The sequence below is a fragment of the Papaver somniferum genome, chromosome 4 (genome assembly GCF_003573695.1).
Source record: "Papaver somniferum cultivar HN1 chromosome 4, ASM357369v1, whole genome shotgun sequence".
Taxonomy (NCBI): Eukaryota; Viridiplantae; Streptophyta; class Magnoliopsida; order Ranunculales; family Papaveraceae; genus Papaver; species Papaver somniferum.
Genome location: NC_039361.1, coordinates 88,062,504 through 88,134,592, shown reverse-complemented (window position 1 = coordinate 88,134,592; position 72,089 = coordinate 88,062,504). Strand labels below are relative to the sequence as shown.

The window sequence follows — 72,089 nt, the reverse complement described above, 5'->3', positions numbered from 1 at the left end:
CTAACTTCGTATAGTTGATACCAAGTAACTAAACCTATAGTTCACCTAGTTCCGTCTGTATTCCCACGCCTCCAACTTATAAATAAGTCACGTACTTGGAACAATTCCTTTGGTTCGTATTCCAAACAGTAAAGGAACAACAAATCTATTTGGTATCAACTCTCTTCAACCAAGTGATATGAGACGTACAAAGGCTCTTCTGTTTATCTTAACATAAACTCCTTCATCGGGTCCTTAGATCTATCTTATGTTCAATTACCAAAGTAATCGTTAAGATTTTGCAAGAAACACTCTTAATCCAAAGAATTGTGTTGATGCCGATATACTCAACTAATCAATACAATTCTATCACAAGGATAAAACTGATTATTAATTGGATTCTCTTTTTACCGAAACAAGTATTGTGCACCCCAAAGATTATGAATCCAAATCAGAAATCTTCAAACTCTTCTTTGTCTTCAAATCTTCTTAGATCTTCAATAAACACCTGCACACAATCAGTTGAATCTCTTGTGATCAATCACGCACAAAACGGTGTCTGTTAATAATGGATTATCACAAGATCGTATTTAGAACTACAAACAGTCTAAAGATCCCTGTCGAAACTCTGAACGAGTTTGAGTGAACCACTGTTAGTCAAACAAACTAGGTGCAATCAAAGTTCTACCACTGCTAATCAATCAAATCAATCGAAAACAAAAGATAAACCGCAATTATCTAGTTTCCCACCAACGGTACTAATAGATCTTCTCAATCCCAAAGAATACTTTAAAACGAGCGGCCATAAGAGATTTTGTCTAATTAGGTTACTCTCCTCTCCGAATAGGCGGCTTCACCAGTAGCAGCACAACAAGAGGTAGTTTGCTGTTACGAAGGATTAGTTTGCTAGAAATGCAAACTTCAAGTGTTTATAGACTAGGAAGTTTGGGCACCAAGGAATTTCCAAAAACGAAAATATTCTCAAGATATTCATTAAAGCACAAATTCGGTTTCCATAATTCCTAGAAATGCTCTGTCCAACAATAATGATCGACATCTCTCGGAAAATCTCTAATTAGTACATGCACATTACTAATTCTTATTTTTCCTAAAAATGAAATTAATAACCTTAATATAAAAGATTCTTAACTTATTTATGTTTCGATCCTGGGATTCTCTTCCCTTAGCTATTAAGGAATAACTTTGAACAATTAAATATAAACATTCACAGCACTTGTTCAAAGTATGTCGACATCCTTACTTTGTAAGTCCTCTTTCATACTTACAACCTTGAAACCGATTTTCCACACTTCCAAACAAGTTTAGAATTGGTTCATCTGACTTTCAAGAACTTTGTGATTGATCAAATAACATTCAATCACAAATCATGGGTTTAACGGTTCTACTAAAACAAGTTTCGGTTCTACCTTCCATGTGAGTATTGTGCTTAGTCACACTAGCTTTCCAAATTTCGGTTGACTAGGTACTAGGATCGGCTCCCCAAATTTATGGTATCTAAATTATATGTGTTGCACATGTCCATAGGATCGGTTCCCCTTTGCCTAAAAACGTGTTGCACATGTCCATAGGATCGGTTCCCCTTTATGCTATAAACCTATTGCACCTCATACAAGGATCGATTCCCCTTTGTGATGTATTGCACCTCTTACTAGGATCGGTTCCCCTTTACCCAGATTTTATCAAACATAAAATCAAAAACTCGATCATACCATCTCAGGTGATTACTTAAGATCGGTTTCACTAATAAAAGTCATACCAATGCATAAGTCGGGCCTTTGTGAATAGTTTTACCAAGAATACAAACAAGTCATGAACGGTTATACTAATCGCACATATTGGTTGTTCACGAGATATGCAATGAATAACAAAACAAATAGCACCTGGCGATTTCCTTTTCGATTCACAAACCAAGTTTATGAATTTACTTCCTTAGAACACATGTAAACATTGTTCCCTAGGATGAAATCCTCACCTCATACCCATACATAATCACAATAGCATTCAAATGATTATGGCGATGTCTTATCTACAAAGTTTAATGGTAAGCAATAAACCTCGTATTGTTTTCCTTAATACTATGTCTATCTAAAGCTCAATCATGCTTCATAGTTTTGTTTTCAATATGCACGACTTGAAAGATACGTTAGGGAATGAAACAGTTCAAGTTAAATATCACTAACCTCAAGTGGAAGGATGATGTTTTCATTGTAGCTCCTTGCTTCTTCACATCTTCAAGTCTTCGCAATACTTGTAAAGTCTCATTATCCTAATACTTTCAAGTTAACCTATACGAAGTTGACTCCAATACATAATCAAGCGACTCTTAACATGAGTTTTGATTCACTAAATATGACAACCAAATTTGACATACCAACGCTTGGTGGGTTCAACCGAGCTATGCTCTAAAAATATCTCCTTTTGTCAATTTTAGTGACAAAACTCTTACATCATATGGATAAACAAATTACAAGAATTCATTACACATACGCTTGATTCCTGAATTCAACAGTACAATAATCTGCATACATTCAATCTTCAAAAATGTCGTTGTTGATATTATAATAACAAAGGTAATACTCCCCCTAAGGAATATAGGTAGATTTTCAATCCGCACGTCTTTGTTATACCACTTAATATGATATGTTACTCCCCCTTAGTCTGTGCTTTCACTCTTTAGTTTAGATAAACGTTTAAGCACCAATGTTCTTTTCCTTAGTGATACAAATCAATATAAAATCAATGCCAGTATCACTTGTTTACTCCATATATTTATCCCCCTTTTTGTCACAAAATGACAAAGAAACGAAAAAATAAAGACAAACCGAAAAGAATCTTATAAATCTCAAAATAGACTTGCAACCTGTAGAGTTAAGCACGAGGGTTCCACACACCATGTTCTGATAACCAATATCAAAACCGAAACTACAAGTAGTTTATTTTTATATGTTACCAAGGAAACAATTGTCCGAAACCATTTTTCCATTTTAGTTTAGCAAACCAAAAATCAACTAAGCATCTTAGTTTCTTTGCTAAACCGATTGTATAAAAAAAAATCGCTTATTCGATAAGACCAAAATAAAGATAACTCTATTTTTCTCATCAGGTTCTAATTATGCATAAACTTAGACCTTTCAATTTTAAACAAGACAAGTACTGGGTTAGTTAACTAGCATTTATTGTTAAGTCATTGAGGAAGGAGTTGTATACATCATATGAATGTTTGACCTTTGTGTTTTTTGCCTTTCTTCGGTTGACTTTCATCCCAGATGAGTAGGAACCAACCTGTTTAACATCTCCGTCAGAAGGATTTTTCTGAGGAAAAAATCTTGGACCTCTTGAGATTGGTTCAAGAGGATCAGGATACAGAGAGATCCATTTCCTAGACTTACCAGACTCATTCTTATAAACACAGGGAATGTGACCATTAGTGGCACAAGAATTTATACCATTGAGATGAACTTGTAAAATGTGACGATTTCTAGAAGAAAGATCATTTTTATAAGGTTTCTGGTATTCTGTGGGCATGAGATTCACTTTAGATGTCGTCAGATGATTTACTCCATTGATAGTAGAAAGAAGAAAATTATGGAGATTAGAGATTTATTTCCTCCTAGCAAAACAATGAATAACATAGTGATTCTTTTTCCCACAGAATGAACAGGTTCGTGGAGGAGAAACAATAACTGTAACCTGTTTTAAATTCATAGTCATGTTAAAAGTTTACAAGTCATGTAATCCTTTCTTGAAAAAAACTTCTTTTGGAAAACATCTCTTCATGTGATGTAATTCAGACTGAGAATTAGCCGGTACAGAAGAATTTTTCCTTAAAACAGAGTTTTCCTTTTCCAAGGATTTGGTCTCTTCATGGGCTAGGATAAAGGATGCACCTAGTTTCTCTTTTTTGACATGAAGTCTGTTTAGATCTGATGAATGCGCCTCGATCAATCGTTTTTCGCTAATTGAATCTTTCTTGACAATATCCTCAAGAACCCTAATCTTTTCACGTTGTAGAGTAGTTTCTTGAATGAGTTTTTCGATATTGTTAGATAAAGACTCAATGATATTATAGAGTTCCCGTTCTCGACCAAGAGACTTTTCAAATTCATCAATGAGCTGAGCATGATTCTGAAAATATATATCCTCAGTAGAATTTTTTGAGATTCTGGTGAGCTCTATTTCAGCTTTTGCGATAGTGTCAAATGTCTCATTAGAGGGACTGATATCAACATTTGATAGAACTACATTTCTACCTCGGGATTCGGAAAAATCAGCTAAGGAGTAATCCTTTGAGGTGATCCCAAGATATTTGGTATAGTTAAAAGCTTTGGAAGACATCTTGGTATGCGTATATGCCAGAGATGAGATTCTGTCCACAGGCTCAGATTGCTACAAACACAGACTTGTAAGGTCTTTAAACGTGTTTTCCTGCTCTGATACCAATTTAAACTCCAATATACCTTTAAGAGAATCAACTAGACAGTCAGACTCAATCTTAATGAAAGTATATCAAAGAGTTATATCTCACTTTCTCGATTCAATACTTACTCAAGCAAATAGAAATCTGCGAGTATAATTGAATACAAGAGAAATCACTTGAACGGTGCCAAAAACCAATGTTCAAGGATCAAATCAATTTCAATCAACAACCAAAGGTTGGATTTCCCAATTAATCGATTCAACGCACAATCTGTGATATTTCAATTATATAAAAAAATATAACGCGGAAAAAAAATAACACAGACACCAGAAGTTTTGTTAACGAGGAAACCGCAAATGCAGAAAAACCCCGGGACCTAGTCCAGATTGAACACACACTATATTAAGCCGCTACAGACACTAGCCTACTACAAACTAACTTCGGTCTGGACGGTGGTTGAACCCCAATCAATCTCACACTGATCCAAGGTACAGTTGCGCTCCTTACGTCTCTGATCCCGGCAGGATACTATGCACTTGATTCCCTTAGCTGATCTCACCCACAACTAAGAGTTGCTACAACCCAAAGTCGAAGACTTTAATAAACAAATCTGTATCACACAGAAAAGTCTACGGTAATAGATAAATTTGTCTCCCACAGAAATACCTACAAGTTTTTGTTCCGTCTTTTGATAAATCATGGTGAACATGAACCAATTGATAACCCGAACTTATATTCCCGAAGAACAGCTTAGAATTATTAATCACCTCACAATAATCTTAATCGACTAGAGAAAGAAGATATTGAAGAATCACAAACGCTGAGACGAAGATGTTTGTGACTTATTTTATATCTTGCCTACCGGAGAAATCAATCTCAAGACAATCTTACGATTATACTCAAACATGATAGAAACTGCAAGATCAGATCACGCAACTACAGAGAAAATAGTTGGGTCTGGCTTCACAATCCCAATGAAGTCTTCAAGTCGTTAACCTACAGGGTCTCGATAGAAACCTAAGGTTAAAGGAGAATCGACTATAGCTAATACAACTAGTATCACACATAAGGTGTGGGGATTAGGTTTCCCAGTTGCTAGAGTTCTCCTTTATATAGTCTTTCAAATCAGGGTTTGCAATCTAAGTTACCTTGGTAACAAAGCATTCAATATTCACCATTAGATGAAAACCTGATTAGATTCAAGCTAATATCTTTCAAATGTTAGATCGAACTTAGATTGTTACACACAAATGAAATGCACGTTTATTTAGGTTTGTGTAACCGTACCCAAACATGTACACTTAGTTTGTTCAACAATATTTAACCAAATTGTTATCCATATGAGCACTTTCATATCAACCATATTCATATTCACCATAACTAGTTCAAATGACTCGAGAGAACTAGTTAGAGAGTTGTTCAATTGCTTATATCTCATAGAAGTATACAAGACACAATTGAAGCAAAAACGATTTGATTCACTCGAATCAATTCATGAACTTTATAGCCACGGTTTGCAAGTATGCATCACTTAGTTTATATAAGTTTAAGTTCACGAATAATCGTTTTTAGAAACTAACCCACTTAAATACGCATACTGGTACGCGTACTTAAGTACCCGGAATAAGTTTGTTTTCATTTCACAAACTCCAGCAGAAATTCATGGGATGTGAACTTCCAACAGTACGCGTACTGGTACGCGAACTTCAGTTCCGGTTTTCCTGAGCAGCAAAGTACGCATACTTTGGTTCAAGGAATAAGGACTTACACACGTATGAGTTATCACACAATATTTATATCCTTTCAAGGTTATATTCTAAACTCTCATTTCAATCATTGAAACATTCTTAGAGGACGTTATATAGTTGTTGTTCACAAGCTATTTTTCGTCAAAGCGATTTTCAAGTAATTGAAACTAATATGACTTTCTTCACTGGTAAAGATGAACTTGGAAAAAGCGAAAGCTTACTAACACATATTTCGAGAAATAGATAAGCGAGATAAACTCGGCTCAAAATAGAAAATATGTATAATCATAGTCTATATAGCAATACGATTTTTGTCTCAATATAGGAGATAGAGTAGATAGACTTTTGAGTGATAGATAAGTTCAAGTCTCCACATACCTTTTAGTCGATGAAATTCCACTAGTTCCTTGAGTAGTTCTTCATCTTTGTATGATGACCGCCATGGGGTCTAGAGCTCAACTACTCTTTCTATCCTTGTCCGAGACTTGGCTATGAGTAGACTAGAAATCAAGACTTATAGTTTGGCAACTAAACTTGACAACAAGCTTGAGATAGCAACGCTTGCGAGTTCGACCGAGCAGTGCTCTAACACTTATATACGAAGTTCAAAAGATAAGCATTATACTTCGTATTCTAATTCCTTAATACTCTGTTTACTAGAGTATAATCATTCACAGCTTCGCAGTTATGTTTTCAATATAACACGAATTGAAAGATTCGTTAGGAATAAAACATTTCAAGTCAAAATATTACTAACCTCAAGAGGAAGGATGATCTTGTCGATGTAGCTTGTTACTTCTTCACATTCTTCAAGTCTTGGAGTAATACTTGTATCTCTCATTATCCTAATCTTTATAGCCTAACATATACGAAGTTGTCACTATTAGATAATCAAGCGACTCTTCAATTGAGTTTTGATTCACTAAAATATGACAACCAAACTTGACATACCAACGCTTGGAGGGTTCAACCGAGATATGCTCTAACAATCTACCCCTTTGTCAATTTTAGTGATAAAACTCTTATAATCATATGGATAAACAAATTACAAAAGTTCATTATACATACGCTTGATTCCAAGTTTCAACAGCACAATCCTCCGCATATATTCAATCCATAAATGTCGTCGTTGACATTCAAATAACAAAGCTAATACTCCCCCTAAAGGTAAGATAGGTAGATTTTTAATCCGCACATCTTCGTTATTTCTCTTTGTAGTCCAAATAAATACAATCATCATATGATATGTTTCCTCCCTTAGTCAATGCTTTACTCTTTCGCTAGATATAACGTTTAATCATAATTGTCCTTTCCTTAGTGATTACAAATCACTTGTTTACTTCATATATTTATCCCCCTTTTTGTCACAAAATGAGAAAGGTCCGAGAAAATACCAAAACCGAAAGGATCTTACAATCTAAAAGAATTGTACAACCTATAAGAGTTAAGCACGAAGGTTTCACATACCACTTTAGATAACCAATACTAAAACCGAAACTCCAAGTAATTTGGTTTTAATATGTTATCAAGGAAACGATTTCCCGAAGCAATTTTCCCTAATGGTTTAACAAATTGACTAAGAAACTTAGTTCCCTAACTAAACCGATTGCACAAATACAATCGCTTATTTCGATAAAACCAAAATAAAGATCAGAATTAACTTTATTTTTCTCATCAGGCACTAATTATTCAGATAATAACTTAGACCTTTCACTTTGGACAAGAAAAATACTAGGTTAGTTAACTAATATTTCTTGTCAAGGCATTCGATTAGACTTGAATAACTGAATCCTTTACTCTTGATAAGTCTAACTAAGATCAGAATCAACTTAGTTTCTCTTATCCGGAATCGAATTGGACTAAACAAATGATCCCGTATTTTGTTAAGCCATAAAAAATACATACAAACCAAATAAATTGACTTACTCAATTATTTTTTTTAACAGGAAGCAACTGAAATAAACATAGACACTAAAGCACCGCAATTGCACCGAAATTTCGTTAAGTCTAAAACAATTGATATCAAACAATAAAGAAAGATATCAAACCAGTTTTTATTAACCGGAATCAATTGAATCACACATACACACATACATCCATACACACATAGTGGAATAAACATCAATTGTACCGAATTTCGTTAAGCAAAAGCAAAATATATGCAATAAACTCAAGCTTTTCTTAAACAGGAAAACGATTAACTAATAAATTTGTTACCTCAGATTACGCATCATATTCTCCCAAGAAAGATATATCATTAAGCGCAAGTTCAAGTTAGAACTCTCCCCCATTATGTTGTCATCCTCTCACAAGAACAAAAGAACAACAACAAATGCAACCTTTACCAGAGAAAGGTTGAATCGGTTTTAACTAAAGCAAATATCAAGAAAGCCAGAAACACATATGATTTTATGTGAAACACAAAATTCAACATATTATGACTTTCCACATATGAGTTTCAATCGGAACACCTTATGATCCTTTGATAAAGCCTACCAACATGGGCTAGAACTTAATCCCGCTAAATAAAAAAGCCACACAAACCATAAAGATTCACACATCATATGAGATCAATAATTAAGGTTGGAAAACCGAAATCAAACATCCCATACACATAGCAATAATATAAAGCATTCAAGCACGGGCTATGTAATCGAAAAACTACCACAAGAAAAATTATAAAATAATAATTTTATTCATAAATAATAGATAGTTTTATTCAACAGTAGACCTTACACAATAATTGAAAGAAATAAAAAATTGATGTCTATTTTGTTGCAAGTAACAATTAATGGGTAGAACACTCCTTGTCATCAAATACTTTTTGTTAGTCTTCTTCTATTTACGATTCTTGGTTCCAAGACTCTGATTCAATGTTTAGAATACCTTTAAGAGTTTATGGAACTTTTTGAGCAGGGCCAACTGTTTTTGAAAACAGTCAAGTTGTTTACCAAGAGTTTCAAGGTGGACCAGAAGAGACAAGTTATTAGAATTCGGTGGAATCCTTTCAACCGTTCCTTTACAGGTTTGACCTCCAAGCATTTGACATATAATCTTTTTAGAGACAGCAGTGGTGCTTCTCATGTCATCAAAGTTATCTCCCACGATAAATTCATAAATATTTGTAATCATACATGGAAAACCGAGATGTCTCTTGATTCCTGAAGATGAAATGGATTCTGATATCTTGATCATTTGACTGATAATGATTTCACAGAGATCAATTTGAGAATCTTCTTTTAACAGAAAATAGATGAATTCTGCAAAATCCTTGTCCCAAGCTGACTTATCTATGGTACTTGCAAATAGAGTAGATAAAGCAAGTTTACTGAATATCCTTAGATGAAAGAGTATATCTTTTGTTGGTAATCTACTATTTTCCCAGACAGTCGATCTTCCAGTGAGATGTGTTGAAATAGTATCATGTTCAATTTCAACTCCGGTAATCAGATGATTACATTTCACATTCGATGATATTAGAAATCGTATTACGATTAACATAGTAGAGTCCACGACCAACAAGAGTAACAAAGGTAAGTTTTTTATGATCAATATTGTGAATATTAGCATAGAAAATTCTTACCATATTAGGTGAATATTTTTCAAGATCAAAAAGTTTTCCCCATTTTCGATCTCGGACAAACTTCACATAATCCTTATTTTGGACTTCTGGATCAAATCTCTTTTCAGCAGTAAACTCTATTCTCTTGAGAGTATTATACTTCTCAAAACATGATTTATCAATAAACGAGGTGAAATCATGTTTATCTTCTGTTTTGTTGGGGAATCTGATGCTTTCAATATCATCATATCTGACACGGTTATCAGAAGATTCATTATTTCTTGATTTCTTTTTTCTTATACTTCCAGAAATTAGTGGAATTTGAAATAATCTATTTTCGGTTTCGGATAATTTTTCCCAGGCTGTTTGTAAAAACACCACAGAATGATCTTCGTTTATAGGAGTGAAGATATCAAATTCCGGAAATAACTATTTTCAGGTAATTCGTTCAAAATCGGAAACCTTGACTTGTGGGGAAACAAATCCGGTTTTGTTTCTAGGTATTTCTTTTGGAAAAACGATTTTTCATGAACCAGATCTATATTACTGAGTAATTCTATAATCATGTTCAAAAATTTGTTTAATCTTTTATTACCACGTCCTGATAATACTTTTTGAACCTTTCTCAAGAAATTTCCAATAGAGTATACAAATCCGAAATTTAACACAACAAGATATTTAATAATATCTTTAGGATTATATTTCCAGTAATATTTTGAAAGATCACTTGCTTCATTAAAGAAGTTGTGGGGTGTATGAAGCAATCCGATGTTAATAGAATAATTAACTAAAAAATCATTCTTTGTAACATTATAAAGATTCCAAAAACGTAACCTGATCAGCGATACATTGACGGTCTTTGATCTGAAAATGTTTATATATATATTTGGGTAATCAATCCAAAATATATTTAAGATTCCATATTTTTCAACAGTAAAATATTCATGGTTCATATACAGAAAAATCTTAAGTGGAATCTCATGCATTTTCAAGAAAAAATATGTCACATAGAATATTGTATCATTGTTACTAAGCTTGTTAGCACATAATACCATGGGATACAATTCTACGATATCAGAGAGATTATGTAGCTCAACCAAGACATTCTCAACCATAATCTCAATTCCTAACAAATTTAGGAATAAGATTATTACATACTTCATCCATGTCTTCCACCACGAGTCTTTGAAGTAGTCAACTCCTGCTATTACGTTAACTGAATCATTCATCGGATTCAATTCTTATAGGATGGATCGCACCAAACACAGATTGTTAGATCTTTTCGTGTTTGCCTGCTCTAATACATATTGTAAAGACGAGGGTACCTAAATATACCACAATCTTAAACTTTTCCACATATAAGTCCTCTTACCGAAAGTGATTGTCTATGGACTCAGTCGAGACAATACAACGAATCGGTATTCACACTTTGTGTGATCGTCTATGGATACGAGATCGAGACAACACAACAATCAAAGTGTGATTACTTGATAATAGGTTCGGACTTAACCCCAACTCTATAGGATCACTATCAAGTAATACGGAGTTAACGTTTGTGAAATTTAATTTAATTATAATAACAACAATTATAATTGCGGAAAACAAAAGTAAATGACACAACGAGATTTTGTTAACGAGTAAACCGCAAATGCATAAAAACCCTGGGACCTAGTCCAGAATTGAATACTCTCAGAATTAAGCCGCTATACAAAATCAAACCAACTTCGTATAGTTGGGACCAAGCAACTAAACCAATAGTTCACCTAGTTTCTTCAGTATCCCTGCGCTTCCGACATTCAATAAGTGCACGCACTGGAACAATTCTTTTGGTTCGTATTTCAAACAGTAAAGGAACAACAAATCTGTTCGGTAACAACTCTATTCAATCTCAGTGATACGAGTTAGACAAAGGCTCTTCTGTTAAATCCAATAAACTCTGTCGGGTTTAGATCTATCTATCCTACAACTACCAAAGTAGCAGAATTTAGATTTTGTAATCAAATATAGGATCTACCAAGATACTATATACTGATGCCAATTTACGCAACCAATCAATCAAATCTATCAAAGATAAACCGATTATAGTTGGATCCCATCCGATTAAGTTTTGTGCACACCAAAGATTATGAACCCAAATAAGAAATCTTCTTCGTCTTCAAATCTTCTTAAATCTTCAATAAACACCTGCACACCACAACTTGAATCTCTTGTGATTAATCACGCATAAAACGGAGTTTATTAACAATGTATCACAACACGTATTTCGATATACAAACAGTTCTAAAGATCCCGTCGACACTTCGATCTAGTTTGAGTGAATCTTATATCAGAAGAGAAGATTCTCAAGAATAAAAAAACTAGGTGCAATCAAAGTTCAACATCCGTTGGTCAATCAAATCAAATCGAAAACTAATAATACTGCAATTATCTAGTTTCCCACCAACGGTACTCGTAGAGCTTCTTGATCCCACAAAATTCTTTAAACGAGCGGTCGTAAGATATTTCGCCTAATTAGGGTACTTTCCTCTCCGAATAGACGACTCCACCAGTAACAACACAACAAGGTAATTTTGCTGGCTCTTAGGATATTTTGCTGGAAATGCAAACTTGGATATTTATAAACCAAGGAATTTCCAAAACCGAATATTCTTAAGATATGCAATAAATTCCAAATTTGGTTTTCATAATTCCTAGAAATGCACTGTCCAAAATTAACCGAAATCCTACTAGAAAATCTCCAATTAATAAATGCACATTACCAATTTTTATTTTCCAGAGATATGCATTTTAATTGCTGGTAATTAAAAGCATATAAAATTAACAACCTTAATTAAAAGATTCTCAACTTATTTCGATCCGGGATATCCTTGAGTTATTAAGGAATATCTTTGAATAATAAAAGATAAGAGTGTGGATGGGGAAAAACAGTTTGCTGGTTCTTTAAGGAAGTGGAGAGTCGAGCGTACGATCGAGATTCCTCAACCGAGCAAACTGTTGAACCTCAGACAGATGCACTGCAAAGAGAGTGCTTATATTCGAGAGATCAATCTGTAGGACTCCGGCCTAAACCAAGTCAATGGACGTTCCAGAGTCATTTTGGTTGCAAAGAGGGAGATGGGTTGATCTGTATGGGGGAAGATGAGAATTGTGCGGGATCAAGGATTGTGGATATGTTGAAGGTTTCTGCAATAATGGTAAACCGCTGAAGTTGAGTTCTGTGAATAAGTTTTAATCGAGTTGTTGACGAATGGTGATTGATGATAATGATGATAATCGGTTGTCCTCGATTTGGACTTATTTGTATTGCAAGAATGATGAACACCCTGATCCCTGTAAGTGCGACAGTTTCTTGAGTGAAAGAGTGGGAAAGTGGGAGATTGTTGTGAAACCAGTTCCAAGTCGTGCGGAGTCTTGGTTGATCACTCACCCAATACTTTGCTAACTCCTTCAACCGTTTGCACGACTTACTCACATTCTCATCGTGGATGTATCCACGTGTCGTAGGCCGCCAGACCAAAACCCTAAGTGACATCCCCCATTTGTGACGTGATTGATGTCTCACGAATCGTGGAGTCTGCATGACAGACGTGTATTTAATTAGTCACGTTGACTGATTTAGACAATGCGTCTAGGTTTTGTTGAATTGAGCATGAATGACGAATTGCTCAGTAGAACATTGAGAAAGTATTGCTCGACAAATTATTGGATATCGATGGTTGGATCAATATTTGAGCAATTGAGCAAGTATTGCGAATTACTGAATATTGATAGCTGGATCAACAATTGAGAAATTGCTCAATTCGAAAGATTATTGATAAATTACTGAATATTGATAGTGGATCAATATTCGAGTAACTGAGCAAGTATTGCTCATTTTAGCAAATTATTGATAATTTACTGAATTTTGATGGATTGAGCAAGTATTGCTCAATTCAGCAAATTATTTAGGGATATCATGACCCAGTAAAAATATTAATTAAAATATTAGTAGATTACCAAATATTATATAATTAATCCGCATGTTGTTTGCTGGATCAACATAAATTTATTCAGTTCGTGAACATGCTCGGAATGATAATTTGTTGAGTGTTTGTTCGAAACCCTAAATTTTGATCCATTGCTCATTAATTGACGGTTGCTGAAATAGGTCATGAACGAAGGAGGGACCGACCACGTGGGACTATAGACGTCCATGTGATGCCCAATTTCTCGAGTGAGCGTACACCAGGTTCCTGAGTTGACCGGCTGGTGAAGGAATGACGATTAAATGTTGGTTTCATCATTTATTGAAATAGTGCTCGATTGAGCATTAGGTGATAAAACATAATTATGGAAAAGTGAGGGACCGATCAAGAATGCATGGAACTGGCCCTTGAGGGTGCGGGACCAGATGATGGTCGATTAAGCAAATCCCAAGTTGTTCGGAAAGAGCTTGGACCCAATATGAGTAATTGCGCAAATTAGGTCAGAATTAGGAAAACGTGTGGGGTCGGATTTTTGCAAGCCCTAGGGACGACCTTGGTCGGTCAAGAGGGCATGCACGTGTTACCATGGTGTCCGAGTTTTCGTACTGAGAGTTTCAGCATTTTCTGATGTGCGTTCGAGCAACATTGTGAATTTTCAGAAGAGTTTCATCTTGACTGAAATTCTTGATTTTTGCTGGAATGAGCATGTATGCTCAATTGATCAATATTTTATAAATATAAAAATAGAAATATTTTAATATTCTTTTCGTGAATAGCCTAGTCGGTCATGAGACCATGTTGACTTTTGGTTTTTTCATGGTTTGAGCAATATTTTGAGAAAATATGGAGAAACCATGATTTTTGTTGAAACAGGGAAGTTTCACAAGATGAGAGAAGTAATAGTTTATGAAAGATTAGGGATTGCAAGGTGTGGGACCAGCCACGGCTAGGGCATGGCCAGCCGGCTAAGTTGCCCGGTCCCGTGACTCCTTTACTTATTTTATATTATTATTTTTCATGAAACCACGAAAATATGGAGAAACCATGAAAATATGGAGAAACCATGAGTTTAGCTCAAACAAGGAAAGTTGTTAGAATGGAGGAGTCTTCCTGGGTTCATGAAAACAACAAAAATAAGGAAAATAATGGAGGAAGCATGGGACCGGCCACGGCCCATGGGCGCTTCTCCATTATTTTAATGTTATTATTTTCTCTCTCCTGTTTTGTGCGGGATTCCTCATTTGTCCATATTTTGGATGCTCGTTCGCGCATTTGGGTGCTCGTTCATGCATCATGGTTGAGTACACTTGCACCATTTTATGGGACTCACTCAGGAATAGCCCAGATGCCCGATTACTGAGTATTTATTACTAATTTAATGAAATTCAGTGGAGAATGATTCATGAAATTGAGGAATAAAAGTGAGTAGTTTATTATTATCAATTCATATGATCAGTCGTGGGTTCGACCATGAATTCGGAATAATAATAAAATAGGTATTAACATTCCATGGGATCGTGGATTCGACCACATAATAGGAGTAATAAGATAGGTATTACCATTTCATGAGATAAGTCGTGGATTCGACCATGAAATAGGATTAACATCTATTACCATTTCATGAGATCAACCCATGGATTCGATCATGAAATCGGAGCAATACATTTATCTATTACCATTCCATAGAACCATTCGTGAGTTTGACCATGGAATAGGAGCAATAAGATAAGATAGATTATTTTCTAGGAATCCAGTGGTGAATGTCACGGTAGAATTAATCTATTGCAGAAGGGATATTAGCCAGTTAAAGCGTCAAACCCATTCTGAGGTGCATAGTCAGGAAACAACGGATGTTTGCAGAAGTCCCGAAGACGTTATTGCTCTCAATCTTATGGAGAACCGCCTGGGTCTATACACGGTCTCTCTACACAGTCAGGGAACAGTGAGTGTCACCGACGTCCTGAAGGCGTTATTGCTCTCAATCTTACGGAGAACCGCCCAATCGTTCTTCTATGTAGAGGGGGGTCTCTCTCATGTAGTCAGGGAACAGTGAGTGTCACCGACGTCCTAAAGGCATTATTTCTCTCAATATTACAGAGAATCGCCCAATTATGTTATTCTACATAGAGGGCATGATGAAATGCGAGGTATCGAACGCTCAGCTAGTGGAGGCCTTCCGAAATGCATAATCATCATGTCTTCGCAAAATATGAATCGTCACATGCCTGAAAGCCGTGTCAGAAACATGTATCATGATTTTACGGTTTTGACCTTTGTTGAAAATCCACTATCTACAAAAAGTTACTGAACATGTTCAAAGTATGTCGACATCTTATTTCTTTGTAAATCCTTTTTCATATTTACAATCTTGGAACCGATTATACCACACATACAAACAAGTTAGAACTGGTTCATCCGATTTCTAAGAACTATGTGATTGATCAAATATCAATACATTAATTGTGGGTTTACGGTTCTACTAAACACAAGGATCGGTTCTACCTTAATATGGTTACTGGGACCGGTTACATCAGTTACCAAATCGGTTACGTCAATTACCAGGACCGGTTACCATATTCTCATGGTATTACTTCTGATCGGTCACACCAGTTACCTGGATCAGTTACACAATTTTCCAGGACCGGTTACACCAATTACAAGGATCGACTACACACTCTTTTGTGACCGATCACACCAATTACTAGGATCGGTTATACCAACTACTAGGATCGGTCACACCAATTATAAATATCGATCATACCATCTTAGGTGATTGCTTAGGATCGGTTACACTAATAAAAGTCATACCAATACATAAGTAAGGCATTGTGACTAGTTTTACCAAGATACATAACAAGTTATGATCGTAACTACTAACTCACACATATTGGTAATCCAAAGATATGCAATGAATAACAATACTAATAAGCCTAGAGATTACCCTTTTGATTCATAAAAAAATTGATGAATATACTTCCTTTAAACAAATGTAAACATTGTTTCCTAGAACGAAATCTTCACCCATACCCGTACACATAATCACAATAACATTCATACGATTACGTCGATTTCTTATATACGAAGTTCAAAAGATAAGCATTATACTTCTTATTCTAATTCCTTAATACTATGTCTACTAGAGTATAATCATTCACAGCTTCGCAGTTATGTTTTCAATATAGCACGACTTGAAAGATACGTTAGGAATGAAATATTTCAAGTCAAAATATTACTAACCTCAAGAGGAAGGATGACGTCGTCGATGTAGCTTGTTACTTCTTCACATTCTTCAAGTCTTCAAGTAATACTTGTATGTCTCATTATCCTAATCTTTCTATCCTAACCTATACGAAGTTGTTTCTAGTACATAATCAAGCGACTCTTTAATTGTGAGTTTTGATTCACTAAAATATGACAACCAAACTTGACATACTATCCTAATCATTAATATCCAATCATGACAGGATACAACATTCACGTTCAAGGAAACAATGATCGGTGTTCTAGAACGATCCACTTGGTTCTACATGGCATATCCAAGATGTACCAAGCCACACCTCATGAAAGATGGAGTTCCATGGTGCAAAAGTTGCGAGAAAAGAGTGAGAAATCCAGTTGCACGATACAAGTTGTAGCTCAAAGTGACATACAATACCACAACGACTATAATAATAGTGTCCGGTCCATCTGCAGAACCACTCGTTGATAATGTGAAAGTAGCAAAACTCATGGAAATCAGCAGCATTAACATAGAGGTATGAAATACATTCTAACTCGGGCTATAAATACATTGCATATAATAAATAAATCTAATAGTTAGATTGGAAAACAGGCAAATATGGCAGAAAATGTACCCGAAATATGGAATACACTGGGGAAGTCATTCGTATTCGAAGTGAATCTCACTAGGAGTTCTTTTGGATACAATAATTTTTCAGTCAGGAAACTATATCCAATAAATTTTGAACTAGAAGCTAAATACGAACTCCGCAAGATGCAACAGGTGACAAAATTTAGACACAATATTTAGTGCAAATAATGAAAGTGCACAACGGGATGAAGGTGAAAATATGGATGAAATTGAAAAGGCGAGGGTACCCAAATATACCACAATCTAAAACTTTTACTACCTATAAGTTCTTTCTCCGAAAGTGATTGTCTATGGACTGAGTCGAGACAATACAACTAATCGGTTCACACTTCGTGTGATCGTCTATGGATACGAGATCGAGACAATGCAACAACGAAGTATGTTTACTTGATACAAAGTTTCGGACTTAACCAAACACAATAGGATTGCTTATCAAGTAAATAGGAATTAACGTTTGTGTAATTTACTTTAATTATAATAAAACAATTATAAAACGGAAATATAAAGTAAATGACACGGAAAGATTTTGTTAACGAGGAAACCGAAAATGCAGGAAAAACCCTGGGACCTTGTCCAGAATTGAACACTCTCAGGATTAAGCCGCTACACAAAATTACACCTAACTTCGTATAGTTGAGACCAAGCAACTAAACTTATAGTTCACCTAGTTTCGTCTGTATTCCCACGCCTCCAACTTATAAATAAGTCACGTACTTGGAATAATTCTTTTAGTTCGTATTCCAAACAGTAAAGGAACAACAAATCTGTTTGGTATCAACTCTATTCAACCAAGTGATATGAGTCGGACAAAGGCTCTTCCGTTTATCTTAACATAAACTCCTTCGTCGGGTCCTTAGATCTATCTTATGTTCAATTAACGAAATAATCGTTTAAGATTAAGCCAACAACACTCTTAATCCAAAGAATTGTGTTGATGCGGATCTACTTAATTAATCAATCCAATCTACCACAAGGATAAACCGATTATTAATTGGATCCTCTTTTGCCAAAACAAGTATTGTTCACACCAAAGATTATAAACCCAAGTCAGATCTTCAATATCTTTTTTGTCTTCAAATCTTCTTAAATATTCAATAAAAACCTGCACACAATCAGTTGAATCTCTTGTGATCAATCACGGACAGAACGGAGTCTGTTAAGAATGGATTATCACAAGATCGTATTTAGAACTAACAACAGTCTAAAGATCCCTGTCGAAACTCTGAACTAGTTTGGGTGAATCTTATATCATAAGAGAAGATCCTCAAGCATAAACAAACTAGGTGCAATCAGATTTCAACCACCGTTTGTCAATCAAATCAATCGAAAAACAAAAGATAAACCGCAATTATCTAGTTTCCCACCAACGGTACACGCTAGAGCTTCCCCATCCCAAAGAAGACTTTAAACTGAGCGGTCGTAAGAGATTTTGCCTAATTAGGTTACTCTCCTCTCCGAATAGGAGGCTACACCAGTAACTACAAAAAAAGAGGAAGTATGTTGTTACGAAGGATTAGTTTGCTAGAAAGGCAAACTTCAAGTATTTATAAACAAGGAAGTTTGAACACCAAGGAATTTCCAAACCGAAAAAATTCTCAAGATATTCATAAAAGCACAAATTCGGTTTCCATAATTCCTGGAAATACTCTTTCCAAAAATAATGATCGAAATCTCTCGGAAAATCTAATTAGTAAATGCACATTACTAATTCTTATATTTCCCTGCAAAATGAAATTAATAACCTTAATTAAAAGATTTTAACTTACTTATGTTTCGATCCCGAGATTTTCTTCATTTAGCTATTAAGGAATAACTTTGAACAATTAAAGAAATAAACATTCACATCACATGTTCAAAGTATGTCGACATCCTTACTTTGTAAGTTCTCTTTCACACTTACAACCTTGAAACCGATTTTCCACACTTCCAAACAAATTTAGAATTGGTTCATCTGACTTTCAAGAACTATGTGATTGATCAAACAAACATTCAATCACTATCATGGGTTTAACGGTTCTACCAAAACAAGTTTCGGTTCTACCTCCATGTGAGTACTGTGCATAGTCGCACTAGCTTTCCAAAAATTCGGTTGACTAGATATTAGGATCGGTTCCCCACATATATATGGTATCTAACTTATATGTGTTGCACATGTCCATAGGATCAGTTCCCCTTTTCCTAAAAACGTGTTGCACATGTCCATAGGATCGGTTCCCCTTTCTGCTATAAACCTTGCTGCACCTCATACAAGGATCGGTTCCCCTTTGTGATGTATTGCACCTCTTACTAGGATCGGTTCCCCTTTCCCAAATTTGGTCAGACATAACACAAACCCGATCATACTATCTCAGGTGATTACTTAAGATCGGTTTCACTAATAAAAGTCATACCAATACATAAGTCAGGCCTTTGTGAATAGTTCTACCAAGAACACAAACAAGTTGTGAGCGGCTATACTCAATCACGCATATTGGTTGTTCATAAGATAAGCAGTGAATAACAAAACCAATAACACCTGGAAATTTCCTTTTCGGTTCACAAACAAGTTTATGAATTTACTTCCTTAGAACACATGTAAACATTGTTCCCTAGGATGAAATCCTCACCTCATACCCATACATAATCACAATAGCATTCAAATGATTATGGCGATGTCTTATCTACAAAGTTTAATGATTAAGCAATAAAACTCATATTGTATTCCTTAATACCATGTCTATCTAGAGTTCAAATAAGCTTCGCAGTTATGTTTTCAATATGCACGACTTGAAAGATACGTTAGGTAATGAAACGGTTCGAGTCAAATATCACTAACCTCAAATGGAAGCATGATTGTCGTCGTTGTAGATCCTTACTTCTTCACATCTTCAAGTCTTCGTAATACTTGTAATGTCTCATACCCTAATACTTTCAAGCTAACCTATACGAAGTTGACTCTAGAACATAATCAAGCGACTCTTAACATGAGTTTTGATTCACTAAAATATGACAACCAAACTTGACATACCAACGCTTGGTGGGTTCAACCGAGCAATGCTCTAACAGAAATGATAGCATTGGTGAACTTAACAGCAAAGGGAGGCAGAGACTGACCAACATGGTGATGATAAACACTTGGACGATGAGGCAGCATTGGAAAAATTAGAAGTTGCAGAAAAAGGAATAGAAAGTGAAAAGGCAGGGGTCTAACAACCACACCCAATATTTTGCTTAACAATATGTATGGACTAAATCCAATATACTTTCAAGAGAATCAACTAGATAGTCAGACTCAATCTTAAGAATAGTATATCAAAGGGTTATATCTCAATTTCTCAATTCAATCTGCAATCAAACAAATAGGAATTTGTGAGCCCGGTTGAATATAAGAAATAACTTGGACGGTATCAAAAACCAATATCCAAGTGTCAATCAATTTAATCAACAACCAAAGGTTGGATTCACAATTGATTGAACTTAAGCACGACATGTGATATTTCTATTATATAAACAAATATAATGCGGAAAACAAATAACACGGACACCAGAAGTTTTGTTAACGAGGAAACCGCAAATGCAGAATAACCCCGGGACCTAGTCCATATTTGAATACCACACTGTATTAGGCCGCTACAGACACTAGCCTACAAGTTAACTTCGGACTGGAATGTAGTTGTTCCCTAATCAATCTCACACTGATCAAGGTACAGTCGCATTCCTTACGCCTCTAGAACCACGCCAGATTCTGCGCACATGATTCCCTTAGCTGATCTCACACACAACTAAGAGTTGCTACGACCCAAAGTCGAAGACTTGATAAACTAATATGTCTCATGCAGAAAAGTCTATAGAATAGATAAATTTGTCTCCCAAAGATAAACCTATGAGTTTTGTTCCGTATTTTGATGAATCAAGGTGAACATGAACAAATTGATATACCGGACTTATATTCCCGAAGAACATCCTGGAAATATCAATCACCTCACAATAATATTAATTGTACGGTAGTAAAACAAGATATTGTGGAATCACAAACGATGAGGCGAAGATGTTTGTGACTACTTTTTATCTTTCCTATCGGAAAATCAATCTTGAGCAAATCTTAGAGAAGATAGTACTCAATCACGATAGAAAATAGCAAGATCAGAACACGCAGCTTCAGAGAAAATAGTTGGGTCTGGCTTCACAATCCCAATGAAGTCTTCAAGTCGTTAACCTACAGGATTTCGTGAAAAACCTAAGGTTAAAGGATAATTGATAAGTGCATAATTCATATGATTTTAGTGTCCATTCCATACTTGCTTGGGCTATTATTCTTGCATATTTTGGTATTATTACTCTTGTTTTCTCTTATTTGTCTCAATTAGGTGAATCATCCAAAAAGGAGCTACAAAGTTCTGAAAATAGCTAAGAATAGAAGTATTCCAAGTATCCAAGTGCCCAAGTCCAAGAGAAGTGGAAGAAGTGCGACGAAAATGAGCAAAACGTTCAAAATAAAGACTCAGGCCAAATACCGATATTAACTCATTCAAATTAAGGATTTATCATCACCATCTTTAATAGAATTTAAATATAAAAAGAATTCAAAAATAATGAGGTCATTCCGAGTTCGGATGAAGAAGTTGTGGCCAAAACAGTTTTTTATCAAATACCGAGGACAGTGAAGTCCGCGAACTAGGTTCAGGACTGGGTTCGCAGACTTAATTCCGAAAATTTCTGCTGTATTTTGAAGTTTGCGGACTGGGTTCGCTCTTAGCAAATAGGAAACATGTATTTACACTCTGGAAGGCCTAAGGGAACGTTTGGAGTCGTTAGGTCATATTTTTGGGTCGGGTTCCTAAACCAAACTAAATACGTGAAGGCCAAGCAATGTAAACCTATAAAAATGTATTATGTTATGTGAAATCATATCATATCATTAGGTCACGAAATTGTTAGGTTTTGGAGAGAAGAAACATCATACAGAGCGATTATCAATCGTAACGTTATCTCTTTACTTTTCTCAAATGTATATCATGTCATGGATGTTTCTACATCCATGAGTAGATAAACACCTATTGATTAAGGATGAATTTTAAGTTGTAAACAAGATTTGAGTTATTATATTAATCTACTTTGAAGTTCTTCATATGATTATCGATTGTTTATATTATTTGAATATTTATGATTGATTGATAGATTATTTAGGTGGCCAACTAAATTGATTTGTTGATTCAATCTATTGCTAGTATTAAGTTAGGAGATAAGTAATCGTCGAATATCTTTTACACAAGTAGAGAACACAAAACCTTACGGAGGGATTCTGTGGAGCGATTGTGTGTATAAACAACACTAAAAAGTGGACCTTGATATAAGAGTCTAACTAGTAGGATCAACCTATAAATTCAAAAAAGGTAAAGCATTCAATTGGATTACACCTTGAGTGATCTACTACTTGATGGTTCGTTGAATAGAATTTGGTAGGCGAGAACTTTCGTATCCAGTGATATAAGGAATTTAGGAGATAGCACTAATCTAGCTGTTATTCCACGGTTGGTGATAAACTATGATTAACGACGAGTAAGCAACTATAATAACTCATTGACGGTTTATATATGAAGAAGGATTCCTCGATCATATCTCTCTCTCTTGATTACAATACAATTTTATTTGCTTTGATTGTTTATTTTGTTCACAATCTAAAAAAAAAAACCTCTGTGACACTTTGACAACTAAAACTCACTGCTCTTCGTGGGAACGATCCTTACTTCCATTATATACCAGTTAATTGTGTGGGAATACTATTATTAATTTGATTGCATTTACGACACGCATCAATAATCGATTCTAGTCGCAACTAGTATCACACAAGAGGTGTGGGGATTAGGTTTCCCAGTTGCTAGAGTTCTCCTTTATATAGTCTTCAAAATCAGGGTTTGCAATCAATGCTACCTTGGTAACAAAGCATTCAATATTCACCGTTAGATGAAAACCTAATTAGACTCGAGCTAATATCTTTCAACCGTTAGATCGAACTTACAAATGAAAAGTGACTTCATTTAGATATGAGAAACCGTACCTAAACGTGTGCACCTTGTTGGCTCAATAATAGTTAACCGAAGTTAGCCATATGAACACTTTCATATCAACCTTATTCATCTTAACCACAACTATTTCAAATGACTCAAATGAAACTAGTTATAGAGTTTTTCAATTGTTTATAATCTCATAGAAGTATACAAGACACAATTGAAGCAAAATCGATTTTGATTCACTCGAATCAAGTCATGAACATTATAACCACGGTTTACAAAACATTGCACTCCTTATTATATAAATGTATTAGTTTATGAACAAACCGATTCTAGAACTTAACCCACTCATGTATGCAAACGGGTACGCATACTTAAATAGCCGGACTTGGACTGTGTCCTACAGTATGCTAATGGGTACGCATATTACCACACATCTAAAACAATAGGTGAATTAGTACGCATATGGGTACGCATAGAAAAGTTCCCGGACTTCAATTGAGTTCGCCAGTACGCGTACGGATACGCATATCAAGGCTCCCAGACTTTACCTGACCTTCCTAGTACGCATATGGGTATGCATACTATACCGGTCTTGGATCAACATATATGCAAGTACGCATACTATGTCTATAATCCAATAATGGTGAAGTGTTCTAAACTCTATTTCCACCATTGAAACTTTCTTAGAGGATGAAAATAGTTGTTTTCACTAACTATTAACATCAAAGCGATTTTCAAGATATCGAAATAATCAATGTGAAACATTCCGAGTCTACATCAAATGACTGTATCACACAAATCAAGTAAGATGTTACCACACAATTTTCATATGATCATCTTTTGACTTTCGTCAAGAATGTAACATGAACTTGGTTAAAGAGAAAGCTTACCAACACATATTTCGAGAAATATGTAAGCGAGTTAAACTCAGCTCGAAATATCAAGTGTGTATAATCGAATATTATATAGTAATACGACTTTTATCTCAAGAAGAGAGATATAGTAGAAATAGACTTTCTGAGTGATAGATGAGTTTCAGTATCCACATACCTTTTGTTGATGAAGTTCCACAAGCTCTCCTTAGTAGTTCTTCGTTTTCAATCGATGAACGCCGTGAAGTCTAAAGCTCAACTACACAATCTATCCTAGTCTGAGACATTACTATAAGTAGACTAGAAATCAAGACTTATACTTTTGATCACTAAACTTAAAAAACAAGCTTGAGATACCAACGTTTGCGAGTTCGACCGAGCAGTGCTCTAACAGAAAGTAATGAGAAAGCATGGGAGAATGGTCCTTGAGATCAAACGCACATTTCTAGTAGGATATTTATTTTCTTATTCAGCTAGGTTTTTGTTATGTTATGCAACAATGATTTTCTTATGTTATTAAACTTTATCTATTTGAATTAAGATTTTTTTAATATGATTTGAATTAAGATGTCCATGCATAACACCGTACCTTTGAATTAATATACTTGAATTGTTGTTATGGTTGATATGGAGTTGTGGTGTTTTGGTTAATATCCTTTTTGTTACTTTAACTGATTGCAGCGAATGTTATGTTTTTGTTGTTTTGCGTGTATACAGGTCTCCAATTCAGTACAAGAAGGAAAACATGCACAAAATATCAATGGACAGGCAAAAAGAAAATAAAAAATTGACTACAATGGCTTGAGGGTAATAAAAGCTAAGAGTGAAGATTGTCATTTCTGAAAATAGAGCAAGAGCTTTTGCTGTTGTTGGTAATGTAAGTCGGTATTCGTATCCGGTGCAAACAAGCTTGAGATAGCAACGCTTGCGAGTTCGACCGAGCAGTGCTCCAACAATCCCTCCCTTTGTCAATTTTAGTGACAAAACTATCAATACATATGGATTACAAAATAAATAGACTTTGTAGCTTCTCATCCAAATGCTTGATCTCCTTGGTTCTTCAACATTACTCGAAATCTTCGTCACTTCCAAGTACTCCATGATTCTAAAGGTGTTCAACTCAGCATCATAGTTGTTGAAGATTTGTAGCTATAACAATGAGAAAACAGTTTCTCTCAATCGTTGTTATACCATGTCATAATATTATTACACAACACCAAAGTCCAATTGTATCACAACTTTGACAATAATACTATGGTGATATGTATCACTCCCCCTTAGTCAATACTTCATTTCACATGAAAACCACTCCCCCTTACATAATGATCCGTAAACCATATGTATTTTTAGTGTGAAATACACATTAATTCTCCCCCCTTTTGTCAATAAAATTGGCAAAGGTACGAAAACTAGTGGGATCCTAATGAAATTTCTATAGAGATACTTCATGACCAAAAGAGAATAACATATCAACTTTGTTTAGATGCAATCATATGGCTAAAACTAAATGCTTTCATCAAGGAGTTTATAATGATACAAGATAACTCCTAAAATATCCCACAACCGCACTCCCCACAAAGATTTGGCAACTAAGCACAAGTTCAACTATGAACTCTCCCCTATAAAATGTCATTCCTGAAAAACAACAAGAGCGGCCTTACTTTCACAAGAAAATAAGGATTTCTTTGGACATTAACAAATCACATGAAACATGAATTTGTATCCAAAATACTCAATTAAATTAACCACATGAGAACCCATGATTAATTTAATCGGAAATGCTCACATAAGAGAACTTATGGAGCCGCACAGTACTTACACAAAGATGTGGGTCAGGGAAAGACCAATACTACGGAATATTCAAAGATTCATTCTATTCTTCATCAATATTTGCATAGAGACATGTAACAGACATAATCTCTGTAGACAAAAGTTCATCCTATCTTCCATCAATATTTGCATAATGACATAATAGGCTTAACTTTTATTCTCAAAAGTTCATTCGATCTTTTATCAATATTTGCATAAAGAAATATGATAGACTTAACTTTTGAGCCAACACGGGACAATCATAGTTCACGGACGTAAACACACATATCCCATAACATTTTTTGTAATATATAAAACCAATAAAGATTAATACTGTAAAATCAATCTTTCCCCCTAGAAGGTAGAATCAATCTTTTCCGCACGGATTTACACCAAAGAATGGCTACCAAAGGCGTATAAAAATATTTTCTTAAAAAAGAGGAACATACAAAGTCATTAACGACCATGCACCATAGCTCACATAAGATGATTGTGAACATTCAAGAATCCCATAACAATGCGTAATACTGCCCATTCTTGAACTTATTTCTTTGTGATTCACCAAAAATATTCTTGTAAGAGCTACAAAAGAGCCTAGAAGAGTATTACTCCAAGAATCCAAGTGCCCAAGTCCAAAAGAAGTGGAACAAGTGCGACGAAACGGAGCACAACACTCAAAAACAAGAGACGGCACAAGGACCAATCTTAACTCATCCAAATTCAGTAATTATCATCTTCATTTTGAAGAGAATATAGAGAGGAAGATAATGAAAAAAGAATGAGGTCATTCCGAGTTCGGACGAAGAAGTTACGGCCAAAACAAGTTTACCGAAAATCGACATCCACATGCCAGTATGCATACCGGTTTGCAAACGAAATTTCGTTCTATGGAGCAGTATCCAAATGGGTTTGCGTACAAAAACCCCTGTATTTTGATTTTAAATGATGGTATGCATACCTGGTATGTGTACCATGAAGTCCAAACATCCCAGACTACTATTTTCAAACCTGAACATGTAAGAACCTTAAGCACAGATCAAGGTAGGTAGAAATGAACGATAAGCAAGGTACATGGATCATTATAAAAACATAAATCTTGCTCAAGTTTATAGACATAGCTTTTTAGAAGAATCCATATGAATTCTACAGCCTCACCGAACATAATCTTTATGCCTTAATTCCCGTGCTTCCCTCACCGTATATATATCAGGGCATTCCTTGGTGAGGATGCACTTACAACACAATCAGGTTGTGTTGAGGTGAACAATGTCTTGCTCACCACAAGTGACTTTTGGATTGTCATGAAAGAGATCGCTTTTAGAACCTTTCACATCCAAATCCATCTTTCCAAAGAAATTTTTAAGTTCCAACATCATGGATACTACCTTCTCCATAGTGATGGAGTTTTCTGGGAGATCATTCCTTTTCACACTCAAAACATCATTGACTTTCTTTGGTATCCACTTTTGAGTGCGTTTAGGAACAACCAAAACCTTCTTCCCATTACTCTCTTCTAGAATTCTCAAAAGAGAATTAGATTGACTATTCTTTTGCAATTTAGTCTTTCTCCAATTGGGAGAATCGGATCTTGTCTTCGTCTTTACGAAGTTATCCTTTTGATAACCATTACGATTGCATAAAGGATTCGTATGACGTTTATAAGAAAATCTACGTTTATCACAGTATTGATTCCTTTGCCTAAAGGTTTGACAGTTACAACCTGTAACGTTAAGGGGATTAGTCTTAACATATGATCTTGGTTTCACAACTTCTTGTGATGCCCAAACAAGAACATCATGAAGTTTCTCATTCCTTATACGGAAACGACATCTCCTTTCCAGGTGACCTTTATTTCCGCAATAGTGGCAAACACAAGGAATGTTCTTACCTCGATCCATGTGTGCTAACTTTGGAGGTTGATATACTTTGCTCTTTTGAACCTTAACTTCCGGTGAAGGTATTTCACTTTTTCCATCAGTGGAAACCTTTTGTTGAGAAGAATCACTAGTCTTGACAAATCTTACCTCTTTGCTAATACTTGGAGCATTTATTCCCTTATAACCCAATCCTCGTGTATCACGATGATTTTTACTTGCTCCTAGCATAGTGGTTAATTTGCTTGAACTAGTATTGAACTTTTTCAAGTCAACTTCCAACATCTTTATTTTATCAAGAGCATCAGACGTTTTTCTTGAGCGAGAAAAGCGTTTTCTCACTCATCAAAACTTGCATGCTGAGAGTTAATCCTTGCTTCAGTTTCTGCAAGTTTCTCTTCCAACAAGAAGTATTTTTGATAAGAATTGTCACATTCAAGTGACTTTCTACTCAGGTTTTCCTCGGAATATTTGAGGACCGATTCGCAAGAGCGATTTCAACCATAAAGACCTCCGTAAATCCTTTTAAATTTATTGTTTTCTCGACATAGAGGAGTCAAAAGAGGTGTGACATGAGAAGTTATAATCTTCTTAATTTTTAACGAATCCAAAAACTTAACATACTCTAAGACTTCCTCATCAACATCTCTATCAATATCTGAATCACCTTCATCAGAAAGTTCATCCAACTGTTCTTCTAGGCGTGTTTCCCAATCAAAAGTTTTTACATTCAGAGAATGTTTCGATATTGACTTAGATGGGACAGTTCTCTCAGGTGAATTCAAGCTTTGAAAATCATCTGGTAATTTCTGACCTGGTATGTTATTAGAGATAAACTCGTCCTTAATAATCAGATTGCTACAAACACAGACTTATGAGGTATTTAACGTGTTTGCCTACTCTGATGCCAATTGAAAAGGTGGGGGTCTAACAACCACACCCAATATTTTTCTTAGCAATCTGTATGGACTAACTCCAATATAATTTCAAGAGAATAAACTAGACAGTCAGACTCAATCTTAAGAATAATATATCAAAGAGTTATATCTCAATTTCTCAATTCAATCTGCAATCAAACAAATATGAATTTGCGAGCCAGATTGAATATAAGAAATAACTTGGACGGTATCAAAAACCAATATCCAAGTGTCAATCAATTTAATCAACAACCAAAGGTTGGATTCATAATTGATTGAACTTACGCACAACCTGTGATATTTCTATTATATAAACAAATATAATGCGGAAAAGAAATAACACAGACACCAGAAGTTTTGTTAGCGAGGAAACCGCAAATGCAGAATAACCCAGGGACCTAGTCCAGATTTGAATACCACACTGTATTAAGCCGCTACAGACATTATCCTACAAGTTAACTTCGGACTGGAATGTAGTTGATCCTTAATCAATTTCACACTGATCAAGGTACGGCCGCGTTCCTTACGCCTCTAGAACCACGCCGGATTCTGCGCACTTAATTCCCTTAGTTGATCTCACCCACAACTAAGAGTTGCTATGACCCAAAGTCGAAGACTTGATAAACTAATCCGTCTCACATAGAAAAGTCTATAGAATAGATAAATCTGTCTCCCACAGATAAACCTATGAGTTTTGTTCTGTCTTTTGATAAATCAAGGTGAACATGAACCAATTGATATACCCGACTTATATTTCCGAAGAACAACCTAGAAATATCAATCACCTCACATAATCTTAATCGTATGGTAGTAAAACAAGATATTGTGGAATCACAAACGATGAGGCGAAGATGTTTGTGACTAATTTTTATCTTGCCTATCGGAGAATCAATCTCGAGCAAATCTTAGAGAAAATAATACTCAATATGATAGAACATGGCAAGATCAGAACATGCAACTACAAAGAAAATAGTTGGGCCTGGCTTCACAATCCCAATGAAGTCTTCAACTCGTTAACCTACAGGGTTTCGTGAAAAACCTAAGGTTAAAGGAGAATCGACTCTAGTCGCAACTAATATCACACAAGAGGTGTGGGGATCAGGTTTCCCAGTTGCTAGAGTTCTCCTTTATATAGTCTTCAAAATCAGGGTTTGCAATCAATGCTACCTTGGTAACAAAGCATTCAATATTCACCGTTAGATGAAAACCTGATTAAACTCACGCTAATATATTTCATCTGTTAGATCGAACTTAGCTTATTACACACAAATGAAAAGTGACTTCATTTAGATATGAGAAACCGTACCTAAACGTGTGCACCTTGTTGGCTCAACAATAGTTAACCGAAGTTAGCCATATGAACACTTTCATATCAACCTTACTCATATTAATCACAACTAGTTCAAATGACTCAAATGAAACTAGTTATTGAGTTGTTCAATTGTTTATATTCTCATAGAAGTATACATGACACAATTGAAGCAAAATCAATTTTGATTCACTTGAATCAAGTCATGAACATTATAGCCACGATTTGCAAAAGATTGCATTCCTTATTATATAAATGTATTAGTTCATGAACAAACCGATTCTAGAACTTAACCCACTCAAGTATGCAAACGGGTACGCATACTTAAGTAGCCGGACTTGGACCGTGCCCTATAGTATGCGAACGAGTACGCATCCAAAACAATAGTTGAATTAGTACGCGTACGGGTACGCATACAAAAGTTCTCGGACTTCAACTGAGTTCGCCAGTACGCGTACGGGTACGCATACCAAGGCTCCCGGACTTTACCTGACCTTCCTAGTATGCATACGGGTATGCATACTATACCGGTCTTGGATCAATATATATGCAAGTACACATACTATGTCTATAATCCAATAATGGTTAAGTGTTCTAAACTCTATTTCCACCATTGAAACTTTCTTAGAGGATGAAAATAGTTGTTTTCCCTAACTATTAACATCAAAGAAATTTTCAAGATATTGAAATAATCAATATGAAACATTCCGAGTCTACATCAAATGACTGTATCACACAAATCAAGTAAGATGTTACCAGGCAATTTTCATATGATCATCTTTTGACCTTCATCAATAATATAACATGAACTTGGTTAAAGCGAAAGGTTACCAACACATATTTCGAGAAACATGTAAGCGAGTTAAACTCAACTCGAAATATCAAATGTGTATAATCGAATATTATATAGTAATACGACTTTTATCTCAAGAAGGGAGATATAGTAAAATAGACTTTCTGAGTGATAGATGAGTTTCACTCTCCACATACCTTTTTTGATAAAGTTCCACAAGCTCTCCTTAGTAGTTCTTCGTCTTCAATCGATGAACGCCGTGAAGTCTAAAGCTCAACTACCTTGTCCGAGACATTACGATAAGTAGACTAGAAATCAAGACTTATAGTTTTGATCACTAAACTTGACAAGCACGCTTGAGATAACAACGATTGCGAGTTCGACCGAGCATTTCTCTAACAGAAAGTAATGATAAAGCAGGGGAGAATGGTCATTAAGATCAAACGCACATTTCTAGTAGGATATTTATTTTCTTATTCAGCAAGGTTTTTGTTATGTTATGTAACAATGATTTTCTTATGTTATTAAAATTTATCTCTTTGAATTAAGATTTTTTTAATATGCTTTGAATTAAGATATCCATGCATAACACCGTACCTTTGAATTAATATGCTTTGAATTGATGTTATGGTTGATATGGAGTTGTGCTGTTTCGGTTAATTTCCTTTTTTTTTACTTTAACTGATTGGAGTGAATGTTATGTTTTTGTTGCTTTGCGTGTATACAGGTCTGCAATTCAGTACAAGAAGGAAAACATGCATAAAATATCAATGGCCAGGCAAAAAGAAAATAAAAAATTGACTACAGTGGCTTGAGGGTAAGAAAAGCTAAGAGTGAAGATTGCCATTTCTGAAAATAGAGCAAGAGCTTTTGTTGTTGTTGGTAATGTAGGTCGGTATTCATATCTGATGCATAACTATACCATTAATATCTCACATTACTTTCATATCTCACATAAATTCGGTCAGTAATCATAAATAAAAACAATCGTAGCACCAAACTAAAAATATGGTGATGGTTTGTGGAGCTGCCCAATGCACAAGATAAATTCAAGGTAAAAATATCTGTTATTCCCAAAGGTATTTAAAAAAAACACAAGGTAAAAATAATAATATTTAAGGGATGTTAACTTGTGGATGGGTCCACAAGTAATAAGTTACCAAGACCCATTTGATAATTGCGTGGAGTAGATGAACAAAAATCGGTCAGAAAAAAAAAATGGAAATGTAATAAATACCCTCCATATTGGTGGGCCTTGTCCAAATAACCTTAAGGGGTAAAACATAAGTCCAACACAAAATCATATCTTGTTAAATTCCTATTTTATCCTTTTATTTCTTCTTCTTCGTTTATTTGACCCGAGCATCAGAAGAATTATAAGCGCCAGTCTCCTCTTCTTCCCTAAACCTATCGTTACCATTACTTTCTTTCCAATCCCACCACCACCAACACCACCACAAATGCAACATCTAGTTTTCAAATCTTCATCGTCGTCGCCGCCTCCGTATCAAAAACATATAAATCTAGAAATGGATTTATTATCTTCTTTCTCTTTTTTGATTTGTATTTTCCAGATACAAATCAAAGTTCAAGCTACGTCGATTCCTAAATTGGTGATGGAGATTAAAGGTGATTTAGGTGATTATATTTCTTCTCTTGTTTAAATTTAAGCTGGTAGCGGTGGTATTCTAACTAGTTGTTGTTATTTTTGTTGGTGGTGGTGCGAATAGGATTATGAAATTGGTGAGGGAGATAGTGGAGGTTCTGGTTGTTGAGGCGGTGGTGGAGATTTGGTGTAATTTTGGTTGTTGGGAGATGGTGGTGGTGGTGATTTCTTGTGGCTGTGAAAGAAGAAGGGTATTCAAATGATGTTGGTTTGTTACTACTTTCCCTATTGTTGGCTATGGTGATTTTTATTTTAATTTTGAATAAATTACAGTATCATTTTGAATTTACAGTTCCATTTCACAAATTACAATCGTTTTTAATGGATCTGAATTCATTTTTAGGTTTTCAATTTTCTAAATTTTAAAATTAAGCAGATTTGTTACATTTCTATGAATGACGACAATTTGCAAGCCAAATTGAATTCAATTGGTTCATTTTTGTTTGTGCATTAGGGGCTTTATATGGTAGAGATGATTTCCCATATGAATCGATTGGTCTTTACAAGCATTTGAGTCATTATTTCCTCATTTTCAATGTTAAGTTGTATCATGTTCTTGTCTTGGTGTGCAAAATGTACTGCTGAATGTTTGTTCTAGCATTGGTAAATGCCAACTACAAGTGAATTTAACATTTGGTATTATCAAGTTAACACATTCTTTCGCATTTGCATTGTGCATAATTTTTCCTAGCATCTCCTTTCATTTTGTTCCTCTCGGATCTCACTGACTTGTTTTTGTGTCTGGTTATATATTAGAAGGGTTATCTTGCTTTTCATAATTTTACTACTTGAAATACCATAAAAGGGTTATCTGATTCTAGTATTTCTTTCTGTGAACCAAGGCCTTTGTACATATTGGGAGGATAGTGCCCAAAGATTATCTGAAGTATTGACATGAATGAGGTAACACCGGTCAATCAACTTTCTTATCTTTTAGCTATGTAATCTTTTTGGTGTCCCACTATGTCGATGATACTTGTGGCTTTCCAAAATATTAATTAGCTATTTCTTTCTGTGAACCAAGGCCTTTGTACATATTGGGAGGATAGTGCCCAAAGCTTATCTGAAGTATTGACATGAATGAGGTAACACCGGTCAATCAACTTTCTTATCTTTTAGCTATGTAATCTTTTTGGTGTCCCACTATGTCGATGATACTTGTGGCTTTACCACGTTGCTTGTTCATATGACATACATATCCAACAAAATATCGCAATGTTTACTTGTTATTTTATTTTTGTTGTTGTACTGTTTATGAATCTTATGATCCGCTAGATTTTATTTATGCCATCGCAGCTTGGTATACTGCATTTAAGATACACCTTCTGTGATAAATGTACTTGCCTGTGAAATTATCTTTATGCATACATCTCAGAGCAGTTGCGTCTCTACTAAAGTTTAAGCTAGAAAACAATGTTTTTATGTTCTGTGTATGATGATGTTGCTGTAGGTTAAATGTTTTCGCTTCAGATTTTTGGAAACAACCTTATCAAGTTGCTTCCAACTTGACCAAGTTGCTTCCATTATTGGAGACAACTAGTGCTAGTTGCTTCCTTTTTCTGGAGACAACTTATATCTATTGTCTTCATATTGAGTTTCAATTTCATTTTTGATTTGTGAAAACAATGTTTTAATGTTCTGTGTATGATGATGTTGTTGTGGATTACATTTCTTGGCTTCAGATTTATGGAAACAATCTCATCAAGTTGCTTCCAACTTTGGAAACAACTTGACCAAGTTGCTTCCACTGTTGGAGACAACTGGTGCTAGTTGCTTCCTTTTCTTGGCGACAACTTGTAACTGTTGTCTTCCTATTGAGTTTCAGTTTAGTTTTTGATTTGTTTTAGTTTGTTTTAGAGTTTAAATTTTGCAAGTTAAGCATCTTTCATGCATTTCTGATTTAATTACCGTTAGGAGGATGCAAAGTGTTGAGTGTATTTGGTCGTGAGTTGAGTCACTACCAAAATGAATGTTGAGTTTGTGTGTTTCAATTGGTTGGGTCTTTTTCAGGTAAACATGGTTGTTGCAGAGATTACGTAAAAATGAGATACCATAGGTTCATGGACTCCAGTTTTTAGAAACAACTTGACTAAGTTGCTTCCACTTTTGGAGACAACTTGACTAAGTTGCTTCGACATCTGGAGACAACTTGATTAAGTTGCTTCCATTTCCGGAGACAACTTGTGATAACTATATTCAGTTTTGTAGCTTTAAACATTTTCAATCATTCATTTTGTATTTATTTTTATTGCAAATATTTTTCCAGTTTCAGAGCTGGTCTTGGTGAAGATGGAGATACTCAAAGTTAGTGGCTAATACATAGCTTTCCTTGTAGCCACGCTATGAAAAGGAAGTGTGGTTACTGTGGCATGCTTACATATCATAATCTACAAACATGACAAAGACCCCTATGGGATGCTCGTGCACCAACATTCCCAAGGAGGGCTCATATTTCCAACTTGTATAGGACTATGTTCAACGTTTAACATTTCTGAACTTGTTATCTTTGTTTTGATATTTTTATGAAGGTGGCATGTTATATTTCATTTTTCAGATGTTCAATGTTTTGATATGTTTTAAGTTTTTCCTTTTTTTGAACTTGTTATGTTGCAAATTTTTCTAAACACTGTTCTTTCAGCTTGTTATGGATTGAACCTTTCTTTTTCTTTTTAGTTTTGGCTTCTGTTGAACTGCTTGCTGCAAGCATATTTCTTAGACAACTGGACCAAGTTACTTCAATTTTTGAAGACAACTTGAGCAAGTTGCCTCAATGCATTTTGAATCTCTTGTTCTTGTATATTTTTTTTTCGGAGACAACTTTTGCTAGTTGTCACCATACTTGGAGACAACTAGCAGCAAGTTGCTTCCATTTGTAGAGTCAACTTGAGCGAGTTGTTTCCAGACAATAACAACTCGAGCAAGTTGTATCCACATTCTTGCCAGTTAGGTTCCTGCACCTTGGATTTTGGAGACAACTTGAGCAAGTTGACTCCAATCTAGTAGACAAATTCAGATAACATGATAAAATGCATTCCAACGAAAACTCTGCAGACATTTAATATAGTACTACGAAGTATCTTTTACTAAATAGGTAAAAAGTTGTTAACACCAATATCCATCACAAGTTTCCAAGAAAATTTAACTAAAATAACCCAAACTCTCAATGCCACCTGCTTTCAAGAACCCAGGTTTGATGCTCTACAAAAAAAAAACAAAAAAGATAGAAATAACATCAAGTGGAACACTGGATTAATTGTTGAAGAACTAGAGTTCAAGGGACCAACATCATCAATCTATCATATATATAGGAGGTACAATTACATCAATATGAAAAGCAATACCATATATTAGAAATAACAAGCGACTCCTATCATGAATCTATCGTGTCTGGCTTAAGAACTGTAGCATCCTCCCATAACAAAGATGTACTTATTACCAACCAACTTTTTTTTTGTCATCTTTCTCACATGTTAGTAGATTTTCAACCTACAAGAGCTGAACCACCAAAACCCTGTAATGGCTATCAACCACATTCTTGATTAGTTTCTTGTGCTTGAATGGTCCCTTCTTCAGTACTCACCTCTGCCAATGCTGCTAAAGAGTACATATTTAGACACCAAGTGGACAATGGACAATATATAAATGAATGGATAATAAATAAACTAGACAGATGGACAACAAGTGACTATAAATTTACTATTAATTGGATATAAACCCACCGGATATGAACCCACCTATTCGTACAATTTTGAAATAGGTCAGGGGATGAATCACCTATGTTTTCTTATGCAGGACCTAGGCTGGTACTTGTAAGAGCTGCTATAAATATCTGTGCCACTTGGAGAAGCAACTGATGTTGTTGCTCTACCTAGCTTGTTATCTTCCGATGCACCAATATCGATTTGGAAAGATATTGTCAATGCTGAGACCAGAACCATATGCCCCGAACTGGTAATTTATAGTCGAGCACGACACTGAAGTTGTTATTTCCAGTGGCACTAGACTTGGTGCTTGTGAAACTTGTTGTATGGACTATAGGGCTGCGACCCTGTTGCGGCATAGACTGTATATGAATCACATTATGGACGATGTTCAAGACTTCATGTTCCTATTTCCTAAAGCAGTAACTTCAGACTCCTAGTTGACAGTTTTCGCTTTCCACAAAAATCTCTTATAAAGACTTGTAGCACTATCCACGCGAGCAAGGGAAAACCTATGCTCCCTAAAAAAATCCATCAATCTATCGTATAAGTCAGAGATCGGATTTGTTTTCCCCTTTGATTTTGATTCTTTTCTCCATCTTTTCTTAATCTGTTTTGACCTAAGTTAATAGTTAACATTGAATCAATTTTCTTCAGTTATGAAAATTAACACAACTTGTATTCAGAACTGTGGCCAACTAGCACAAATTATCTCCAAAAAAGAACAATTAGCCCAAGTTGTTTCCAAGTATGGAGGCAACTTGTATAGGTTGTTCAACATTTCTTCAGAAAGTAGAACAAACAACCTAATCACCCAAAAACGTCAACATCACTTTACCAGTTGCAACCTAACTACCAATTAACCTATACAATCTTCAGTTGTGTTACAATTGAATAATAAACTTCGAACTATACTATTGATTCAACACATGAAATGGATAAAAACCAATAAATGAAACAAAATCATTATGGAATTGAAGAAAAACCAGTAAACCTTTTTGTTACCTTTACTGATTTCCTAACACCAACAGAAGCATCTGATTTCTTCAGCACCAACATAAGCAGTTGAATTAGTATGAACGGAAGTCCACGAATAAAACAATTTTTTGAAAATAAAACATGTACGGAAACCTAAAAATTCAAAATCAAATGAAATTTAAACTCTGTTGAGATATAATCGCTGTTTACCTTCGATTTGGTCTTTCCAAAATGTTGTTGTTGAAGGTCCTTAGTAAATCGATTTCTGAAACTTAATTTTCTTCGTTTTTTTTTTTTGGTGTTTCGGTCAGATTTCATTTCTATATCATGTAATAGTATTAATCTACTAATTTTTGATCGATTTGGTGTTTGATTTCGAAGTTTTGTTCTGTTTTTCTTCAGTTCTCTTCGACTGCTTTGATTTGTTTTCGGTTGTTCGTCCGGGGTGAGAAAGAGAGAGAAAGAGAGAAATGAAAATACGGAAGAGAATAATGGTGGATATGGGAGGTTATTTTAGTAATCTAATATTTGGGTTTTGGGTTTCTAGAAGCCTAGGGGTATATATTAAGTTGAAAAGAGCATTTTTGAAGGAGTGTCATATACTAGGGACGTATAAATAATGTTCCCAAAAAAAATATCTAAAAAGATAGCAAGGTGCCAAGGTCTGAGTTCCCACCGTATAATTGTGCATGTCCTCAAAGAGGTTGCCACAAAATACACATGCACATCTAGACTACGGACAATGTTACTATAACCCCATGGTAAAACAGAAGAAAATGTAAATAGCAACTCCGGAGTCGGGACTTGGGATACCTATTACCTAGCGGCCAAAGAAGAAAGAGCCCAAAAAAGTCTCTCGCAAATAGAGAAAAAAGAAAAAGAAAAAATAAAAACAAAGAGCAGAGAGTGTAAACGAGGGAGCTTCTTGAAAACCCTTGTTTGAAATCACATCTGTCTTTCTAGAGATAGTTCCAAATTTCAACCCAATCTCGTTCCTCTCTATCTTCTTCATTCTTCTTGGTAAGTAGTCTCCATTTTCATGGGTTTTTTTTCTTCTATCATGGGTTATTGAATATTTCTTGGAGTATTATTATTATTATGTGGCTAATTTTTTTTCATTTTTCTATAGTTTTACTGTTTGTAAGGAATTTAGTTTTTGTAGTTTCCTTTTTAGTTTATGACTTGGGTATTTTAGAGAGATCCGCTTGTTTCTCATAGTATCTGGTAGTTTCATTATTTGATTTCGGTATATGTTTAAAAAATCTTACAATTGTGTTTGCGCCTATACGGTGAGCTGATTAAGGAGTTCGATATGGTTCGTTTGGTTGTTTTTATGGATGATATTGATCTGGGGTTACTGTGTTTGGTTTTGTTACTCTAATTAGGTTGAAAATTTTAGTAATTTGGATCCACTGGAGGAAGAGGAGGTAAAATAATTAATGGATCCGTTGGCGGAAGAGCAACTAGATTATGGAGATGAAGAATATGGAAGTCAGAAAATGCAGTATCAAGGTGGTGGAGCAATTTCTGCATTAACAGATGAGGAGTTAATGGGAGAAGATGATGAGTATGATGATCTATATAATGATGTTAATGTTGGTGAGGGTTTTATGCAAATGCATCAATCAGAAACACAGGTACCTTCAGCAGGTGTTGGTAATGGTGGGCATCCAAAGACTGAAGGAGCTGGGTCAAGGGTTTCTGAATCAGGTCCTTCTCGAGGGGTTAACTTAAAGTTGGATGGGAGGGGGAGTACAAATTCTGGATCCAGTTTCCCGCAGCAGAATACTGGAGGTTTAAACTCTAATAAGGGTCCAGAAGAAGGAACTGGTGATTACTCAAATGGGAGTGCACCAAAAGGAAGGGGAATGGAGATAGTTGCGGCTCCACAAGTTGGAAATATGGGTTTCCAGGGATCAGCAACAGCACCTCCAAAATTTGGAGCTGATCCAAATCAGATGCCAGTAAAATTTTCAGGTGCAACTCCATTGTTACCAGACCCTGGCATTGATGCTTTAAGAAATGCCCAGCAGATGCAGGTTAATCGAGTGCCTGGGAATGTGAACCGCCCAATAGTTAGTGACAATCCGATTCGCCCAGCTGTAGACAATGGTACTACCATGATTTTTGTAGGAGATTTGCATTGGTGGACTACTGATGCGGAGCTTGAAGGTGTGCTGTCCCAGTATGGAAGGGTGAAGGAAATCAAATTTTTTGATGAAAGAGCTAGTGGTAAGTCCAAAGGGTATTGTCAAGTTGAATTCTATGAATCTAGTGCTGCAGCTGCTTGCAAAGAAGGGATGCATGGTTTTCTTTTCAATGGGCGTGCTTGTGTTGTAGCATTTGCTTCTCCACAATCTTTGAAGCAGATGGGAGCTGCTTATCTGAACAAAGCACAAGTGCAGGCCCAGGCTCAGCCACAAGGGAGGAGGGTGCCGAGTGATGGTGGTGGTGGGAGGGGTGCTGGTGCAAATTTTCCTGCTGGTGCAGGAGACACAGGGGGGAGGAACTTCAACAAGGTTGGGTGGGGTCGAGGTGGCCAGGGAATACTAAATGGCAGAGGTCAAACAGGTGGAATGATGAGAGGGAGAGGTGCAATTGGAGCAAAGAACATGATGAGCACGGGAGGGGTTGGACCTGGCGCCGCGATTGGGGCAAACCCATATGCACAAGGTATGGGAGGTCCTGATTTAGGAGGTCCTGCTGGCGGGATGATGCATCCTCAGAATATGATGGGTGCCGGATTCGATCCAACTTTTATGGGCCGAGGAGGTGGCTATGGGGGTTTTGGAGGCCCTGCTTTCCCGGGGATGATGCCTCAGTATCCAGGTATGAATCCAATGGGTCTCCCTGGTGTGGCACCGCATGTCAACCCTGCTTTCTTTGGTCGAGGAATGTCTACAAATGGGATGGGAATGATGGGTAGCACTGGGATGGAGGCACATCACCCAGGAATGTGGGGTAATGCGGTGATGATGGGTGGATATGGAGGTGGGGAGGAACAGGGTAGAAGAACTAGAGAATCGAGCTACGGTGGTGATGATGGTGCATCTGATTATGGTTATGGAGATGCAAGTCAAGAACGAGTAGCAAAACCAACTCCAGCTCCAAGGGAGAGGGAGAGGGTACCTGAACGTGAATTTTCCGAGAGGAGACATCATGATGAGAGGGAACAAGACTGGGATAGATCTGATAGGGATCGTCGTTACAGGGAGGAAAAAGATGGGCATAGGGATCATCGACTGAGGGAGCGTGACTGGGATAATGAAGAAGATTGGGATAGAGGGCAGTCCTCTTCGAGATCTAGGAGCAAGACTCACATGATGCAAGAAGATGATCACAGATCTCGGTCGAGGGATGGTGATTATGGGAAGAGACGACGGCTGCCGTCAGAGTGACACTATTGTGCATCACCATTATCCTTTCATATAGGTTTCTTGAACACCATGTTCCATGCCCGTGGTGTCACTCTTCTTCCGGTGGTTATAGCTGCATCTACCTTTGCCATTTCTGGTCTCTTGGTCTCACAAGCAGGGCTTTCGCTTCAGGTGGAATAAGTAAGTACTTTTTCTTGTGCGCTAGGAGGGGGAAAGTATTTCCTTTACTTCGCATTTGCTTCCTAGAGAACATTATTAAATGCAGCAATTGATACTTCGGTGCTTGAAATGATTAGCAACTTACAAGTAGCTCACCACGTGGATCTTATTGGTTTGGGATTTTAAACTCCCGTATCCCTGATCTTCCACTGTTTTCCCTTGTGTCCTACGTGTCCTTTCTTTTGGAAATTGTGCTTTCTGGGGAGCGACTGATAGATATGCTTGAACCTCTTTGTGGTTTTGTACGTGATATATGTGTACACTTAAGTATTTTGTAGTACGACATTACATTGTTTGCTTCTTAGGCAAAACAATTCCTTATTGACAGTGAGAGTGAATTAGAAATTTATATTTACTATGGTTCTTATTTTGTGTTACGTATGATTTGCGAGTTCTTTAGTTATTGTCCCCTTAGTATTTATGCCTGGTCCATGTTAAGTATTCAACATTTAAGCATATCATCAATCATAATGCTACTATTTTATTACGACCTTATCTTTGCTTGTGACTTCTACATATTCCCAGATTTGATATTATTTAGATTGATGTGTTCAGTATGGTAGTTGCTAAGTGTTCTTTTGTCCCTTCATGTATAGCATGTATAGGAGATCTTCTGTTTTGATGGTTTCTAGGTAGGGCAACAATATAAACAAAAGTAGTCAGGCACTAGGTATATACTTTAAGGAGGAAGTAATGTTCCAATTAGATATTTCTGCTCTGAATGGAGGGAAAATTTTCTTTTGAGGCTCTTGAAATATGACAAATTATTATCTTGAATATTTAAACTTCTAGCTCGAGAGTTCTTTAAAAGATTGAGAGGGTTTAAAAAGTTAAGGGTGAGTAGTTCTAAATTGGTTTCTGGTGGTTGCATTCTGAAGGCAACGCTCATAACTGTAATGATTGTATTTGACAGTCGAAGAAAACAAATAAGTTATTTCTTTGCTTCTTATAGGCTTTTGGTTAGCGTTGCCCAAAATCTCACAAGAGACTCACTAGGATAAAACGGTTTCTTAGTCAGCTACCGTCAACTATTTTAGGTCTTTACTATTGTCGTATGAGAGTACATGGTCTTATTAAGCCGTCTATTATTTTCAGTTGATGCTGTACAGCATTACTTTTCAGTTTATTTGAAATACTAGATGGGTTTATCGCTTGATATTCTTCTATCTTTCACACGAACCCATTCTATGTGCTTGTCTCTGTAGTCTCTTTAGTCTACCTCCTTAAATGTTGTCTGGTTAGTGGTTCTGTTTTGCTATGTCCTAAACCCACAGAACTTTATCCAAGTTTGATTGGCTTGCAGTATAAATGACTTCTCTTGCAGTATTTTTTTTGATACTTCGAGTTGCAAAAAATAGCAAGCTATTGGTGCATTCTGGCAGCAACTGGTTTCAAATGCTTTTTCTAAAGTTTGTTTGAGTTGTTTCCAAGACTAGGTTGACCTGCATATGGTTCTGTAACATGTAAGCTAGAGCGAGTCAGTAAGCATCCAACATCAGTTACCGCTAGATGCCAAAGGGCATTCCTAGTATGAGAGTGTCCTTTGCCCAACTGCTTTTTCATTAATTTTAGCATGGGATTTTTTTTCCTTCTTATCATCATCAAACCAGGGATTGGAGCTGGCAATCCTTGTTCTTATGATTAAGTGAGTCTGTTTTGGTTTCCTAGAAGAAGGTGAAATTTGGTTGGGGCCTCGATGGATTTCTGGAATTTTGGCTATTTATTGGTGTTAGGGTGTTAGCTACTTAGCCGAATGATGTTTTGTGAAGAAAATCTGATATTTACTTTTTAAAATTTGAAACGGTTGTGTACTCTGTTGAAAACCATGTCTACTAGAATAGAGTCGAAAACTACTCAATTATAAATTGTTTGAGGCTTGTTGTATCTAAGCTGTGCTCGCTTTTGCTTGACCATCAATCTGTAAAGCTCTAAAATGTTTCTTTTGTAACAGCCTGATTTACCATAGATGTAGCGCAGTGATGTCTCCTGATGTACATGTGAGCTTGTAAAGCCTTTGCTGTTTTTGTCACAGAGGGTTGTATCAGTTTTTATGTGTTTTGATGAATCTAGTCATGCTAGTTTTGCATTATAATTTTTCATTTTTTTTTTCTTTCTCTTGTAACAGCTCACTTCCCTATAAAAGGAGAAGTTGTTTAGATTAATTTTTTTCTTATTCAGTAGTATGTAAATGCTGACTGTATACTCATTATTTGGGGGTTTGAGGTACCAAAGGTTGATGATACCCTGGCACATCGAAGAGCTAGGTACAGTCTGACACTCCGATGACACAATCTATTCCACGCTGATATAAATTTTATGGTATATCTGTAACTGTAAAGCTTGTTTTCTTAACCAGATTCTGCTGGATGAATCTTTAAAAATAGTCTTGTCATAGGTGGTTGAGCATTTGTAAAGCTTTTATTTCCCCGTATATGAAAGGTTAGTATGCTTGAGCTGTTGATCTTGTAACAGGGGGAATTACCCTTCCATTGTACATAATAGTCTGCTTTATAGAAACTCAACTATCTAATAAAAATGAAGTGTAGTTCATATTCTGTTTCTGTTTGTAACATGTAATGTGGTTCTGTACCCTGCATCTTTGGGTTTTTGAGGTTACCGCTGCTTTTGAGACTTGCAACATCTAGGAGGGCAACTCAAACCAGGTTGTACTGAATCGATGTTGGTTGGGGATTGTAATAAGTAGATTGTTAGATACGTTAGGGATTTTGTGTTTAAAGTGAAGGCTATTTTGTAGAATTATCAACTGTAGTACATGTTCCATATTATGACCTGTAGCAAAGGGAATTCCCTTTCTATTGTAAATTTAGAAAGGTAATTATTAACTGTAGTAAATGTTCTATCAGTTTCTGTTTCATTTTGTTTCTCTTTTCAGTTGCTCAGGGGTGGTTAAAAACTGGACAGTCTGTAGGTTGAAATTATCTGTGTAAGTTCCATGATCTAGCTTAAGTTCAATAGATGTCGCTGCAAGGTTCTGATGACATCCTAGGACGGAGTTGAGGTGCTTGTTGTATGGGCGGTTTTGTTTTGCAATTTTGTCCTTTGGCTGCTGTTAGTTATTTGGTATTGGTCATTATCGTTTCGCTGTTGTTTCTTTGTGTTGCTTGTATTGTTTTTACCATTTCCTAAAAAGAGTCGTGCACATTGTTTTGCTCAACATAACCATAAAGATGTACTCTTAAGACTCTAGAAGAAGTGCTGTTGATAGAAGATGCCTTGTGCACCAATGTCATTGCCGCCCGACCGATCGTCCGTCACCATGGACTGACAAACTGAGAATGTCTACGATTCGAGTCCATATGGCCCTAAAAATTTGTATAGTTTTCATTTCCCCGTTCTTGTTTGTTGGTTGTACCACCCATTCACTTTTCTCCACATATTCCACAAGTAGGAATTACCAATAGGTACTATTATGATAGTCTTAGTTAGTAGCAGGTCCATCCACTAAAGCCCAGTAACCAGAGGTCCATAATAAAAAGAAAAAGAGGAAATTAGACCAAAATTTTTATCCTCTGGTCCGGTACACGTGCGGGATGTCATAATCCACTTTTAAAAATACCCAAACTACCCATTCCCTGATAATACATATATGTTTCTTAAAAAAAATCACCATTTTTTTCATCTTGTTGCAGAGGCAAATTTTTTTCCGCTCTCCTCCTCTCTTTCTTCATCTTCTCAAATTTTGCTCCTGCTTTTGGATTACGAGCTAGAGTTTTTATGAAGATCTCTTTGAAGATTTACAGGTATGTTATGTAATATCTCTTTCTGCTGTTGTTGTTTTTTTTCAACTGAATCTGTGAAGATCAGATCGTTTTGATTACGTTTTCACCTTCTTCTTTCGGTTTTTGTTTGTTTTTTGCATTTATTTTTGTTTTGGTTTGTTTTTTATGAATCTTGATCGTAATTATTTAATTGTTTGGCTAGATTATGATGTTTTTAACATATTTGAAATTTCGATTCGATAATCTTGTTGTTTTCGCTTCTTGATTTTATCAAAATCGTGCTTGTTTGTTGTTTCAGGGGTATTATCCAACAGTACATATGTTGAATACTGATACAAATTGCTTTTGATTCTGTTTTGTTCTTAGTTTTATCACTTGTTGTTGTTTGATTCATAAGTACATATCTTCGATACTGAAATAAGACTCTCTCGATTTATGGTCTTCTTCAATATCTCTCGCTTCTACAAAATCAGATGAAAATTTCTTTGTTGCAATGTTTATATTAGGGTTTTCACGATCTAATCGTGGTTGTATTTGATTTCGTCTTTTATCTCCGTGTCTAATTTGTTGATTATTTTACTAGATCTAGATGAATAATCAGATTGTTTGTTCATTTCGTTATTAGATCTGATTATACCAGTTCCATTTTTGTTGGTTTTAGATTTATTTCAGTTTGTTGTTGTGTATGAACCAGCAGTACGTATATCCCGTACTGACAGAAACCTATTCTACTTTCAAGAAGAAGAAGAACAAGATGGTGCATCATTATGATTTACGAGGAGAATATTTGTTTTCTGTTTCCAGGTATGCTTTCTAATCATCTTGTTTGATTATTTTGTTCGGTTTTTCTTCTTTTGATTTGTTTTTTTTAGTGTATTATGATAATCAAATCGATTTGATTGACGCTTTTATGGTTTTTAGGTTTTTTACAGTTGTTTTTCGTGTATGAATTGACAGTACATATATGGCGTACTGATACAAAACTCTTCTAATTTTGTTTTATTTGAAGTTTTTCCAATTTTTTTGGTTCGATCCATGAGTATGTATGTATAATACTGATAGGAAACTGAGCTAGTTGATTGTCAACAGTTGTGATTCTTAGTGATCAGAGAATCAGACTAGTTAAACCATTACGCACTCCTAATTCCCTTTCCTGCTATGTTTCTTGAAGATTGCAGATTCTGTTGGGGATTTTCTCATGATGGATATGGCTCACATAAGTGGTCTCGTTGCTGCATCTGTACTTGCCGACCCATTTGAATATTGTGATGTTGTAACAACTACCACTCACAAGGTACACCTAGTCCCATTCATGAAGTCTGCAAGACTGCAACTACTGACACCAACAAAAGCATCATTTGTTTTTATTGGTTTAGGTTCAAGGGTCATGTTGTTTACTATGTCTTCTGTTTCAATTTGCAGTCATTACGAGGTCCCAGAGGTGGCATGATTTTCTTCAAGAAAGATCCTGTTCTTTGGGTTGATATGGAATCTACGATTAACAATGTTGTTTTCCCAGGGTTACAAGTAACTAAAACTGTAGCGGTTATTTGTGATTTATCATTGGTTCAACATTATAACATTTTTTTAGGTTTGTTACAGTTGTTTTTCGTGTATGAATTGACAGTACATATATGGCGTACTGATATAAAACTCTTCTAATTTTTTTTTATTTGAAGTTTTTCCAATTTTTTTGGTTCGATCCATGAGTATGTATAATACTGATAGGAAACTGAGCTAGTTGATTGTCAACAGTTGTGATTCTGAATGATCAGAGAATCAGACTAGTTAACCCATTACGCACACCTAATTCCCTTTCCTGCTATGTTTCTTGAAGATTGCAGATTCTGTTGGGGATTTTCTCATGATGGATATGGCTCACATAAGTGGTCTCGTTGCTGCATCTGTACTTGCCGACCCATTTGAATACTGTGATGTTGTAACAACCACCACTCACAAGGTACACCTAGTTCCATTCATGAAGTCTGCAAGACTGCAACTACTGACACCAACACAAGCAGCATTTGTTTTTATTGGTTTAGGTTCAAGGGTCATGTTGTTTACTATGTCTTATGTTTCAATTTGCAGTCATTACGAGGTCCCAGAGGTGGCATGATTTTCTTCAAGAAAGATCATGTTCTTTGGGTTGATATGGAATCTGCGATTAACAATGCTGTTTTCCCAGGGTTACAGGTAACTAAAACTGTAGCGGTTATTTGTGATTTATCATTGGTTCAACATTATAACATTTTTTTAGGTTTGTTACAGTTGTTTTTCGTGTATGAATTGACAGTACATATATGGCGTACTGATACAAAACTCTTCTAATTTTGTTTTATTTGAAGTTTTTCCATTTTTTTTGGTTCGATCCATGAGTATGTATGTATAATACTGATAGGAAACTGAGCTAGTTGATTGTCAACAGTTGTGATTCTTAATGATCAGAGAATCAGACTAGTTAACCCATTACACACACCTAATTCCCTTTCCTGCTATGTTTCTTGAAGATTGCAGATTCTGTTGGAGATTTTCTCATGATGGATATGGCTCACATAAGTGGTCTCGTTGCTGCATCTGTACTTGCCGACCCATTTGAATACTGTGATGTTGTAACAACCACCACTCACAAGGTACACCTAGTCCCATTCATGAAGTCTGGAAGACTGCAACTACTGACACCAACACAAGCAACATTTGTTTTTATTGGTTTAGGTTCAAGGGTCATGTTGTTTACTATGTCTTCTGTTTCAATTTGCAGTCATTACGAGGTCCCAGAGGTGGCATGATTTTCTTCAAGAAAGATCCTGTTCTTTGGGTTGATATGGAATCTGCGATTAACAATGTTGTTTTCCCAGGGTTACAAGTAACTAAAACTGTAGCGGTTATTTGTGATTTATCATTGGTTCAACATTATAACATTTTTTAGGTTTGTTACAATTGTTTTTCGTGTATGAATTGACAGTACATATATGGCGTACTGATACAAAACTCTTCTAATTTTATTTTATTTGAAGTTTTTCCAATTTTTTTGGTTCGATCCATGAGTATGTATGTATACTGATAGGAAGTGCTATTTGCTGTGTTTTTGCTCCTTTTTTAGTCTTACCCTTCAGTACTTATGTGAAATACTGTAATATGTCTTTCGATTCTCTTATTTTTCATAGATCTGTCACCTGTTGTTGTCATACTGTTGATTTGTAGTTCATGAATCTTCAGTACATATATCGCATACTCATAGGAAGTGCTCCTTGTTATGTTTGATTCAGTACGTATATGAAATACTGAAATAGATGCTCTTTGTTACGTTTGATTCAGTACTGGAATTGGATATGAAGATGATCTGGAGCTGCAGTTCAGAACTTATTGCAAGAAATGACAGATTTTGAATGATAGGAACATGAGTTGTTGTTGGTTCAGATTTGCAAGCTTGTGAAATCGGTGGTGGTCTTGATGAAGTTACAAATTGGTTGTGACGTGTGTTTGAAAGAAGGTGTGCTGCAAATGGATTTGGAGGAACATAGAAGGTTGGGTTGCTACATTGTATGATCCTACAATGTATGTGATGTAATACGTTTTCTAATTTATTTATCATTGATTCTTACAGATTTGTACTCTACCTGGAAGCAGTGCAGCAAATATGTACTCGAATTTGTAAGCATTCAGATATATAATCGAATTTGTAAGCAGTACGACAGATATGTACTCAGACAGATATGTACTCAAATTTGTAAGCAGTGTAGCAAATATGTACTCGAATTTTTAAGCAGTGTACCAGATATGTACTCAAATTTGTAAGCAGTGTAGACACACACGTTTGGTAGTAATGAGCATTATGGACATTTCCATGTTTTCATTAATTTTGTACCTCCGGATAAAAAAAAAATTCCGGTTGGACCCTACTATAAATAACTATATGGGCCTAGGACCAAACAAGAAATTTTCCATTCCACAAACATGCTCTTGGGAGCTAAATCAATGAACTATCCCCTTTGTTAAACGTTTTTTAACATGCTCCGGAATCTTCTTTGTTTTTGTAACTTGTTATAGAGGCGGCATGGTTTATTAGAGGGGTGGCAGTGTGATAGAAATGTCCCTCTAGTTGGTTAGGGGATGTCCAAAAGGAGATGTATATTGACCAGATTACCCTTTTTTCTTTAAATGGACTAATTTGTCCCTCCTTTTTAAATTGAAAAGACAAAATTATCCTCCATCAAATACTATTTAAACCTAATTATAACTGGTTAGAGAAAAATCCAAATCAATTTTTTTTCTTTCATCTTCTCTACTCTTCCATTGTAACCGTAAGCACCACCTCCACCATTAAACTTGATCGATTTTTTTCGATTAATCGACGATTCCCAACAGTACTAATCGTTGATTGAAGTATATAATAGAGAATGACGACGAAGAAGAAGAATGACGAAGATTCAACGGCTTCAAATCAACAAAATCCTTCAACCGGTGAAGAACCCAGTTAATGACTTATATGAGGTACGTAATCAAAAACCCAGTTATTATTTTGTGTATTCTGTTCAATTTAAGTGTATTCTATATCAAAAATTAGGGTTTTAGGTTCAAAACTAGAATTTGAATTCTGGAAATGAGGTTTCTACGGTTGGTATTGTTTCAATTACCAACCGTATCTGAACTGTTTGATGCATATACGGATCGTAACAATTGAAATCATCAAAAATAACGAACCGTATGTTCTAGGGTTTGAGTTTTTTGTGAAGATACGGTTGGTACGGGACACCCTATTACGAACCGTATTCCTTCCTGCATGTTAATTTTTTTCTAGCCGGTTCGTAACCAACCGTATGTATTATACGGTACTTAATGTTTGTTGATTATCAACCGTACTTTTGAGTTGTGTGACGTATAGAATTTCATTCTACGGTACAAGAAATTATGAACCGTAGAATAGTTACGGCACGTAAGTATCATTAGTTTCCAACCGTATGTCGTCCTGATGCTCAAACCAATTTCAAAGTTGTTATACGGTTGGAGACGAAATCAAAGTTACCAACCGTTTCTTTTACACGGTTTGTAACTTTGAACAATTATGAACCGTATCTTTTATACGATTGTTCTGGACATCTCATTACCAACCGTATGTTTTGTGTTTCAATATATTTTGAGTTTCTTTGTTTGTATCTTGTTTGTTCAACCTTTAATAAATCATACAAATGTATTGCTTGTGTAGGAATCCTGATAGGGTTAAGAATAAGAGAGGGAATAATTTAACTCCGATTGATCATACACCCACCCCTCGCGGTGACAAGCATTTAGGGGTAGATCATAGAGGTGACCATGTGAAGAAGAAGAATCAGTTTGATATTAGGTTAAGAGAACCATCTATAAGTAACTCTGGGGTTGAACTAGAAGGAGGTGAGCATAATGATCAACAAATTGAAGAAGAGGAAGTAATTCCTCATGAATCCAGTGAAGAGGAGGAAGAAGAAGGAAATAATGAAAAGGAGGTAGAGGAAGAAAGTGATGAAGATGAGGAAGAGGAAGCAAATGATGAAGAGGGAGTACAAAACAAGGGGAAAGAAATTGTCGTAGCTACAAATCTACCTCAAGCCAAACCAATTACAGAAAAGAAGCCGAGAAAGGAACCCATACCAAAAGGGTTGCATATTCCTACAGGAAAAACCAACACTAAAAGGAGCATTTGTAGAAGTTTGCCCGACAATGTTGAGCAACGGCATCTCAAACTTGTTGGTTTTGTACGTGCAATCCATTATAAGCACTTGATGAGAGCACCGTGCCAACGTTACAAAATCGGGATGAGCCAATAAAAGATGTTTTATATGTCCTTTCTCATCTTCATCGTGGAAAAACGTGTAATTATGCGTCTCCCCCAAATACCTTAATTGTTGCATTTCGTTCCTTTGTTCCCATTTCTTATTCTTCAATTTTGTTCTTGCGTTGTAGATGTTAGGAAAAGTAGAAGCATTTTGGAGGTTTCTTTCCTTTAAGTGAGCGAGGATATCAATGGGCTTCATACGAATTTGTGTCAATGACTCTACGATCTTCTTTTCTTCTTCGGTAAGGCGTCCAGCATAAGCGTGTGTTAGCAAACTATCCGTTATAGGGTGGTTATGACTACCGCATACAACTTTCTCCAAGAAGAACTTTTTATCCGCATTCATTTTAAATTGAAGCTTGAAGGGGCATCCGGTCTTCTTAGAGAAAGTATTCATCTTCCTCTTTGTCTTTGGTTGGTGCATGGTACCTTTTTTTGCGTGACTTTTATGTTTTCCACTACACTCGCAAACCATTTGAAAGAAAATATCACTAGTGGTACTATTACAAACTATGATACACTTAATCAACTTTCCTCGTTCTCTAGCCCACTTCTTTGCATCTTCTTCGTCACCCCATGTCTCCTCGGTTAAATAGTGAAAGCTAGAATGTTGGTGAGAATTTCATTTGCTAAAGGTTTTTCATCCATTATGGGAGGTACAACAACGACCTGGAAAAAAATATACCAACATTAGCCTAAACGAAGCAACAAAACGAAAACAAATACACAAATACGGTTGGTAAAGAAAGAGTAAACACAAACCGTAACACAGTTACGGTTCTTAACTGTAATCATATATACATACGGTTGGTAATTCTTTATTCTTACAAACCGTATATCTAGCAAAATAAAATTTCAACACACTGGATATCTTACGGTTGGACACGAAAAGTCCTTAACAAACCGTAACATACATACGGTTGGTATCTTTTTACAACTTATGAACCGTAGCATGTGCAGTAAATACTTCCATGCACATGAAGAGTTACGGTTGGTAACCATAGCACTCAATTATCAACCGTAAGCTACATACAGTTCGTAAAGAAATAAATTTTACCAACCATAACTGGTTTATTTCTGGGTTTCCCCCAAAATTGAACCAGTTACGGTTGGTAATCGACACATTACGAACCGTAACCTGCACTTACGGTTGGTCCCGAGCTCAATTCCAACCATATGTTCTTCTGAAATTTTTAAAAATTTGATTCTTTTAGTACTTTAAATAATTTTGAGCAACAAAAAGCTAATGAGAACTAGTTTAGAAGTATACCTGATCACTTTCAGTGATGGGTTCTTCATTTTCTTGGTTAATTTCTTCAATTGGTTGAGATTGACCTTCATCTTGGGTTAAAACATCTCTACCATCTAACAAATACTCCATATCAGGATCTCCATCAAGAGGTATGTAGTAATTATTTTCTCTATCATATAGAGATTCAGCCATCTCAAATTTGCAACTGGAATCACTCATTTTGGTTGAGTGAATCAAAATCTAGGGTTTCACAAGTTTCACAAATATCACATAAGTTTTTCTTTTTCTTCTCCTCTAAACTTTTTTTTTTTTTTAACTCTAAAAATCTGATTTTGGTTTTGATTTAGAATTAATATAAGTGAAATTAATCAAGAACACTAAACTTGATTATCATCACTAAACTAGGTTATCAATAATGAGGGTTAATTTGTCATTTTCAATATTTTTTTGATAAGGGATACCTTGAATGATCATGTAATGACCCTTTTTGTCCTATTAGAATGTCGCCCCTCTAATAAACCATGCAGCCCCTATAACGGGTTACTTGTTTTTCTGTTACTTCTTTTTTTTTGTTACCCCACTAGGTATCTCCGGGGTCGTTACTTTGTCATTTGGGAGCAGTTTTATGATGTCTTTGTCATTACATGTTCACAGTAAAATGAAATACCAAAAACATAAAACTATAATCGAATTAAATAGCTTTTATATTATTATTATTATCACTCGGAAAATGAGAATTGTAGCATGTCAAGTGCTTAATATCAGAGGAATTATTATTAGCCAACATCCATTCAAATACATTAGCAAACCAAACCCGGAATCAGTATTCCTTTACATAATGTTAAATTGGTGTTATAGAAGGGCCTATATGAGAAAAAACATGACCTTTACCTTAAACATCCTTCAAGCCATTTTGTACATCCAATTGAAACTTACGAATTTGTTTCAGTTAGGCCTATTATTAGCTAAAAATGACTGCACATCCCAACTCTCAGAAATAAGTTTGATAGTTGAAATCCCTGGGTTAGAAGTGAAAACTTACGAATTTGTTATGAGTCCATAATTTGGTTCGTGTCCTTTTTTTTTTAATAGTCTTTTTCGATGTATGTCTTTGCTATCAAAAGTAATTAACATAAATATATTGTATTTATAATTTGTAAGAACACCCGGAATTCAAAAACTAATATCATATATATCTGAGCCTTCCATGATTTCGAGTCACCTCTCTTTAGTAATAAAATTCAAAGGATAAAATATACTTAGTACATCACGAATGTTGATTGACAGAAACTTGTTGTTAAACGTAAAATATTGAAATTTAATAAATAAAAGTAACCTAGATTATCAAGAATATTAAACTCAAGAATAATAAAATGTATTGTATTTAATATGGAAAATAACAAATTATTATAAATGAGTAGTGAGCAAAGGTCAAAAAAACGAAACAGACATGAGTATTTATAGAAGCCAATCAACTTTATTAATGTTAGAAAATAACTAAAAGAAAATTGTTTTTTAAAGTTTTTAAGAAAAATAATAACTTATTGTTTTCTTTTGTGAATGAAACTTTTTAGTCCCACATCGGGGAATTCTTTTTTTTTTAAAATTTTATTATTCTATTATTTAAACAAATTCTCTATTTTTGTAAAATCTATGGGAAATGAGTTTCTCTATATTTTAGAGAGACCTAGTAGCAAGTGTAGTAGGGTGTTTTATCCTGGAGATATCCGTCCTGTGAGGGCTATAGCATCACTCTTGAGTGTAGCCGGGTCCTAATGTTTTAAGGACAACGTGTTAAATACGTGACTCACTCTGTTTTTCCAAAGTCTTGCCTTGTTGCTGTTGCGAAGATCTGGGGAGCTCGTCCGTTTCGTCAAATCGATAACTTCCATTACAAAGGAGCTAAGTATTAATAACTTTTGCTTATTTGATTTTTACTTGTTTTTGATTATTGCACCCAACAATCTTAAGACATTAGAGTTTGTAATAATCATGGATGTTGATTGTGGAGTGAAAAACAAAAAGTGAATTTTTGGTCAGCTGTAGATTTTCGAATTTATCTCTTAACCTAGAAGGAATTTCAGTGATTCCTTTTGACATAACGTAGAAGACATTCCCATAATTAACCACACAAAATTTCAAAAATTTTGGAGTTGTAAAAATATTTTTTTGATATTTTACAAAACAGAAAAACGTTCCTGAAAAATTCTGACGAGTTTTTTGTTGACTAAATTAGTTTTTATGGGTAACTATGAGTTTTTTGAAATGGTGATTCAAACGAAGTTTGTATATTTAGATATTATTTTCAAAACTCATATTTTATTTTCCGATTCGGAACTAAGGTTTGTGAGATATGGTGTTTTAGGTGATTGGGAAATTACTGTCTCCATAGTCAGAGTATAAACGAAGATTGTGACATGAAACTGGAAAGGAACATGGTTAACATGCGCATGTGGATGAAAACAATTTTTCCAAAGATGACAAAGTTGGAGCATAAAACGCAAATCTAAGCGTAGTCTTCTTAAGAAAGGTATGTTTCGTAAACCTGAATCTAGCATTAATTTAATTAAGAGTGATTTTTATGTGTGTAAATCCTAGCCATACGGCAGTAAATTGTAGGCAACATAAAAACCTTAATTACTAGATAATTAATGCTAATTTAGTTGAAACAAACTAGTACGAGTTCAGTGGCATGATGTCCGAAGTTATTTTAATAACCAATGTGAGAGACTGATGGGTGGACTTTGGAGCCACCAAGCATATTTGTTGAAACAAATAATTGTTCACCTCCTATCAGAGGATAGGGAATGTCGAGAAACTCTATATGAGTAAATCATCTGCGACAGAGTTTGCATAAAAGGAAAAGGTCGAGCAGAAGCTCATATCTTTAAATATGCTCACATTGAATGAAGTTTTCATGTTCCGAGCATATGCAAGAATCTTGTATCTTTTTCTGTCGTAGATGGTAAAAGATTGAAGATCTTAATTGAATTCGAAATCCTTGTTGTAACTAAGTGTTGATGGTGGTTTTTAGCTTAGGGTCAAAATCGTAAAACTGTACATCTGACATGACGTCACTATGACCATTAGCACATTTATTGAATCAATCAGCATGCCTACGTAAGAATTACCGGGGTACCTTTTTTTTTACATGGGTCATGTTCCACGGCAGAACCCTTAACACTGACTGACATCATCTATGCCAAACCCTAATTCTCATGCTACCGCGCCAAGGCATGCCAACCATGCCAGCCGCACCACTGTGCCAATGGCAGACCATGCCAGCCACGTCACCGCGCCAAGGCATGCCAGCCACGTCACCGCGCCAAGGCATGCCAGCCACGTCACCGCGCCAAGGCATGCCAGCCACACCACCACGCCAAGGCATGCCATCCACACCACATCTCCACGCCAAGGCATTCCAACCATGCCATCCGCACCACTACGCCAATGGCATGCCATGCCAGCCGCACCTCCGCGCCAAGGCATGCCAACCATGCCAGCCGCACCACTGTGCCAATGGCATACCATGCCAGCCACGTCACCGCGCCAAGGCATGACAACCATGCCAGCCACACCACTGTGCCAATGGAATACCATGCCAGCCACATCTCTGCGCCAAGGCATGCCAACCATGCCAGCCTCACCTCCGCGCCAAGGCATGCCAACCATGCCAGCCGCCCACTGCGCCAATGGCATGCCATGCCAGCCGCACCTCCGCGCCAAGGCATTCCAACCACCTTGCTGCGCCATACCATGCCGACCTTCCCTATGCGGCCACCAAAACGAAGGCGTGCGATGATTAACGACCACCCTTCCATCTTAGATGCAAATCTTAGCCGTCCAAGGTCGCCAAACAACGCATGGGAACCTTTGGCCCAAACCCTAGTTTTGGCCACGCCAAACCGTGCCAAGGCATGCCATGCCACATGTGCCAATGGCATGCCAACTACCTTGCCACGCCATACCATGTCATCCTTTCCTATGCGGCTACCAAAACGAAGGCGTGCGATGATCAATGACCACCCTTCCATCTTATATGCAAATCTTAGCCGTCCAAGGCCGCCAAACAACACATGGTAACCTTTGGCCCAACGCCAAAACCCTAGTTTCGCCGCGCCTAAACCACGCCAAGGCATGCCGACCATGCCACATGTGCCAATGGCATGCCACGCCATCCACCGTGTCGCGCCTAAGCCATGCCATGCCGGCCTTTCCTTCACGGCAGCCAAAACGAAGGCGTGCGACAATCAACGGCCACCCTTCCATCTTAGATGCAAATCTCAGCCGTCCAAGGTCACCAACCAACGCATGGTAACCTTTGGCCCAACGCCAAAACCCTAGTTTTTCCGCGCCTAAACCACGCCAAGTCATGCCGACCATGCCACATGTGCCAATGGCATGCCGCGCCATCCACCTTGCCGCGCCTAAGCCATGCCATGCCGGCCTTCCCTTCACGGCTGCCAAAACGAAGGCGTGCGACAATCAACGACCACCCTTCCATCTTAGATGCAAATCTCAGCCGTCGAAGGTCACCAACCAACACATGGTAACCTTTGGCCCACCGCCAAAAACCTAGTTTGGCCGCGCCTAAACCATGCCAAGGAATACCGACCATGCCACATGTGCCAATGGCATGCCGCGCCATCCACCTTGCCGCGCCTAAGCCGTGCCATGCCGGCCTTCTCTTCACGGCTGCCAAAACGAAGGCGTGCTACAATCAACGGCCACCCTTCCATCTTAGATGCAAATCTCAGCTGTCTAAAGTCACCAACCAACACATGGTAACCTTTGTCCCAACGCAAAAACCCTAATTTTGGTCACGCCCAAACCGCGCCAAGGCATGCCGGCCATGCCACATGTGCCGATGGCATGCCAGCCACCTTGCCGCGCCATACCATGCCGGCCTTCCCTATGCGGTTACCAAAACAAAGGCTTGCGACGATCAACGACCATCCTTCCATCTAAGATGCAAATCTTAGCCGTCCAAGGTCGCCAACCAACGCATGGTAACCTTTGGCCCAAAACCCTAGTTTTGGTCACGCCCAAACCGCGCCAAGGCATGTCGGCCATGCCACACGTGCCAATGGCATGCCAGCCACCTTGCAGCGCCATACCATGTCGGACTTCCCTATGCGGTTACCAAGACAAAGGCTGGCGATGATCAACGACCATCCTTCCATCTAAGATGCAAATCTTAGCCGTCCAAGGTTGATAGACACATTTTTTTGTCTGAATTGTCCTCAGTGTCTCTATTGCTAGTGCGTGATTTTGTACTTATTATGGTGTTTTTATGTTTGTGTAGGTGTTTATGGAGAAATACACCTGTGTGGAAAAAGTTGTTCAAAAAGTGCTATTTGTACCCCTGGAGGACATTTGCTATACGAACCCCAAATTTGGCTAAGGGACACCCAAGGTTATGCGTAGACCAAATTCATCCTCAGCACCCAAATTTATCCTCAACACCCATCTGGTATTCGCACCCCAGAAAAGGATAGGGGCACTTCATCTTCAACAGTTCAAAAATAAAAATGGCGGGAAAAATATTCACTTCACTGGCAGATTTTTCGATCGGATTTTGGAGGAGTTTTTGTGCGATTCAATCGCTTAAACTTCATGGTTAGTTGTGATATGTCCTAACAGAGCTGGTATGGGTGTTTGTTTCGATCAAATTTGGCTGGATAACTTGGTTTAATCCAAACAGGGAGTTGGAGGAAAAACATGAGCTTGCACGAGTTGTGAGGAATTTAAACGTGTTCTGCTCATGTTTGATGACTCGAGCAACACTTTGGACCTTGACAAAGATAAATAAGGAAATTTTGCAGATGTAGAAACGCATGAGAAGCTAAATCAGGGAAGAAAATATTCCCAGAATATTTTTCATCAAGGCCGAGTTAAGAGAGAATTATCTTGAGTTATAGCGATATTTCTTGGTGCTACTGCGTATAAATAGGTTCCTAGGATCACATAGAAGCGGTCTGGAGAGTTTGGGAGAGTTTAGAGTAACAACAGAGGAGATTGATCGTGTTGCAGAGAAAACTTTTCTGCTGCTGCTAGGAAGAACACGAAGAACAAAAGACCACCATAGGCAGTCGTTTATCAACAGTGACAACGACAGACACACGAGGGTCGCAGAGATACAACAACAACAGTTCTTTTCTATCGTTCTTTGTAACAGTGTTTTGCAACAATTATAAACGTTGCAAACCCCCGATTTTTCGTTATTTTCTCTCCATTTCATCTTTGTAAACAAATTTTGAGCATTAATTAATACTTTGAGCAAGTTTATACAATGATGAGCTAAACCCATCCTCTGGGGCGACGGAGGAAGCTATTTCGCCAATAAAATATGGTAATCTCTATTTTATTTAATTTATGCAATTATTATATGATTATTTGCCTTGATAAATAAATAGAAAAAAAAATGGTTTTTGTTAAACAATTGTTATTTCAATTGATGGAGCATGCTATCCTAGGGTTTTGATGTCCCATACTTTCGATTTACAATTGTTATTTCTAAAAAAATCAACTTTTGCAATATTTAGAATCAATTTGAATGAAGGATTTGCATAATTATAACTAGAGAATATAAAATCACTTTGATATTGGTAATTAGTGGAATCCATAGCCCCAGTCTTCTCCATATTTTTCATATCACTTTTATTTAAGTTTCCTATATTTTTATTTAAAATTAAGTCTAAAATCTGCTTTCACAAGTCTTGAACGAATCTTATTACTACAACAACTTTGAAAACACATCAAATTTTTGGCGCCGCCGACGCAGACTTGTCTTTAGGCTAGATTTTTTAGATTTTTTTTTAGGTTTTTTTTTTATTTATTCTTCTTTACGTTTTTGGGTTTTTGTCTTTTTCTTTCAGATTTTGGAATTTGGAGCGAAAGAAAATTTTGCCAAAGCTTTTGTTGAATACTTACAGACTGGAGTAAAAGGCAAGGCGAAAGGAGCGAAATGAGCGAAAGAAAAAGATTTTTTTTTTTTTATAAAAAAATAGAGAAAAAAGAAGAAGAGAGACATTTTTATTTTTGTAGATTTAGACTTTCTTTTTCTTTTGCACTTTATATATATATATATATATATATTTATTTATTTTTTTGGACTTTGGACTTTAAATTTTGGGACATTATTTTTAAACCCTACGGAAGGGTAGTTTAAATATAAATTGTTTGCAGAGAAGGACAGTGATTACGATATCACCTCGGCCCCTCGGGTTCGTACATGATATAGAAGTCGTGGCCCGAGTCGACTACAAAGGTTCATCCCCCGTCTGGTACGGGTGGTAAGTTTGTCGAAACACTCGCGAATCCCCTGTCAGCGAGTTATGTCTTCCTTCGTATGCATATATGTTGAGAACTTGAAAACGACTGCTTTATTTTCCTAGTAAAGGGAAAGGACTGGCCATACAAGATAAGGGTTCGGATTTCATCACCGTTCTCTTCTTGCCCGCCTTAGGAAAACGACACCAAACGCGAACCTAAGCCTAAAATTTTGACTAGAACGAGACCGACAGGGTAACGAGCTTAACAGGAAAGTCATTCGGAAAATATTGGTTACTCTTTTAAGCATATTTCGAAGTTCTTGACGGTTTCTGTAAGTTGAATGCGTGACTGCGCCGCCTTGTAATACCGGTGAGGCCTTGGGTATCAAAGCTCCACCGAGCTTCCCTCGCCTCTATTCAACTTACTTTGACTCGGATTGATTCCAGAGGGGTTTGCTTAAATTGTAACGAATTCCCGTTCGAAGGATTAGAAGCTGGTCTAGAAACAATCTAAGTGGAGCCATCATGCTTTTTGTTTGCTAGAAATCAGTAGGTTTGCTGTGGTGGAGTCAGCCTTGTTTGTGTTTGCATAGAACATCCCTTCCGTTTTAGGACTTTTCTTTTTGATTTTGTTTTTCTAGTGTATGCCCGAAGTTTTTAAACGGGCTTGGAAAAGAAACACTCTAGGTCGTTTGATTAGTGACAAACCTAGTAGTTCTTCTTGTGAAGGCGGGGAGCTCGAAGACTCTTTTTTGAGAGCCCCGTTTTTGGAAACTTCAGTTTTGAGAATCTGTCTCTTCGTGAGGAAAGTACCCCTAGTACTCCTAGTCCTTTGGTAGTGCCAGAAATGGCAACTTTGAAAGCTTTGCTAAACCCAACTAGGACCTCTCGTCCGTCTTGTATCAAGTTAGCTGAAACCGAGGCAAATTATGAACTGAAACCTGGGACTTTACAGATGCTCCCAATGTTTTTAGGGAAGGAGAATGAGAACCCCTATTTTCATGTTAGGGAATTTGAGGAAGTTTGTAGTACTCTGAAAATTAAGAACCTAAGTGATGATGCGTTGAAACTTAGGTTATTCCCCTTTTCCTTAAAAGATAAAGCCAAATCTTGGCTGTATAGTTTGGACTCTGAGTCAATTGAAACCTATGACCAACTTACTTCTGCCTTTATACATAAGTTTTTCCCAAGGCATAAAACATCGTCTATTAGGACACAAATATGTACTTTTGCCCAACAAGAGGGAGAATCTTTATATAGGTACTTAGAAAGGTTCAATGACTTGATATCTCAATGTCCTCATCATGGTTTGGAGAAGGTTAGGTTAGTTCAGATCCTCTACGAGGGTTTAGATTATTCAACAACAACCATGGTTGAGTCCTTATGCACAGGTGGGTTTGAGAATAAAACTGTTGATGAAGCGATGACATTTTTGAATGAAATCGCCGATAAGACCCAACAATGGGAAAATAGTAGGGAACCCCAGAAAAAATTCTTCTAAGTAGAGGAAATGTTAATAGGGTAGAAGGATCTCATGAGTCAGATGCCAAAATAGCAGCTATAGCCAAAAGGTTAGAAGCCTTAGAATTAGGTCATTCTAGTGGTAGTAGTGGAAGAAATGAGCCTTTTTGGGAAGGCCATGCTGTTGAAGAGCAAGCCAATGCTCTTTATAACAACACTAGGTTTGATAACCGACAGAAGTTTGACCCATATTCAGAAACCTATAACCCTGGCTGGAGAAACCATCCAAACCTTTCTTGGTCCAAGGGCCAGAATCAAGGTCAGTCTAGTAATGCTCAGGTTCCCCCAGGTTTTGGCTATACTAAGAATCCTTCAGCTCCGGCACAGTTTCAGAACCCTTCGGATAAGAAGATTATGAGTTTAGAAGAGTCTCTTGCTTTGTTAACTCGTAACACTGTGCAGTTTCAGCAATCTGTTGCTCAAGGTTTAGAAGAAAATAAGAGAATAGGTCAGGCTAACTCTCAGGCTATTTCCGAGTTGAAAACCCAGGTTAGTCAGATAAATGAGTCTTTAAGAGAAAGAGGTAAGTTTCCTAGTCAGACTCAACCCAACCCTAGAGGAATTAATGAAATAGGTGAAAGACCATCTGATCATGTGAATGCTATTAAAACCCTTAGGAGTGGTAGAGTGATAGACAACAAGGTTTCCATGCCTGATAGTGAACATGTTGTAGTTCACCCTTCTGAACCAGAAACTGAGGAGACTGATAGAGTCTCTAAAGAGACCAATGAGGGTCATATTGAGCCCGCTTTGTCCCTAGAGCCCCATTCCCACAGCTGCTAGTTCCAACTAAGAGGGAGTCCAATTTTAATGTATATTGGAGGTTTTTAAGCAGGTAACTATCAACCTTCCACTACTAGATGCAATTAAGCAGATTCCCTCTTATGCCAAGTTTCTCAAGGATATGTGTACGCGAAAGCGAAAGCTTAATGTCCAGAAGAAAGCCTTTCTAGCTAGTCAGGTGAGTTCTATTATTCAGAATACCACTACTCCTAAGTATAAAGACCCAGGGTCCCCTACCATTTCTTGCACAATAGGTAAATACCGTGTTGAGAAAGCGTTGCTTGACTTAGGAGCTAGTGTGAACTTACTACCATATCATGTGTACCTTAAGCTAGGACTTGGTGAGATGAAACCTACCCAGATGACACTTCAGTTAGCTGATAGGTCCGTTAAAATTCCTCGTGGTGTGATCGAGGATGTTCTCATAGAGGTTGACAAGTTTATTTATCCAGTGGATTTTGTTATCCTAGATACCCAACCTGTCCCTGACCCAGAGAACCAGATACCGGTAATTTTAGGTCGCCCGTTTTTAGCTACATCCAATGCGATCATTAACTGTCGAAATGGTATTATGAAATTGTCTTTTGGTAATATGACTATTGAGCTGAACATTTTTAATATTAGTAAGCTACCCTCTGAACTAGATGACTCGAACATAGAAGAGGTGAACATGATAGGAACATTAGTCGAGGAGTCATTACCAAACACTTTGTTAGAAGATCCATTAGAGAAATGCCTAGCTCACTTTGGGATTGATTTTGATGATGATAATGTGATTAATGAGGTGAATGCTTTGTTAGATTCAACCCCTTTGTTAGATACTAGTAATGGATGGAAACCTAAAGTCGAACCACTACCAGTTTCTAAGTCTACCCTAGTTCCTTCGTTAGAAGAGCCTCCTAAGTTGGACCTAAAACCATTGCCAGATTCCCTGAAATATAGGTTTTTAGGCCCGTCTGAGACTTTACCTGTGATTATTTCTTCCGTCTTGGATAGTGACCAGGAAAGTAGGCTAGTAACCGTCCTTCAAAACAACAAGGAAGCTTTAGGGTGGACCATAGCTGACATTAAGGGTATAAGTCCCACTGTTTGTATGCATCAGATCTATTTAGAGAGTGATACCAAACCTTCTAGGGAGATGCAACGTCGACTAAACCCTAATATGAAAGAGGTAGTTCGAAACGAGGTCCTTAAGTTGTTAGATGCAGGCATTATCTACCCCATTTCAGAAGTAAGTGGGTCAGCCCCGTTCAGGTTGTACCCAAGAAATCCGGTATTACTGTAGTCCAGAATGATAACAATGAGTTAATCCCGACCCGAGTGACCACGGGTTGGCGTGTTTGTATTGACTATAGGAAATTGAACAAGGTCACTAGGAAGGACCACTTTCCCCTTCCCTTCATCGACCAGATGCTAGAGAGATTAGCTGGACATAGTCACTACTGCTTTTTAGATGGCTATTCTGGATATAATCAGATCGTTATTGCCCCAGAAGACCAGGAGAAAACCACTTTTACCTGTCCCTTTGGTACCTTTGCGTATAGACGCATGCCTTTGGGCTTTGTAATGCCCCTGCGACTTTTCAGCGTTGCATGATGAGCATATTTTCTGACATGGTAGAACGGTTCTTAGAGGTCTTTATGGATGATTTTTCAGTGTTTGGTTCGTCTTTCGATGAGTGCTTGCATCATTTGTCACTAGTGTTGACTAGGTGTAAGGAAAAAATTAGTGCTTAATTGGGAGAAATGTCACTTCATGGTTCGTTCAGGAATTGTTTTAGGGCATATCGTATCTTCTAAGGGTATAGAGGTAGATAAAGCCAAAGTTGACCTTATTAAGACTTTACAGGTCCCAAAAACCGTAAGAGATATTAGGTCATTCTTAGGGCATGCAGGTTTTTATCGTCGATTCATTAAGGATTTTAGCCTAATTTCTAGACCTCTTTGCAATTTCTTGCAAAAGATGTTAAGTTTGTCTTTGATGATGCTTTTTAGAGGCTTTTGAGAAGCTTAAGAATTTACTCACTACCGCCCCCATAGTCCAGGCACCCAACTGGAACCTACCCTTTGAGATCATGTGTGATGCTTCAGATTATGCTATTGGTGTTGTGCTAGGTCAGCGAGAAAACAAATTACTTCATGTGATTTACTATGCTAGCAAAACTCTGAATGATGCCCAGTTGAACTATACCACTACCGAGAAGGAACTGTTAGCCATTGTGTTTCCTTAGACAAGTTTAGACCCTATCTCTTAGGTTCTAAGATCATCATATATACTGATCATGCTGCTTTGAAATATCTTTTGTCTAAGAAGGATACAAAACCTAGATTGATTAGGTGGATCCTTTTGTTGCAAGAGTTTTCTCCAGACATTAGAGACAAAAAGGGTGCCGAAAATGTTGTAGCAGACCACTTGTCTAGGCTAGTTGTTAGTTCCCCTGATGATTCCCTTCCTATAAGGGATAGCTTTCCTGATGAACAATTGTTCTTTGTTACCCAATTACCTTGGTATGCGAATATAGTGAACTATCTTGTTACTGGTCGAATGCCCCAACATTGGGGTAAACAAGATCGTTCTAGGTTTTTAGCTGAGGTTAAGCACTTCTTTGGGATGATCCTTATTTGTTTAAGTATTGTCCAGACCAGATTATTAGGAGATGTATACCTGAGAGTGACCAGTCCAGTATTATTTCCTTTTGTCATGATCATGCTTGTGGGGGTCACTTTAGTGCTAGAAAACTGCTGCTAAGATATTGCAGTGTGGATTCTATTGGCCTTCGTTGTTTAAAGACTCCCACAGTTACTGTGTGACTTGTGAACGTTGCCAGAAATTAGGAACCATTTGTAGGAACATGATGCCCTTGAACCCTATTTTAGTTGTGGAGGTCTTTGACGTGTGGGGTATTGACTTTATGGGTCGTTTCCTAATTTTTTGGTAACTATACATCCTTGTCGCTGTAGACTATGTCTCTAAGTGGATTGAGGCGGCTGCGTGTAAAACCAATGACCATAGGGTTGTGATTGAGTTCTTGAAAAATAATATACTTACACGTTTTGGTACACCGCGAGCTATAATTAGTGATGGAGGGTCGCACTTTTGTAATGGACCTTTTAGGCTTTTGATGAAGAAATATGGTATTACACATAAGGTAGCTACCCCGTATCATCCACAGACTAGTGGTCAGGTAGAAGTTTCCAATAGGGAGATAAAATGTATATTAGAGAAAACAGTTAATCCTAATCGGAAAGACTGGTCGTCTAGGCTTACTGATGCCTTATGGGCTTACCGTACTGCGTTTAAGACCCCCATTGGAATGTCACCTTATCGACTTGTGTATGGCAAGGCATGTCACTTACCTGTTGAGTTATAACATAGAGCTTATTGGGCTGTGAAGCAGCTAAATTTTTCACTTGACAAGGCAGGAGCCCGTAGGAAACTCCAGCTCAATGATTTGGAAGAGATTCATAGAGATGCATACAGTAATGCTAAGGAGTATAAGAACAAAATGAAACTTGTGCATGATAGAAATATCTTAAGAAATTCATTTTCTCCAGGTCAAAAAGTTCTTCTGTATGATACCCGCTTGCATCTTTTCCCTGGGAAGTTACGTTCTCGGTGGACGGGTCCTTTTATTGGTCGTACTGTCTTTCCTCATGGAGCTGTTGAGATCGAAACACCGGATGGTAGTAGTTCTTCGAAGGTTAACGGTCAGAGATTGAAACCCTTTTTAGAGCCCTTTCCTACAGGTGATATTGAGGAGGTCCCTCTGGAGGACCCTGTTTACCCTTGATTGACCATCGAGGCGATTGTATGTTGTTGTATATTAGTTTTTGATTCTCTCTTCACCCAGGTACTATCTTTCCGACTTCTCTCTTTACTAATTCCTCATGTTACTTTACTGTTTGGTATTGCTCTTTCATTAGAAACATTGAGGACAATGTTAGATTTAAGTTTGGGAGTGAGGAAGAAACTTTTTGTTAGCTTTTAGTTGCAATAAATAAACTCTAGAGCCTAGAAATTTATGCTTATTAAGGTTGGCACTAACCAATATAAGTGGATGGGAACATCTTGGTTATATGAGTTGAGGAACCAATCTGATTAGATGGAAACATCTAAAGAGTCTATTCATAAAAGCACAGAGCTCAGGTGTTAGAATTAAAAAAAAATGGTAGTTTCACCATATCTCGTTGAATCCTAATCCTTCTGTTTTTATTTTTTATTAAGTGATTTGGTGGGGCACACGATTCAAGTTGTTACCTTTGCTAGGGTGGAATAGAGTGATTGAGATACTACAAAAAATAAATAAAACCAGACCATTAGACCAACCAGAATAAATTCAATAAGGTCGACCATTGGTGCCCTTGTATATGCCAGTTGCGTTGACCTAGAGTTAGGTTTATCGACCACTAGTCCCCTTGTATATGCCAGTTGTGTTGATATTAGTCAGACCGATATTTCAGTCAATTAGGATAGGTTCACCTTGGCAGAGGCCTTCAGACAGATATGGGAAACACCGTTCACTTTTAACCATATCTTTATCCATCTTCTTAATCTTTCCATGTGATTGGTTGACTCCGGTTATGATGTACAGAAACTATCTGAGTAGAGCCCTGTCACTTATATATGAATTTTAGTATGCTGAGTGCAAACTCGTGTACAACAATTGGAATTTTGCATCAGGGTACTTCCTCCTGTAGTCAATGAGAGTATGCCAACCAAGGAGATTCTTTAGTGTTTTCCAAGGTTCTGCGTAGATAGTTAGGGTCTGGAGTAAAGGTTTTGTGGGTACACCTCTGGTAAACCCTCCGGAGACAACACTCCGCCACTAGGGCCACCTAGTGGTTTAACGGCTTGCTGCACGTGCTAAGTGTAGTCATTTTTATTTTCTAGATTAGATTTGCTCGAGGACTAGCAAATAATAAGTTTGGGGGTATTTGATAGACACATTTTTGTGTCTGAATTGTCCTCAGTATCTCTATTGCTAGTGCTTGATTTTGTACTTATTATGGTGTTTTTATGTTTGTGTAGGTGTTTTTGGAGAAATACACTTGTGTGGAAAAAGTTGCTCAAAAAGTGCTATTTGGACCCCTGGAGGACATTTGCTATACGGACCCCAGATTTGGCTAAGGGACACCCAAGGATATGCGTAGCCCAAATTCATCCTCAGCACCCAAATTTGTCCTCAGCACACCCATCTGCTATTCGCACCCTAGAAAAGGATAGGGGCACTTCATCTTCAACAGTTCAAAAATAAAAATGGCGGGAAAAATATCCACTTCACTGGCAGATTTTTCGATCGGATTTTGGAGGAATTTTTGTGCGATTCAATCGCTGAAACTTTATGTGTAGTTGTGATATGTCCTAACAGAGTTGGTATGGGTGTTTGTTTCGATCAAATTTGGCTGGATAACTTGGTTTAATCCAAACAGGGAGTTGGAGGAAAAACATGAGCTTGCATGAGTTGTGAGGAATTTAAACGTGTTCTGCTCATGTTTGATGACTCGAGCAACACTTTGGACCTTGACAAAGATAAATAAGGAGATTTTGCAGATGTAGAAACGCGTGAGAAGCTAAATCAGGGAAGAAAATATTCCCAGAATATTTTTCATCAAGGCCGAGTTAAGAGAGAATTATCTTGAGTTATAGCGATATTTCTTGGTGCTACTGGGTATAAATAGGTTCCTAGGATCACATAGAAGCGGTCTGGAGAGTTTGGGAGAGTTTAGAGTAACAACAGAGGAGATTGATCGTGTTGCAGAGAAAACTTTTCTGCTGCTGCTAGGAAGAACACGAAGAACAAAAGACTACCAGAGGCAGTCGTTTATCAACAGTGACAACGACAGACACACGAGGGTCGCAGAGATACAACAACAACAGTTCTTTTCTATCGTTCTTTGCAACAGTGTTTTGTAACAATTATAAACGTTGCAAACACCCGATTTTTCATTATTTTCTCTCCATTTCATCTTTGTAAACGAATTTTGAGCATTAATTAATAATTTGAGCAAGTTTATACAATGATGAGCTAAACCCATCCTCTGGGGCGACGGAGGAAGCTATTTCGCCAATAAAATGTGGTAATCTCTATTTTATTTAATTTATACAATTATTATATGATTATTTTCCTTGATAAATAAATAGAAAAAAAATGGTTTTTGTTAAACAATTATTATTTCAATTGATGGAGCATGCTAGCCTAGGATTTTGATGTCCCATACTTTCGATTTACAATTGTTATTTCTAAAAAGATCAACTTTTGCAATATTTAGAATCAATTTGAATGAAGGATTTGCATAATTATAATGAGAGAATATAAAATCACTTTGATATTGGTAATTAGTGGAATCCATAGCCCCAGTCTTCTCCATATTTTTCATATCACTTTTATTTAAGTTTCCTATATTTTTATTTAAAATTAAGTCTAAAAATCTGCTTTCACAAGTCTTGAACGAATCTTATTACTACAACAACTTTGAAAACACATCAAATGTCGCCAACCAACGCATGGTAACCTTTGGCCCAACGCCAAAACTTTTGTTTTGGCCACGCCCAAACCGCGCCAAGGCATGCCAGCCATGCCACAGGTGCCAATGGCATGCCAACCACCTTGCCGCGCCATACCATGCCGGCCTTCCCTATGCGGCTACCAAAATAAAGGCTTGCGAAGATCAACGACCACTTTTCCATCTAAGATGCAGATCTTAGCCGTCCAAGGTTACCAGCTAACGCATGGCGACCTTTGGCCCGACGCCAAGCCCTAGTTTGGTCGCGCCCAAACAAAGCCAAAACCCTAACTTTTGGCCTCGCCTAAACTAGGCCATATTAAAGCCGTACCGGCCATGCTTTCATGCCACTGGCTACCAAACGAAGGGTTGCAATAATCAACGGCTACCCTTCCTCTCAAGATGCAAAATCTCGACCGTCGAAGGTCACCACCGAGCCGGAAAGTCTCCCAAGATCAACTTGCCGAACAACAACATGCTACATGTTTTCCATAAAACACTCAAGACATCAACACATGTCACAAACTGGGGGATGCTCATTGGGTATTGGTTTGGCGGTTTACAACGTGTGGCGGACACTACGCCCGTTATAAGACAGTGTCATAAGGATGAGGCGGTTAGTAAATACAGGGAGTAATGGTGAAACGCTTTCTTTTATGGAACATTAATTCCAGGCGTTACCGGTTACCACCTCCTCCCATTTACTCATCCGTTTTCCATTTCTTACGAGACCAGAGTACGTTTCACTTCGACTTGTATAAATAGGTCTTACCTATTTCCACCGAACAACAAGTTCAGGTCAGGAGCATACAACACTCAGAAAAATATTTGCTAGCTTTTCTATCTGTTAGCTTCCCACTTTCTGATACAAGTCGTACAACAACTACTCTTCTAGAATAGAATCAACTATTCTGGTCTCAACACTCTCTTCGCTTCCCTCCCCAAAACCAACCCTTTTCCTTCACTTTGTGACCGAAGCAAGTCTGGAACGACCATTTCTTGGTTTAGGCCGGATTTGTACAGATTGATATCTCGAATCTAAAGTACTCCCTTGCAGTATATTGTTTAGGATTTAAATTTGTTTCTCACCCACACACCCGAAATTACCAAAATCAACAGAAACCATTTTCACCCTCAAACACTAAGGCAGTGATTTTTAAGGAAATGGTTAAAGTCTAAGCTTAAAGGAAAATCTAATGAAGTGAACATAGTTGATTGTTGTGCTTTCTTTTGTGTGATTGAATGTTTTGCATGGTAGACTTGGAACCTTAATCATATGTCAATGCATAAACTGGCTAGATAGGCTACGTACTCAAATTCATTTTGGATTTTGAACACAAAAGTGAAATCTCTGCCGAATCAAAATATGCTATAAAACCTTTTAGCAAAATTGTTTTGAGTAAACCCTTAAAATTAATTCAGTTAGACCTAGTTGACATGAAATCAACCCAAACTAAGATGGTAAAAGATGGTTCATAATTTTCTTAGATGATTGTACGAGGTACTATCTTGTATACTTGCTTAGGGGTAAGGATGATGCCTTTGAAGCCTTAAGAGTACAAGTAGAGTGCACGTGCGTTGCACGTCGTCAAGCAAAAGTCTATTCTATCTGCATTTTTCGTTCTTGAAACAATTTCCAGTAGTGTTCATCTTTGTCTTTAACTTGCGATTTTCGCACTTCTTGGGCATGTTAGGTTTAAAATTGAAAAAAGACTACATTAAATGTTGTAAGCTTAATCTGAAAATAAACTAAATCCAATTCTTATAAATTTCTACAGATTCTCTTAACATTATTAAGAAATGAATGTAAGGTTAAACTAACATGCATGTGATGAATACACCAAACATCATAACAACTCAAAGATCATCCTAAGTTAGTCTTTCCTACTGAAATTCGTTTTTTCCCGCTTAACACCTAACACAACTTAAACTAAGTATACACAAAAGCCAATCCTTTTAATATGACTTTGATGTGAAGTGATGCAATTCTGATTACCTACCAAAAGAAAAATTATCAAGTTGCTTTGGCCAAGCACAGGTTGTGTACCTGTCACACTTATGTCAGCAGACCAAAGATATGTACTAGCCCAAACCGTGTATCATCGAATGCAGGAAGTGGATGCTTAACTGGGAATACACCTACAAATATATTAATGACAGTGAATCATCATAACAGCATTTAAAGAAAATGTGACAGTCTTCCGGGCAATAAAACTAAATTGTATTTATGAACCCTAATATCTAATCACTGTTTTGGTGTCTATTACTATGCCAACCTTACAATAAATAATTTCAGGGAAGCAAATGACCCAAGCAAAGCTGCTAGTTCACGGTGATAAACTTACTTTCCCCACTGTTGAATACTAAGGTCATCTCTATAGACTTGCCTTGATAATCACTATTAGAGAATCCATTCTGAGTTAATGAGTTGGGGTCAACGAAATATTGACCACAAAGGCACAATAAACTCTAGCCATAACCTTATAATGCATCAAGTGCAGGCCCAAAATATTCCAACTTATATTACACTTAGGAAAAAATAGACTTCAAAAATTACTATTTAGAAGAGTAACATACCTTGCCGAAGGTAGAAGAAGTCTTGAGTAATGATAACTGAAAAAGTGGGGGTCTAACAACACCACCCAATATTTCGCTTAGAAATCTGTATGGACAAACTCGAATATACTTTTAAGAGAATCAACAAGACTCAATCAATTAAAAGTACATCAACGAGTTTATATCTCTCTCTCTTGATTTGATTTCCTCAAACAGAAACTGAGAGTACTAATCAAATACAAGGAATAACTTGGATGGTACCAAAGACCAATATACAAGGATCAATCAATGACAATAAACAACCAAAGGTTGGATTACTCTAATTGATGATCTAACGCACAACCTGTATTATTTCAGTTATAAAGATAAAACAATATAATGCGGAAACTGAAATAACACAGACACCAGAAATTTTGTTAACGAGGAAACCGCAAATGCAGAAAACCCCCGGGACCTAGTCCAAATTGAACACACACTATATTAAGCCGCTACAGACACTAGCCTACTCCAAGCTAACTTCGGACTGGACTGTAGTTGAACCCCAATCAGTCTCCCACTGATCCAAGGTACAGTTGTACTCCCTACGCCTCTGATCCCAGCAAGATACTACACACTTTATTCCCTTAGCTGATCTCACCCACAACTAAGAGTTGCTATGACCCAAATTCGCAGGCTTTGACAATAAACAAATCTGTCTCACACAGACAAGTCTATCAAAAGATCAATCTGTCTCCCACAGAAAAACCCTAAAGTTTTTGTTCCGTCTTTTGATAATAATCAAGGTGAACAGGAACCAATTGATAATCCGGTCTTATATTCCCGAAGAACAGCCTAGATAAATCAATCACCTCACAACAATCTTAATCGTATGGTAGCGAAACAAGATGTTGCGGAATCACAAACAATGAGACGAAGATGTTTGTGACTACTTTTTATATCTTGCTTATCGGAGATATTAATCTCAAGCCAATCAATATGATTGTACTCGTACGATGGAAGATGCAATATCATATCACACAACTACGATAAAAGTAGTATCGGTCTGACTTCACAATCCCAATGAAGTCTTTAAGTCGTTAACCTGGTTTTAGAAGAAGAAAACCAAAGGTTAAAGGAGAAACGACTCTAGCACGCAAACTAGTATCACACTTGAAGTGTGGGGATTAGTTTTGCAGATTTGCTAGATGTCCCCTTATATAGTCTTTCAAATCAGGGTTTCGCCTTGGTCACAAAGCAAACAACATCCACCGTTAGATGAAAACCTGATTTAGATTCAAGCTAATATTTCTTAACCGTTAGATCGAAAACTTAGCTTGTTATACACAAATGAAATGCACGCTTCTAGGTGTGTTAACCGTACCCAAACGTGTACATTGTTGGTTCAACAATAGTTAACTAGAAGGTTAGCCATATGAGCATTTCATACCAACCATATTCTTCTTCACCATAACTAGTTCAAATGACTCACTTGAACTAGTTAGAGAGTTGTTCAATTGCAAGGAAATTTTATGTACTACACAAGACACAATTGAAGCAAAGATGATTTGATTCACTCGAATCAGTTCATGAACTTTATGGCC

The 72,089-nt window shown here is 36.8% G+C and overlaps 1 protein-coding gene and 3 long non-coding RNA genes across 5 annotated transcripts; 3 read left to right on the top strand and 1 right to left on the bottom strand.

Annotated features, from left to right (window-relative positions):
- The first annotated feature begins 32,509 nt into the window (after positions 1-32,509).
- Positions 32,510-35,433, top strand: LOC113276094. 2 transcript variants are annotated; one of them, XR_003323964.1, is made up of 5 exons: positions 32,510-32,759; positions 32,861-33,004; positions 33,639-33,699; positions 33,821-33,881; positions 35,063-35,433. It is a non-coding gene; the product is annotated as an uncharacterized LOC113276094 (long non-coding RNA). The 2 variants fall into 2 exon arrangements; XR_003323963.1 differs by having other exon boundaries at positions 32,510-32,768.
- A 584-nt stretch (positions 35,434-36,017) lies between these two features.
- Positions 36,018-38,021, bottom strand: LOC113276093. The gene is made up of 3 exons (XR_003323962.1): positions 37,686-38,021; positions 37,503-37,541; positions 36,018-36,387 (listed from the first exon to the last, which is right to left on the bottom strand). It is a non-coding gene; the product is annotated as an uncharacterized LOC113276093 (long non-coding RNA).
- Positions 38,022-38,265: 244 nt separating this feature from the next.
- LOC113276091 (cleavage and polyadenylation specificity factor subunit 6-like) lies at positions 38,266-41,448 on the top strand. The gene is made up of 2 exons (XM_026525679.1): positions 38,266-38,495; positions 38,861-41,448. The coding sequence occupies exon 2, from the start codon at positions 38,915-38,917 to the stop codon at positions 40,871-40,873; it is 1,959 nt and encodes a 652-aa protein (XP_026381464.1). The 5' UTR covers positions 38,266-38,495; positions 38,861-38,914; the 3' UTR covers positions 40,874-41,448.
- Positions 41,449-46,047: 4,599 nt separating this feature from the next.
- On the top strand, positions 46,048-48,185 carry LOC113274069. The gene is made up of 3 exons (XR_003322753.1): positions 46,048-46,105; positions 46,234-46,338; positions 48,127-48,185. It is a non-coding gene; the product is annotated as an uncharacterized LOC113274069 (long non-coding RNA).
- Positions 48,186-72,089: the final 23,904 nt, after the last annotated feature.

Bases quoted from the DNA above. Each gene is read 5' to 3' on its own strand.
- LOC113276091 (XM_026525679.1), top strand. From the start codon at position 38,915: ATGGATCCGTTGGCGGAAGAGCAACTAGATTATGGAGATGAAGAATAT.